Raw genomic sequence first — 72,089 nt, forward strand, 5'->3', positions numbered from 1 at the left:
ACCTAGATAGGTACAAAAAAAGATAGAGATATAAAAAGATAGAGATAAGTATAGAAGGAGATAGAGATAGAGATATATCTACAATACAAATAGATAAGTATAATAATATACAACTAACAGGAGGAAAAAGTTTATTCATAGGGTGATGACCTATCATTATGTAACATTAGAGTAACTTTATACTATGTATATAAAATTTCAGTATGTTCTTGAAGTAAAAAATTACATGCTTAGAACTTTTCTCACTGATTTCCTTTCAATACCCATGTACAGAACTAGTTCACTATTTGTTCTAAATAATATAATGACACTAATTAGTTGCACAAATCAATACTTTTTTTTTTTGATCGGCAAAAGAAAGCTTTATTGATGGAAAACATAACGAGTACGATAGTTACATCAATAAAGAAGAGGGTGCAAAAAGCATCACAGTGAAACATTTGGATCCCAACTAGGTTGGCACCTAAATGCACACCAAATCATCTGCTAGCACACACTCGAGGCTCCAAGATGGTGAGAAACCATCAAACAGAGCGAAACAAAACAAACAAAAACAAAAAGGCCACAGAAGCACGCCAAAGCTGGGTCATAAGACAGAACACCAAAACAGTGGCTGAGCATAACAAACAATAGCAGACCAGTGGTTGCACCAGAACTGAGCATAATCATACTAGGACCAAAAAACTCTGCCGTTCAATCACCATTCACCATTCAAACACCAATCTGTCATCCATAGACGCAGCCAGATTTGAGGGTGGAGAACCAAGCCAACATCAGTCCAACCCCAGCCACCATCATCTCAACAGTTAGCATGTTAGCAGCCTAACAGCAAGCTCCCATAGTCATCTCAACAGTTAGCATGTTAGCAGCCTAACAACAAGCTCCCATTGTGATTGCATCAGTAGCTAAGCATAACAAACTAGAACCTATATCGAATAATAATGCATATTTGAACCTTGACAGACCAACATAGCACTCCACTAATAAACTTCCATCAACTCTGATTGCACCAGTAGCAGTCCGAAAAGAAGGCAGCAGCCCACTCACACACGGAAGATTTCAGACCAACATATCTATGTATATCATAGCTGTAGCAACCCAGCGGAACAAAACAGACCAGACCCAGAATTCTAACAGATTGGACTTGACTTGCAGCCTGACTCAACCAAACCAGCTTCAACTATCCAGAAAATTGACTACTTGCAAACAAACTCCACAGGGCATCCATACAAACCCAGAGTTCAACACAAACCAGCACAGAACAGTTAAGAACATCCTCTGATTTGACGCCAATTGAAAGTTAAATCATCAACGGAGTAGGGGAGATCTTTAATAGATGCTTTCAGCCAAAGTGCTGCTCTGAATTTGATATTATCACTCAAGCCAGAGAGACTAGGTTGAGCCTCTGCAAAGACACATTCATTCCTAAGTTTCCAAAGCGACCAAAGAACAATAAGGGGGATGGCTCTCCAAATTAACCTATCAATGTTCTTGAACTTGACAGACATCCACCATTGGAGGAGATCATCCACTGATCCTTGAATGCACCAAGAGAACCCCCACTCATTAATTATAGACGACCAAATCAACCAAGAAAATGGGCAATGAAGCAAGATATGGACAGCAGATTCAGATTCTGAACAACAAAATGGGCAGATGAGGGAAGCAGAAACATCTAAAATGCCAATTCTGTGCATAAACACTGCTGTCTTGATTTTGTTTTTCCATGCCAGCCAACTAAAGAATGAAACCTTAGGGGGGACAGCCCCATTCCAAATATGCTTACAGATTTTTAAGTGAGGCCCTAGAGTAGAGTTAGAAGCAGAGTAGAGAGAGGACACAGAATATACACCAGGATTTGGAGATGCTGAAGCCCAGATAAGATGATCAGGCCTGCCAGTTGACAGAGAGGGAGCTGAAGATAGTAGACCAAGTAAGTTAACTTCTTCTTCCAATTCCCAAGTGAAGAGCACTCTCCTAATAGGAAAATTCCAATTGTTTGAGCTGGATTTTCTTGCCATGAATTGTTGTAGAGAGCCTTCTTTATCTGTTGAAAGATTAAAGAGAAGGGGAAAAGAAAACTTGAGACTAGAGCTGCCACACCATCTGTCATGCCAAAATTTAATCCTACTCCCATCCCCCACTTGGATTTGGCAGTTATCTATATAGAGATTGTAAATACTTGTGCTATGAATCCCAATAGATAAAATGTCCTTCCAAACTCTAGAATGTTTGTAGGAGGACTTTAGAGGTGGATGCCAACTAGCCTCATCAATATTGTATTTGCTGCATATAGCTCTCCTCCAAAGAGAATTTACTTGAGTTCCAAATTTCCACCACCATTTGAGCAATAGACAAGCATTCACATCTCTTATTCTTCTGATACCCAGGCCCCCTTGGTCCAAGCTCTTAGTTACCTCCCCCCATTTCACTAAATGCACTTTCCTTTTAAGATCATTACTGCCCCATAAAAAAGCTGCCTCAATCTTTTCAAATTCTCTTGCCACACCTTCTGGCATCTTAAATAAAGAGAGAAAGTAAACTGGTAAACTAGATAGAGTAGACTTGATTAGAGTTAATCTACCTGCAAAAGATAGCAGTTTCCTCTTCCACCCTGCAAGTTTAGATCTGATCTTGTCAATCACAGGCTTCCAGGTAGATTTTTTACCAGGATTGGCACCTAGAGGCAGTCCCAGAAATTTCAAAGGAAGGCTATGGACTTTACAATTAAGAAGATGTGCAAAGGAGAGCAATAAAGTATCAGATACACCGACACCACACACCACGCTTTTGTGATAATTAATTCTAAGCCCAGATAGGATTTCAAAGCATCTAAGGATTCTTTTGATAAGTACCATTTGATCCCAATCTGCCTCAGCAAAAAGAATTGAGTCATCTGCAAATTGTAGGTGAGACAAGAGGACATCTTTGGATCCAACATGAACACCTCTAAGAATACCAAGATTGATTGCTCTGTTCAAAAGAATGTTTAACCCCTCAGCCACTATATTGAATAAGAAAGGTGATAGCGGATCGCCCTGCCTAAGCCCTCTTTGTGATGAGAATTCCTTAGTTGGGGCACCATTCACGAGAATGGAAATCCTTACTGTAGACACACAAGTTTTCATCCAAGAGATCCATTTGCGTTTGAAGTTGCACAAATCAATACATAGTAAAGAGTTAAGAAAAATCAAGGAATTCAGTTTTTACCAAATCCCTTTCAAACATGTTGAATTAAAATATATTAAACAAAAACCCCTGAGGGCTAACTTAGTTGATCTGTGATGACCGGGTACGTAACCCGTCTTGTTTTCCTTTTTATTTGTGATTAGCTGACTCGTGTTAGGAGTGTCAAGGATTAATTTGAAGTCTTGTCGGCTATTTGGGTTCACCGTTCTTGAAACATTCTTCAGATTCTCGCCTTTATTTTGCTTTGGAGTTAAATTTCACTCGTTTTGAAAGGCACAAATTGGATTAGGGCTATCTCAGGTTCAGCTAGTGAAATTCTTGGGAGGAAGATAGGACCGCATGTGCAGGGGCTTGGGCCGCACGTGCAGTGATATGAGGTTGTTGATGGTGCAGTACTGCTTTAATTGCACGAGCGGAGGATGGGTGTGGAGGAATGAGCTGCACGTGCGGGGGAGAGTGTTGCACGTGCGTAAGTGCGCTAAGTCCAAAAATTTCTGCTTTTTTTATTCTTGGGCTAAACACCCACCTTACTTTTCCTTCATCTCTCTCTCTCTCTCTCTCTCTCTAAAACACATTTCTCCTCATTCTCTCTACTTTTTCCTCACCAAACTACATTAAACCCTTAATTTCTCCAAATCCATTAAAGTTTTGACCCTAGTCCCTTTATCAAAGTTGGAGAACTCTTCAAGGGCTACATTGTGTGCAGTGGAGATCGAGTTTCAACACTGTCAAATTTGGGAGTTTTCTTCTCTCTCATTTTCCAAAGGTTGAGATAGGGGTTTTCTTAGAGTTATATATATATATATATATACATTTTTGCGAAATCCATGCATGTTTATTTTGGAGCTTTACCTTGTGTTTGAACTTGTGATTTTGGGTTATGTGCTTCCAATGATCTTTAAAGTGGGTTTCCTCCATATTTTGCTCCAAATCTTTAAGAGTATAAGAAATGTTGCCATGTGTGTGTATCTTGGGTTAGACCTTATCAAAAATGGGAGAAAAATCAAGTTTTGGTGAAACCCTAGAAATTAGGAGTTTTGGAAAATGTTGAGATGTTATGAAATCCATGATTTATAAAATGTTATGGTGAATAAACTATGGAGAAATACCATGTTTTTATTTAATGCGGAAAATGTTTGGAACGATGAGAAATGTTTGGTTTTGGAAGTTGACATATAGTATATTGTGGGTGTTGATTTCCGACTACATAACCAAAAGGGAAACTCAGCTAGAGAGCATCAGCAGAATAGATTAAGCCCAACAACCTATAACAAGAAGATGAGAATTTCGCGGTGGTTCGTCCATCTGGGGGCACTCCGACAATCAAGGCAATAAACAATATCTCTCAAAGATAGCAAATAGTGCTTAAACTAAAAAAAAAAAAAAAAAAAAAAACTAACTTACTTTAGACCCAGGAGGGTGTTTTGCTTTTATGACCAACAGTGACCTGATCTCCTTAGAAGCCTCACTTCAATGGACTCAGGCTCCATGCTCATCTTGGACTCTCATATAAATAGAGATAAACTCTTCTTGAGCCTTATCTCTGTCCAGATTGATATCATTTCTTGTTCTAGGACTCTTGTCCCTTATCTACTTATCTCAGATTCCAGTATCTCTGCAGATTACCTCGGCCTAGCCAATATCATCTCGGCGGTATGACCAGGCCACGTGGCACCTCGGCTGACACTTCAGCGTCACCTTAGCCATGCGTTGTTATTCACAAAATATGTCCCCACATATATCATTGAATTTCCTTGAAGTGACTAAATTTGAAATGGATGGTTCACATGTGGAAGATGCATGAAAAAGGGTATTGTTATTTATCTCTCGATGAAATTATTGTGAAATTACCTTGTGAAGAGGTATGGAAATTTTGAACACAATAGAAGATTGTGTGGTGGAAATTGAGATTGGAATTATTCAAGTACATTGTTGCATATCGCATTTCCATTCAATTTCCTTTGTTATCATTGATTTCAAAAACTTTTGTTTCGAGAAAAGAATTGTTTTGTAGAACAAGACCATTTGATTTGTTTTAGGGTACATACGTTAGTAAGTCCGGATAGAGGGTATAGTTGGGTATTGGTTAAGTTGGCCTGAGTGTCTATGGTGAAAGACCAAAAACAAGCGCGGAGTAAGCACGTGCCTTCCAGTGAGGGACCAGTAAAGTGGAGATTGATAGTACTTGTTATGCCTACTTGCAGATACCAACATAGGGATTATTTGTGTCGTATTTACCACCCTATCTAAAATCACATTGAATTTGTGGGATCATTGTGTTATCAAATTGGCATTTTGCATAAGATTTTCCAAAAGGCAAAAGTATGTATTTTTAAGCATGACATGTCAATTGCATTCATCTCATGAGATTATGTAAAAATGTATTTTTGCTAATAATTCTCTTACTGGGCATAGTGCTCACCCTAGTGGATTTGGTGTAGGGAAAGACGTGGTGTTTCCGGCAAGTTGAAGGCGTGGAAATGTTTTGAGGGCATACGGCTCTTTTCTTTTGTTGTTATTTTGACAAGCCAAAGGCTTTACTCGTATGGGTTCCGATAACTATTTTTGTGTAACCAAGCATAAGCTTTGGAATTTGTAACCTATGAGGGCATTACTTGTATTTAGGTTGTGGTGCCACATGCTATAGATTCATATTTTAGAAATGTTGAATGTATATTTGCATGTGAAATACCTTTTGTAAATCTTATAATGATCAATGAATACAAATGTTAGAGATTTGTAGATGACGTTAACATTGAATACTTATTCATGCTTGTATCTATCAATGGGAGTTGGTGAATATTTATTGTGGGAATTTGAAAAATCAAGGAATTCAGTTTTTACCAAATTCCTTTCAAACATGCTGAATTAGAATATATTAAACAAAAACCCCTGAGGGCTAACTTAGCTGACCAATAAGTTTGCATCTCATATGCCTAACTCATGTTCGATTCTATCAATCCCTCTCGATTGCGGAATGTTGTTTGATCCTCGAGGTTATATTCTTCGGATGGGCCCCAAGGTCCCCGTCTAGGACCCAACTCCCAATTTAAAAAAAAAAAAAAAAAAAATTAATAATAAAAAGATTATATCAATCAAAAATACAACATATTAATCACTCTATTTGGTTTTTGGAGTTTTCAATCTATCTTTTTAATATTTTAATTAATTTCTTTTTTTTACTTTTTTTAATCTAGATTCACTTAAAATTTATGAAAAAAATCTTTGAAAACTTTACTAAATTCAAAAAAAATACAAAAATAGTATATTTTCATATTGTTTGTATTTATTGAATTCATTTTAGATTTTTTCACAAATATTTTATTTTTTAAATGCATTTAAATAAGGTGGATTTAAAAAAAATGGAGCAATTATAAAAAATCAATAAAATAAAATAAAAAACTTAGGGTTTGACTGTTGTAATAAAATAAACCATGAGTTTTTAATTTTATCAATTTAAACCTTAAAATTTTGATATGTTTTCAATTTAAACCATTTATTTATTTTTGTTAAGTAAAATTAATAGAAAAATATGTATTTTAGTCATTAAACTTAATGAAAATAAAATTTTAGACATTTTATTTATATCTACTTTGAGTTTAATAACTAAACTACACTTTTCCGTCAGTTTTATTTAACAAAAATAAGTGAATGATTTAGATTGAAAAAATATATTTAAAAAAAATAGGGTTTAAATTGACAAAATTAAAAACTTAGGGATTGTTTTGTTTGAAGACTCAAACCATATAATTTTTTTTTTTTTTTGTAATTACCTCCCCCCGCCCCGGCACCCAGCCCCCCCCCCCCCAAAAAAAAAAAAAGAGATTAAATATGTAATAAAAATTCACTGAAGACAGCAAAACACAAATAAATAAAAAACTCAAACTCAACCATTATTTTTAAAAAAGTAAAACCAGAATCGTTGGCTTGAACAGAGATAAAAAAATTACATATGATGGGTGCGTCAGTAGAAGTTGAATCAATTATATGAGAGGATCATTTTACATAGACAAAGAAATAGCCATCATCTTCAAGAGTAAAGAACTAGCAATGGAGATTGAAATACCTGTCTGGAGATGCCATTGGAGAGCTTTTAGAGAATTTTTAGACTTGACTTGTTGAGGCAAGGTGATTCTTCAGTTGCTAGAGAATGGAATGCTCAACTAGTGAAGGAGATTGACTTGTTAGTGATTAGAAATAACAACATAAGTTGACAAGAATACTACAATCTCATTTACTTTTGCATTTAAAAGAAGAAAAAAAAGTTAGATTTTTCAATTTCTAGTGGGTACACCATTCTTTTCATTTAAATGGATTTACTTGTGTAAAATGTCTTAAAAATTATAATAAATGTAGCAAGTTAAGGGAAGTATTAATTGATGACCCTCATGAGCATTCAATTTTGGAATTATGGTTGCATTTTGTTAAAAATAATGCTAAGTTGCCCACATTTAAGTACCATTTGAGGTGGCGTGTGACATTAATCATATCATTTGATGGACTGCATAAAATATTAGTGTTATTGCTTTATAAATAAAAGGTTGAGTCCATCAAATGATGTGGTGTCATATAAGATGTCACATCAAATGATACTGAAATGTTGTCACCCTAACATTATTCAATGGAAAAATAAATGAGATTAAGGGATTCAGGGACTAAATTTGCAAATTCTTGGCATAGTTAGTTGTTAGAATTGGATTAAAGACTAAGGGGGAAACTTGTGATTTAAATATTTTAGTATGATACTTGTATGACCAAAATACTTTTTTATTTTTTTTGAACACCATATGACCAAAATCCTTGTCATCATGGATTTGAGGCAACTATTTTGCACCTTATCATTTGAAATCTACTCGCAATAAAGAACTTAAATCCTCCTTACTTATTTATTGTTGATATCTCTATAAAGTAAGATGTCAAATTTAAATTGAAGACTTATTTCTTTGATAATAATGTCCAAATCTACTCATTTTGAATCCATAAATAGAAATACAACTCAAGTCTCAATAGAATATTGTCCAAAGAGTCCGATTTTATTCACACATTACACACATTTTAATTGGTTGAGAATAGTGGAGCCTATCATTTTGGGTGGGGTCATTATATATTTTGGGTATAAAGTCCACATATTTAAACCAATTATATTTTGTATTGTTCATATACTAAAAAAGTGTGTGAACAAATTTATTTTCATATTACAAAATATTTAATTTAATTACATGCATTAGTATTCCAAATATATACTCTTAATATGATTCTTGAATTCTATATTTAATTAATAGGGGCATTTGCTAGCCTTGGTGCAATATTGATTTATATTTAATAAACATTTTATTAATTTTTATATTTTTTTTCAATCAATAGAAAAGTAATTATAAATATGAAAAATATTACATGTAACAGACTATTAACTTAAAATAGTTAAAAAGTCAACAAAATCTAATAATCGATTACTAAAATCCAAAATTCAAACGCAACAATTACTACTAATTACATTCTACATTTGGTCTAGAATGTTCGAATGTGATATATTTACATAGATTACCACCCCTTTCATGAGTTCTCTACTTTTTGATGGCTTTCCCGTTCTTGCAGTAAGGGCATTTATTTGGGGGCCTAGACAAAAAAATCTAGTTATGACCCTCTATAATTTTTTTGTAATGTAGTTTTATTTTTTTGATGATATAATTTTTATTTAAAATTTATAACAACATATCTAACCTTCACAATCAAAATAATTCTGATGAAGAGGCATTTTTTTCTGTCTTGATTGAGAGAAGTAAAGAGGTGTAGCGTATGATGGGACTATTTTTGTATCCAATGAAAACATGCTTGCCCTCTTTCTAATTTGTCAATAGTTTAAGATTAATGATAAAGTGTCTTGTTTGATAATTTAAGATTTAACCATTTATATATATTTATAGAGATATTTTCACTATATTTTTTATTTTTATCGCTTGAGCCTCCACTATACACAAAATTCTCTTTCAACTTCTTCATCAAAAACCAAACAAATTAGGGAAATTAATTTCTCTAAAATCCTAGTTAACTCCAAACACACACATAAACACACAAAGATAATAAATAAATAAAACCAAATCCAAATTTCAAGTGGATTTGGCTCCAAACAGGAGTTTTCCCCCCCAATAAGTGCTTTAAAAACACCTTCCATGGAGAATACTTTCTTGTTTTATTTTCAATCTCAACCAAGACATCAAATTTAACCAACTAATAATTTTTTTTTCTATTACTCTAAATTAGTGTGTTTGATTACATTCAAAACATATGTTGTTCTAAATGGTGGGAACAACATAAATAGGAATTTAATCATCAGAGCCAAAAAAAAAAATTATAAGCAAATTAGAGAGAAATTGTTTTCAAAGAAAGGTACCTTAAATCTCCAAAAAGCACACCAGAAGCAAAAATGAATGTCACTTTAAGCTCCTTGGCTTAGATTGCAGAGGCTTTCTCCTTGAGGTCTTAGGTCCTCTCACTAACACACAAAACAAGCTAAAACATTAATTAGATTTCTCCACACCTATGCATGCATATATATATATATATATATATAGGGTTCGTTTAGAATGTGAGTTGATTTTTTAATTTTTTTGACTTTTGTGAAAGAAAAAATGAAATGATTATGATTTAAATGTGAGATTTTATCTTATTGGAGTAAAAAGTCTATTTTGTCTTTTTGTGGCTATTTTAGCCAAAAAAATCATTTTAGCTTATGCCAAACAAAGGCATATATGGTTAATTGCACTAATAGTCCCAAAAGTAATGTTACATTACACTTTAGTCTTTAACTTTTTAGATTAATTACACCAAGACCCTTTAATTATTAGCAAATATCACTTTATTTCATTTATCTATGAATCTGTACAAATTGACCCTCTCAATTATAAAAATCGTATACATAAACTCTTTTGAAGGTGGTTTGGAGGGAGTATAGAATGAGCAAAAGTGAACATTTTTATAATTGAAGAGATCAAAATATGAGTTTATAAATAAGTACAGTAAATTGATATTCTAATTGTTGATATATAGAGTCTTGTAACTAACCAAAATTTATAATTGCTTCACTTTTATCCCTAAAATATGATATTTGTTACATTTTAATTTCTAGTTTCAATGCCATCTAAAATCACTAATGGGAAGAGGGGTATTAATTTAAAATTTCACATGAAGTCTTAATAAAATTAAACTAATTAAATATACTTCAAAAGTATACATTTTTTTTATTAATCTAAAAAGTTAAAGACTAAAGTGTAACATAACATTACTTTTGGACTATTAGTGCAATTAACCATGTATTCATTTATATATTTTGCATAGGTAGAGAAATCTAGTGGGCCTCTTAATGTTTTAGCTTGTTTGTGTGTTGGTGAGAGAGCCTGAGACCTCAAGGAGAAAGTGAACATTTTTATAGTTGAAGAGATAAAAATGTTTCAGTTTATAGATAACGAGAGTAAAGTGATATTGTCTTGTTGTAATTAATCAAAAAATTTAATTGCTTCACTTTGATCCCTAAAATATGATATTTGTTACATTTTAATTTCTAGCACCAATGCCATCTAAAATCACTAATGGGAAGAGGGGTATTAATTTAAAATTTCACATGAAGTCTTAACAAAATTAAAATAATTAAGTAGACACACATAGTTTCGAAAGAATACAAATTTTTTTTTTTTTGGTAGCATTTTGTTTAATTTATTCGCTATAGTATGTCTTTCTTGCTTTTTTGTTCTTAATCATTTAATTTTATTGTTTTGATTTGGTAAAATAGTAAAAGTGTCCCTTCTCCTGTTATTGATTTTCAATATTATTAAGGTTAGGAACTAAAATATAACAAATTACAAATTTTTATAACCAAAGTAGTATAAATAATAATTTTGAGATTAAGTGTATTAATCCAAAATATATAATGGAGTCAAAACATTAAAGTGAAGACACTAAAGGAGCGCACAGTCGCGTCCCCGTTGGCAGTTTGGAGTGTTGGTATTTTAGTTAAAATAGTTAAAAAGTTAAAATATCTAATTATATCTATTTTTTTATTTATTTAATTTTTTTTGTATGTCTTTTCGTAAAAAATTAAAATTGTTACTTGCCAAACACCCTCTTAGAACACATTCACCTAATATTCAAATCTGATGTGGTACTTCAACAACTATATTTTGGCATCAAGCATTAATTTCATTCGGTGTGCCAAAAGCTGATGAGGCATTTGACATCATCCTTTCATGTCAATTTTGACATGAAGATCCCTTATTTTTTTTTATTTATTTTTGGTCTTCAAATAAAACAACCAAATTTTAAAAATAATATAAAAATAAAATATTTGATAAAACGGGTGAAGAGTTTTCATGTCACTCAAGTTTTTTAAAAAAAATTTGACGTACCAAATTTTGAAAGTTCGAGTGGAGATACTCTTAGTGGTTAAATAGAGTATTTGCTTTGCCACAGTAATGAAATTTTTTTTGTATATTGAAAGGCAGCAGTGATTTAGATCCCCTCAAACTTCAATCCCCACCACCTCCATACACATGTAGCGGGTGGTGATTGGAGAAGAAGAAAAAAAAAATAACCAATCAAAAAAAAAAAAAGAGTCAAAAAGAATGGGAGAAAGGGAGTCCCAATCTTTATTCACGGAAAGGGTATCACATAGCACTGCCAAGTGATACGTTCCACAGTAATAAATTAATATTGCCTTCATGTTAATCTTATTACCAATAAATGCTTTCGCATTTTAGTGACCCAACCTATACAAACTAAATATTATTATAATTACTATTTAGAAAATTCTATGGTAACACAATCTTAAAAGGTGAATATCATAAGTATTTTGTTACGTATTTTTATAATAAATATTATAATTTTTTTTAATAAAGTTATGATAATTTATTATTCACAAATAAAGTTATACATTTGTGGTAATATTACGTATTTTTATAGTAATGTTACATATTTTTTATTTAAATATTTTCTAATAAAAAAATGGGAACAACTATAATATTTATCACAAAATACATAACATATACCACAAAAATGTGTAACAATTGTACATATGCTACATATCTTTTGAGAGGTGTGTACTATAGCGTTGCCCAAAACACAGATTTATATAGTGTTGTATTAACTACATTTTTAGAAACTAAAGTGAATTTGGGATTAGCATAAAAAAAAAATTTATTGATTTTTTATTTTTTATTTATTTTTAATAATTTGTGTCAATAACTTTAATCTCCGGTTTGAACGAAATGACCAAATTGAAACTACACTTAAATTGTAATAATTAAATTGTTCAATTTGAAATTAAGGACTGAAATAAAATTTGAATCAAACAGTGAGAAGCGTAATTAACCCTAGTAAAATATCAGTCTTGCTAACAAGTGTCCCTAGGGCAAAAAAAAAAAAAACAAAAGAAATATCAATCCTGAGGCATTTATTACTAAATTCAATACACTTTTATGAATTTCAAAATACTTTATATTCATTTTACACTTTTAATGCATTTTTTCATATATTCCCAATATTAACAAGTGTCATGGGGGCTCTTGTTAACATTTGCCTAATAATATTCGGTGGTACTGTATGCACTAATTGGCCAATTAGTATACCAACATATATTATGACATTATTATTGACTCCACCCATTGCACAAATTATAAATACTCAAAATTTTTAAAATTATGTCACATCATTTGTTAGTACACTAATTGATATACTAATTTCGGCATATAACATTATTCAATAATATTTAGTTTTTAGGATGGGTCACTAAAATGTGAAAGCATTTATTGGTAATAACATGAAGGCATTTTCACTGGTTTTGTTAACCGGTAGTACTATATGCACTAATTAGTATATTTACTATTGTACCAACACTATTATGACATTATTATTGACCTCATTCATTATACAAATTATAAATATCAAAAAAAATTTAAATTATGCCACACATTATTTAGTATACTAATTAATAGATATATTATTATTCATTTGCTAACAAGTGCCCTTAAGACACTTGCAAAGGATGTATTTAATACACTGAACTACCATTACTATCATAGAAAATGGAAAAGACCATAAATATACTTTGCAAAAGACAAAACTATCCTTTTTTCTAATTCTTTCTATTTTAACCTTATATGCTTTTCATAATAAAATTTGTTTTTTATGTTAATTGTTTTTCATAAAAATAAATGCCTTTATTTTTAAATAATATTTTGTGATTTTTTTTTTAAATTTTAAATATCCTCTATTTTCAATCATAATTAAATTATACAGTGTAAGAAAAATGAATATAAAAATTAAAAAAAGTAAAAGGCATATATTTTTGTTTTATATTTGTTATAAAAATAAATACAATTTTTTTTTAAAATCTCAAAAATTATGTATTTTATTTTTCTTACACCATATATATATATATATATTAAATTTAAACGGCATTTACTTTTATGATAAAAAATATTAATTTTTTTAAATTTTAATATTTTTTTATTTAAAAATAAAGATACTTTTATGAGAAAAAAAAAGTTTCAAAAAAAAAAAAAGTAAGGTTAAAATAGAAGGAACTCTTAGAAAAAAGGATAGTTTAGTCTCTTGCAAAATATATTTATGGCCTTTTCTATTAAATGCATTAACAAAACCCTTATTAATTTATCGGTGGTGCTACATGCACCAATTAATGTACACTAGTTATGATATTATCATTGATCTCACTCATTTATCACATTACAAATATCAAAAACCTCTTAAATTATACTGCATCATTAATTGATACACTAGTTAGTACACTAATTGATGTATATAACATTATTCTTAATTTATTGTTGTGGCAAGGCAGATAGATGCTCTATTTAACAACTAATCCATAATTAAAACCCAATAAATATGATTTGCTTTGAACCAACTGCCAATGGGGACACGACTGCACGCTTAAAACACAGATTTAAACGGTGTTGTATTGGCTAAAAACTAAAATTTGGGATTGGCATAAAAAAGTTGCTTTTTTTATTTTTATATATTTTTTTTCAATTTTTGTCAAATTTTTGAGATTTTTTTTATTCAATTTTGTAGTGTTAGTTTAAGGACGACTAAAATATACTTATCAGTTTAAGGAACGTCTTTATGAACAAAACTATCCGTACTCTAGTTTTATTATACCAACACCTTCGACTGCCATTGATACTTGAGGCCGCTACCTCCGGTTGCCAGCGACCTCATCTAGCTATCAGCGACAACTTTTCGATGACCACTGTCAATTGTCGGCAACATATTTTTGGACTGCTATTAGATTGATTTGGGAAGTGGGTTGGCTTTTTGACTTTTTTAGCTTGGGTTAAAAAGCTTGGTTTGGGAAAGATTTTTTGGTTTTTTTGACTTTTTTTATGAGAAAAGAGTGTAATGATTATGGGTTGGATGCGATATTTTGTTTGTTGTGATTAAAATAGCTTATTTTATCTTTTGTGACTATTTTAGCCGCAAATCTTCTTCCCAAAAGGACCCATTGATACTTGAGGCTGCTACTTCTGGTTGCCAGCACTACATCTAACTGTCAATGACAACTTTTCGATGACCACTGTCATTTGTCAGCAACATTTTTCTGGCAACTCTTTGGAGAAGTGGAATTTCACTGACTTTCAAAAAAAATTAATTAATTAATAGCTAAAAGCATAATAAAATTTCTTTGAAGTAACACAATTAAATAAATTTCATTGTGTTAGTGCAAATCATTTTTTTTTTTTTTTTTTTGGTGTAAACTTTAAACCCTAGCTAAAAGCACAGTCAAATTTAAAACTTTCAAGATAAGAAAATTTTCAATTGATGGATAAGTAGTATAAAATTATACACCAATATATATATAATTCAAAGTCAATTAAGTTTTCACTCTTAGCTAGTGAAAATTCATTGAGTTAGTGAAATTTCACTAACTTGTATATGAAATACATATACATCATTTCATAAAATACATATACCTCTCTTGAGATTTAGCTAAATTACAGATACCACCTTGAGGTTTATATTTTCATAACAAATTGTCCCCTGAGATTTATGTTTTCATAACAAATTACCCCCTAATTTGTTATGCAAATAAAACCTTCGGGGAGGGGGGTATTTGTAATTTCTCAAACTTCAGGGGGGTATCTGTAATTTTGCTAAATCTCGAGGGGGTATATATAATTTGCCCTAAAAATAAATGAGGTCTAAGAAGTTACATTAACTTAGACTCAAAATTAGTAAGGTCAATGAAATTTCATTAGTTTTGGCAATTTTGCATATTTTACCCGAGGAAAACAATAAAATAGGTATTTTTATATTTTCTCGTCAAATCTTAATTCCAACTCACCTAAGTCACTATCCATGTTTGCTAAATATTATTCCTTGTCAGAGTGTTGGTATCTTTCATTTCGTTGTTCAATGCTAATAAACACTCCAGGGACATGATTAGGTCAGACGATGAGCTGCCTCGTTGGTTCTCATTAGTAGATGCAGTGAAGGCGATACTAGTGACGCTTGGAAAGGTAGAGTATAAACATTTGTTTTCCTTCATTATATTGGTGTTCTTAGAGAGGAGGATGTCACTTAGTGTATCTTTTGCAAAGCTGAACCTGAGTCCATTAATCATGTTTTGCTTCTTTGTCTTTTTAACTGGAAAGTTTGGTTTGATATCATTGATTGGTGGGGTCTATTTTGGGTTTCCCCAGGCTCTGCTATGGATTTGTTTGATTGGTGGTTGGGCACAAAAGTTAGGAAGAAAGAATTACAGATCTAGAAAGCCATCACATTTGCTGTTGTTTGGTCAATTTGGAGGCTCAGGAATGATTGTGTGTTCAACAGCGCCCGGCCCAATCTCTTGGAAATTATTGAGCTAATCAAGGTTAGAATTGCAGTTTGGTTGAAGAGCCACACTTTTGGTTATTCATATTCCATCCATGATTTTGTTTTCAACCTGAAACAAATTAGGATGTATATTTGAAGGAGATGAGCTCTATTGTTGCTCTGCTGTTGAGCTATGTTGCTGCTCTGCTGTTAATAAATAACATTCTACTACTACTGTTTTTAGTCATTCTATACTGATTTTGATCAAGCAAACATACTGCTGCTGTTTGCTGGATTAAGAGATTGTTGTTGCTATTTGCTGGGTGGAATTCCTAGTGCCAATAGTTGTTTTGTCATTGGCTAAGATGGTGTTTGTCTTTTGTTTCTGGCTGTCTCTTGTTTCTTGTTTCCTCTTTTGCTTTGCTCTGTATGTTAGTTTCTCACCAACATGGAGCTTGGAGCATGTGCTAGTAGATGATTTGGTGTTCATCTTGGTGCCAACCTTATTGAGATCTTGATGGTTCACTGTAATGCTTTTTGTACTCTCCTCTTTATTGATGTATTTCATGATACTTTGTATATTTTCATCAATAAAGTTTTTTTTTTTGGTTGATCAAAAAAACAAAAGAGAAGGGAACTATGTATATGTGAGGAGGGAGAGATAGAGAGAGAGAGAGAGAGAGAGAGAGAGAGATCTGGAAACAACACAAAGAATGATAGCGAATATGATTGAGGTGATTGTGGCAGTAGTATCAAACATTGGTGGACACGACGGTCGTCAATGGTAAAGAGAGAGAGATAATACAAAGTAATAGAGAAAGGCAAATAGAGAAACACAATATAAAGAGATGGGAACAGCTTCTCTCCAGTTGGGTTTCCCAACTAGAGCATGTTATTGGACCTTCATGGGCCTACCATAGAGCCCACATCAATGATCCAAACTATTCAATATGTAGGACTCGTTGAATACTTTATCCCTATATAAAATCACATTGTTTGGATATCAATATCCACTTGATGAGAACACATTTGTGCCAATAATTTATTTTTAAAATTATAGTTACCATTGACACAAATTTGATCTAATTAATTGGCTATCGATATTCGATTAATGCAATTTTTTATAGAGATTAAATATTCGACGAAGCCTACATATTGACACTACTACAAAAACAGATAAAGATCATACTTTTTTTGTGTGATGTATGTTATTTAATCACACCTTTTAAGTTTTATTAAAGTGTGATCTTTGGGAGTGTGATTAAAAGTGGTCATTTTTAATCACACTTTTTAAGTGTGATTAAAAATATTTAGATCACATCTTTTAAGTGTGATTAAAAATATTTAGATCACACCTTTTAAGTGTGATTAAAAATATTTTGATCACATCTTTTAAGTGTGATTAAAAGTATTTAGATCACACTTTTTAAGTGTGATCTTTGGAAGTGTGATTAAAAAGGATCATTTTTAATCACACTTTTTAAGTGTGATTAATAACACTTCGATCACACATTTTAAGTGTGATTAAAAATATTTACATTACATCTTTTAAGTGTGATTAATAACATTCACTACTAAAAAAAATACTTTTTGCGACCGTCACATGCCGTCGCAAATAATAAAAATACAGTCGCAAAAGACTTTTTGCGACGGCCTATGCGACTACACATGGGGTCGCAAAAGACTTTTTGCGACAGCTATTTTGCCGTCGCAAAAAAAATAAAAAAATAAAAAAAACACTTTTAGCGACCATTGTTTTACTGTCGCAAATAATTATTTATTAAAAAAAAATCATATATGGGTTTGCTACAACAAAAAAATCAATTACAAGCACCAAACAATTTTTTGTAAATGAAAAATAACAAAATTAACAAATTAATTAAATTTATAATAGACATTATCCATTAAGCATATTTAAATACACTGTACTAAAAAATTCAAGTCTTCAAAAAAAAAGAAAAAAAAGAAACAGAAGAAGAAGAGCAACATAATCTTTGGCTCCCAACATCAACCGCTCGATCATATCAACTATTCCCTCAACAAAATCTGCAAAAACATATATCAAACTTGACTTGAAAATTTAATGCACTTAAATGTGTTAGTTTGGCTTAAAATAATCAAAATAAAACTATGTCAATGACCTATCTCTATGGCAGATCAGTGATTTGCAACAAGAGTTTCAATTACCTTAAGAGCAACTTCAAGCTTAACTATGGGATCACTTAATTATGGCGTTCGGAATTATATAATAGTATTGTGGCGAGAGATTTCCCTAAGAACTCCACCATCACCACCACCTACAACCCCAAAACCTGCATCAAGTAATTCAATTAAATTTAGCACAAATACCTGACAAATAGAATAATTATAGATTGCATAAACATGAAGAGCAGAAGATAGCTAGCTCTACCAACAATGTTTTTCTCAATCATTGGCAACTTAAATTACAAGTTCTCTTTCTACTTGTAAATATGATGAATTGAGGCTGAGAGTACATAGAAATATTATTTGTTCACAATTTAACAATGAGACAAAAACAAGGTGAGTCTTATATTCAATTCTAGAATTAAATTTGTCATACAATGCCTTCAATCTAAATTGCCATTCTCGATAAATTCATAGACTAGAAAAAGAGAGCCCTCTACGCAATACCCAATCAAATGCACCTACATTAGATGCCAATGTAAGTTACAATGTCTATATAAATACATATATGTATATATACTTAACATCGTCCTTTATATTTCAAAGATCGATCAGTTAGAAGATAAGAAAAAGTCGCTTAATGATATCACAATCAAAATTAGAAGACAATTGGACCCTCAAGTTTCCATCAACAACAAAATTGTACTGTAACAACCAACCTACTGAAATTCCATATGATAATACACTTTAAATATTCATCTCCTACCGTAGAAGACTAAACCTGTGAATACCTCAACCACAGAGACTTTTAAAAAATCAAAAAAAAATCATGATAAATTAAATGGCGCAATGTAAATATATTGGTCATCAAATTACCATGAAATGATAAATTCTGGAGGATTAAAAATAAAAAGGATTCCCCAAAATGGAAGTAAATATCAATCAATTCCAATTACTCCAGGTTCTAAATGTCAGTGAAGTCCATATCAAATCAACAGAAGTGCATGTGCATATATTTACTAACAAGATAACCACATCTTAGATTTAAGCATGATGGTGTGTCTGTAAAAATTTGTGGTACACGCACAAAATATCAAATCATGCAATGACAATAGAGAACAGACTAACCCAACCAAGACAATTAAGCAATATCTTTCACACTGGTGAAGTGAAACTTAAAACTAGTAAATTGCCAAAAAGTCGCAACATCAGGAATGACATGAATGCTCAACCTCAATGGCTTAGCCTATTGGCTTGAGACCTAGGCATAGCGGTCTATTCCTCTAGATCTTAGGTTCAATTCTCCCAACCAATATAAAACCTTTAAGGGCACGGATCACAAGGAAACTTGTTTTGGAATGCTTGTTTGAGCTATAAGTATTTAGTCTGATGCCCAAAAACTAGCCAAGGATACCCAACATAACCAAAAAAAAAAAAAAAAAAGAGGTAAATTACACTAACACCCCCTAAAGTTTGGTCCAATTATATCCCACGCCCTGACGTTCTGAAAATTATATTCTCACCCATGTGGTTAATAGTCACATTTCACAAATCACCTGCTTATATAAAAGGTAACAACTCCTATTAGAAAAATAGAGGAAATTACATTAAAAAAAATTTAAAAATAGTAGAGTAAAGGAAAGGAAAGAAAAAGGGAAAAATAAAAAAATAAAGGAAGTAAAGCAAAATAAGAAAAGAGAGAGTGTCTGAATCCAATATTTTCATTCCGTCTAAATAATTCGAATGATAGGGGAGTTAGTGAAATTTTTCAAACGCCAGGGACTGATATGTCTGAATTTCAAACTTTAGGGGGTCTAAGTGTAATTTATCCACAAAACAAATGACATGAATGCTCAAGAAAAAAAATAGAAGAGAATTCGATGCAGTATTTTTTTATAAATGTTTATAAAAATTGTGAGGGTCATATGAGATTTGATTGTTTTAGTAATTTTTTAAATGGTGAAAAAAAAAAATAATTTATTTGAGAATAATTTTTTTATTTGTATGGAAAAACATGAGTAGTTGACGAGCTTGACTTAATTTTTAAAGATATATTTTTTTACGCTTTTCAGTGACTGTTTAATTTTTATTTTTATTTTGTATTTAATTTTTGACTCTTTTAATTTAAAAGCCAAGTTGCTAAACGATCATTGAGAATCGTGACATGTGTTGTTTTGAGTAGAATAGTGTCATACAAACTAACAAATCCTTTAATTTAATTTAATTTATTAATTTATTTATTTTTTTAACTTATTAATATGACACTTGTCACATTATTGAAATTGGTCATGTTATCTAAAGTTTCTTATTGCTTAGCACATCAAAATTATTAATTTTTGGATGAAAAAGTATTAGACTTAATATATTACATATTCGATAATAAATCGTTAATTAAATTATATTGAAGTACAAAATAGATTCTGAAATAAATAAAGAGAACCTCTATGCAAAGAGGATACACATAAGGAGAAAAATAAACCTCTATGTAAGGAGGAGAAAACCTCTATGAAATGAGGAGAAAACTTGTAACGCCCCCAAATTATTTAAAAACATAACAATATTCAACATGAAAGATATATATATGATAACAAACAGTGATTTCAAGATTAGTCCTAAAGATTCTGTTTCTCATTGAACTACAAGTTGAGAGTCATCAATTACATGTTGAGTTTTCACAGTTCAAAAAGTTAGAGAAAATCATAACAAATGTCCTATGGGCTTACAATCTTTAAGGCAAAGCCTTCATTGAACAAAATGAATCATGGTCCCAAAACTAAACAAAACTTCAACAAAAGATTGATCCCCTTCTACTTTATTTGGGTTGTTGATACTCACCAAGTCTTGAAATTTATTAGATAGGAATGAGCAAGTACCCAGTATTGCGATGCTGCTATAATATTGATTTTACAATGATTTAGATCATTTTGACAATTTTTAAACTTGTGATCCATATATATATATATATATTCTCATCAAGTTGGAATGTATCCCATATGCTAAAATTATCAAATGGTTTAAAATCTCTTGACCAAACCATGAGACAGACATAAAGGTTCGGGAAGCTTCACATAACTGCTTATCCACAAAAGAATCAATCAACTTACAAACTGAAAACAATTATATGCGACTCTTAAGGTCATAATTGAGTGCACACGATTAGAAATGGTACAGGAACTCCACCATCCAGTATCACCACATTAAGTTAGTTGTTTAACTATGACCTATGCCCCCAGCAGCCAAGGATTGGCAAGTCCTTGCATTATATCAGTCAGCGCATGCACAAAAAGCCATACCAATATCTAAGAAAAAGCCAAAAACAGTTGCATGCTCTCCAATGTGCCTACAAATCATTATTCGCAATTGGTTAACAAGCATCAAGCCATCAATTATCCTTCTGGTTTTTCACTTCCTTAGATGTTTTGAGATAAGCCCATAACCTAGTGGGATTATATTGATATTGTCTCCAAAAAACAACCATTTTTAAAAGCCCCTTTCTTCAAAGATTCATAATTTAATTCTCTTTCTTATTTTTCTTTTCATATTTAAAATTAAAATGTTACTAGGCTGAAAAGTACATGATTGAAATAACAAACGAAAAAGATAAACAGTGATCCAACTTTTTCTTTTGATAAATAACCATGATCCAACCTAACCAAGAAAATTTTGAGTCAAGCAAAAAGTAATTCATAAATCAAACGGTGACACTGAAAAGGAAACGCCATAAATCTATATCTATATCTCATCTTACTACTACAAAAGGTCTCTCTAAAGGTGTAAAACAATTTTAGGAAAACAGTACCCTCTATAGCTCCAACAGATTGTTGGAAATGAAGATTAAGCATGGCGCAATAACAGCTATCATCAATTGTAATGCCAAACTATCATAAAGCCTACAAGATAATTGCATCTCATAAAAATTTCATGTGAGAGTGCTTATAAGTATCCTGGTGTTAGTCTCTCCAAATCAATGGTCTATTTTATCTGATGTTAAAATATGGATGTTTAATAAACCCGAGAAGAAACCACGTAAAGGGTCCATGGTTCAACCGTTGGATTGACCAGAAATGAACCATCACATCATAATCATATCATTAATACATTACAAATAATAGTTAGAAATGAAATAAAATAAAACATAACCAAGACACAACATAACAATTTTCTTCATTCTTTCCTTAGTGTGTGCAAAAATTTTCATTGGCTTACCTAGTCCATGTGAGCAACTACAGATAACAATTTGTAGAAAACAGATATGGTCTATTGTATAAACATAGATTTGTAACCATTAATTTCATATTCATGAAGGTTCGATTAGGCTCTGTTGCAGCATTTGAAACAGTTGATGACCAGAGTCTCAATGTTGACACCCAAACAAACCCAACACTCAAATAGATCCAACAACCCATAACATTAATCCATCGATCAAAATTCTACAAACCCATAATCGAAATTGCAATTTAAAACACCAAATAATCGAACAAATATGGAGTGAATGTGTGTGTGTGTGTGTGTGTGTGTGTGTGAGAGAGAGAGAGAGAGAGAGAGAGAGAGAGAGAGAAGGGTAGAATCCGAACATACCTCAAGAATCGAACTGATACTTTTTTTGATCGAAGAGAAGAGAACGAAACCCTTCCATCGTCGCCGCCGCCCAAGCAGTCTCGCCGCCGAAGAGAGAGCACTGTTTCCAGGTTGAAATCTTGCCGCTGCCGAAGGGGTCAGAATCATAGGCAAACTGATCGTCTGGATGTTACTCGGCCTCTCAAACTTCATCTCCACATATAAACCCTTCAACAGTCGATCGATCGATAGAGAGGGAGGGGTAAGAAGAGACTAGGGTTTTTTGGTTTTGGGCGGGCGGCGGAGCGGGAATGAAAAAAAAAAGGGAGGGGGGGAATCAAAATCTTTTTTTTTTAAAAAAAAATTAAACAATAAAATAACACACGGTTTAATTTATTTATTTTTTGCAATAGGGGTTGTTGTCGCAAAAAAAAATTTATTTTTTGTTAAAAAAAAATTTAAAAAAAAAAATTATTTTATTTTGGTTACTAATTAAGCTTGAAAATTTATTTGTTTCATTTTTTTTAATAAAAAAAAAATTATTATTATTTTTTATTTGGTAGAAGTATGGGTAATATTTTAATGAAAAATATTGTACTGGTAGTCGTAGTGGTGAAGTGGCGACCGTGGTAGTAGTGGTGGTAGTGAAATGGCGTTTGCAGTAGTAGTGAAGGTGGTAGAGAAGATGGGTGGTGAGAGAGAGAGATAAGTGGGAGACAGATAGAGGAGAGAGAGACAGAGACAGAGACAGAGTGGTGAGCGAGAGAGAGAGAGACAAAGTGGTGCTAAAAGTGTATTTTCTTGTAGTGGATCGATAAATTGAGAGGAAGCTCAGTAAATAGAGAAGACGGAAGGGAAATAGTGAGCAACGCGAATACAGTAGGGGAGAGAGAGAGAGAGAGAGAGAGAGAGAGAGACAAATAGACAGATAGGGAGAAAAGAGTGATGAGTGAGAGAGAGAAAGAAAAGAAAGAAAGAAAGATGAGAAATAGGTGAAAAGATATATAGAGAGAGAGAAAGAGCAAAAAGAGATAAACGAGAGAGAGACAGAAAGAGATGAACGAGAGAGCGAGAGAGAAAAGAGACAGAGAGAGAAGATAGATGAAAGAGATAGAGAGAAGAGAGATGGACGAGAGACACAGAGAAAAACAGAGAGGCAGATAGACAAAGAAAAGTGATGAGTGAGAGAGAGAAAGAGAAGAGAGACAGAGACACAGAGAGAATGAGAGAGACGGACAGACAGAGAAGAGTGATGAGTGAGAGAGAGAGAAGAGAGACAGAGACACATAGAGAAAGGGAGAGACAGACAGAGGAGATGGAGTGGCAGTGGTGGAGGAGAGGTAATGGTAGTAGTAGTGGTAGTAGTGGTAGTGGTGGTTGGGGAGTGGTGGCGATGATGGTAGTAATGGTAATCGTAGAGGTGGAGTGGCAACAGTGGTAGTAGTGGTGGTAGTGGAATGGCATTTGCAATAGTCACTACAAGAATTAACACTTTTGGCAACAAAAAAATTGGTCGCTAAAAGTCTATTTTTGGTCGGCAAAAGTTATCCGCGACCAATTTTTTTGGTCGCTATTTGGTCGCCAATTGAGGGTCGGCAAAAGTAATTCGCGACCAAAATTTTGGTTGGTCGGCAAAAGTTGGATTTGCCGACTAAATTTTTGGTCGCTAAATATTTAATTACCGCGACTAATTCATTTTGTCGTTAAAACATTTTGGTCGCGAAAAGTTGCCTTTTGCCGACCAAATTTCTTAGTCGCCAATTGACACATTTCACGACCAAAAAGTTTGGTCGCCAATTGTGACATTTCGCGACCAAATTTTTTGGTCGCCAATTGTGACATTCTGCGACCAAAATTAGTTTGGTCGCCAATTGTTACTTTTCGCGACCAAAACTGTTGGTCGGCAAAAGTGAGTTTCCACGACCAACAAAATTTTTGGTCAGCAATAGATGTATTTTTTGCGACCAAAACTCTTGGTCGGCAATTGTCATTTTTTACGAAAAAAAATAATTTATTTGTCGCGACTAATAAATTGGTCGCCAAAGTAGGAAAACAATACACCTGTAATTCCTAATAATTCATTCAATCCATAATAAACCTATAATTTTAAAGCATCATTCAAATTAACGGATGCTGTAGGGGCTCAATACTCCAGAACTATTTTATCTTAATATATTGTTATGTTTTGTTTACCAAAAAAGAAAACAAGGTGTGCAAAACCTCTCTAATAAATAATATCAAAATTTTCTTTTATTTCTTTCTCAAGCTATGTAAGGGCACAAGTTCATAGCATATTCATCGTCATGTGATGAATGTGTCAGGAAAGAAAAAAATTATAGAAAAATAAAATATATTTTTACAAAATTATCTCATAAACTAATGTAACATCAAATAATAAATTTTAAAATTTTAACATAAAGCCAAGCTCTTCATATCTCATGTCAATCCTCATAATCATAATCCACACCATAGGCTCCGCAACTTTCAACACCTTCACCGTAATCAGTCTTGTGGTCAAATTCATTATCATACTTTCTTATTTCAGACTCAATCTGTCGGTGCTAAACTTCTTGATAAACTTTGTATCGCATTTTGCAATTATGCCTTCCGTGTTGGCATTCTCGGCACCTTGGCTCTGTAAAGACATTGAAATGGATGTATAGAAATACATTAGCCAACTCTCAGTGTAGCTTTGTCTCATAGCAAGTAATAAATTTCAGATTAATGGAACAAAAATAACAGTAAAATAACATGGCATCATATTGTAACTTGATTTGTTAGATTTGAAATTGAGAATTCATGTAAATATGATGAATAATCCCACCAAATGATTATTTCAATCCTTCCATCTAACTTGAGCCAAACACACGCGGCTTATCATCATACAATTACCTGTTTTAGAAACTGTACACTACTAAAAAAAACACTTTTTGCGACTGCTATAAACCGTCGCAAATAATAAAAAACAGTCGCGAAAAGACTTTTTGCGACGGCCCATGCGACGGCAAATGGGGGTCGCGAATATGGGAGTGGCAAATACTTTTTGCGACGGCAAGAAGTGCTGTGAATAAATTTATTGGAGGGACTGTTGTGAATAAATTTATATATCTATCATTTTAATAGATATATAAACTGGGGATGATCCCAGTGTAGTAGACCACAAGAAGTGCTCATGTGGCAATGTTGGCATTGTTTAATTTTTGCTCTTAAATTCAATTTAAGTTCATAGCTCTAACCCTTCCCAAGCAATTAGAATAATCTTTTGTGACCTGTTCTTTCTTAGCTTTTCTAAAGGACTAACAAAAGTACCTTCAAATAAATTTCTCTGTTTGATTGAAAATAGAATCTAGAAACAACCATTTAACATGTTCAAATATAGTAATTTATAATTAATTAAATGATCACAAATATCAAATTCCATTCAGCATTTGCAGTGTTCAATTGTTTCACTAATTAGAAATATAAAATGGAGAAAACAAGACAAACCTGGCCGGTCTCTTCTTTAAGCAAGATTGCATAAGCCAATATGGCTTCCTTGTACTACATATTGAGAGAAGGAAAAGAATCAGACCAAAAAATAATAAGAAAGAAAAGAAGGGAACAACCCATAGCATCTTCTCAATCATGTCCTTTTTCTTTTCTTTATTTATTTTTTATTTTATAAACACCTGTCTCTATCTTCTAGCAGAAAAAATGAATAAATAAATAAAATCATCAACTCACTTGCTGCTGTTCAGAAGCATCCAGAAGAAAGTGAACTGAGCCAAAGCCACTTGCTATGGTTTTCTCATAAAGTGTCTTGTTGACCAGAAGCTGTAATAATGCATTTCTTATAAAAATCATGTGGTAAACTAAAAACAAAAAAGGGTTAGTATGGCAATAAAGACGTCTACTTTTGTTCAAGATCAAGATCTCCACAGAAGACAGAACAAACTTGGTGAACTCACTTGATACCTATCCCATGTCTGTTTGTAACCCTAGCCACACGGGTCATATATTATAAGAGCACTGATTGCAATCACGTCTACTGGGGATGATCCCAGTGTAGTAGACCACAAGAAGTGCTCGTGGCAAGCACTGTGGTTGCAACCCCTGCACCTGCACCAACAGCGTCACCACTGCTGCCGGCTGCAAGTGCGGCGATGGCTGCACTTGTGTCGCTTAAAAGTCTTTTAACTTAACAATACCCCCTCTTGGTTTAGCTACCTACTTTTCTAGCCTTTACCCCTACTCTAGACACTGCCTACTCTCTACCATATCCATATATATGTATGTATGAGTTTCAAATGAATGAAGGTGAGCTAGACGAAGCAAGGGTGGTCCGTGGTGGTGTTTTCTTGCCTTTCTGGTTTGTATTCAAATTCAAATAAAAAATGCCACTATTTGAGTGCATATTCTGTTCTAGTGAGTGTTTCTTTTTTTTCTTCCTTTTTTTTTTCCCCTAAAAAATGATTTGAAATCGCCTAGAGGGTTACTATTCTTACAGATGATGAGCCAGCTTATCAAAATATCATCAGGTAAGCTTTGCCATTTTATCATTGCTTTTTACTGAAATCACCAGAACAAAAGCATGGCTCAGGATTAAATTCCAACAACAATAACGTCCATAATAATGTCATAGATGATTAACGAAGGAATTCCAAATTGGGTTGTTTTCTTGGATATCTCACTTGACTTACTGCTAGCAATGATGCACGAGCAATAAAAAGGAAAGTGGTGTTTGCTTAAAGCTGCTCCCAATTTCTAGAAAACCCAAAGTAACTTGGAACAACAGTTTTTGCTCAGCATTTGAACCCCCGTGGGCATAGCCACATGAAATCAATTTCTTTGGACTAGTTTATCAGACTGGTGGTTGAGCTCAATCATCCAAGAGTGACTTTGTAACTAAGCAAAGGCATGGAGCAAACCTATTGTGAATTTGTAACTAAGAGAAATTAACAAAGTACAATCAAGTCTGATATATTTCACAAGTGACAGTTTTAAGGTGGGCAGGGATCAAATTGAAGCTGGTTTACAGCCCCAAATTAATATACAATAGGCAACGAAATGTGAATCCCAGACCATGGAATAAGAACAAGCCAGCACCTTAATATGAATTGCAAAAAAGTATTCAGACCACAGTTATAAATATCAGCCTAGACTAATACAAGTATATTTATAGGAATGAAACACTACAAGAAAAAGGATATACAATGGCGTTTTTTTCTATGACGTTTTTAAAAAACGTCGTGAAATCTGTCCAGATTTTTCAAATTCCAAAAAAATTAAACTAAACCATCTCTCGTTTTATGCCCCGGTTATTTCTTTTAAACAGTGGCTCAACTCAAGGGTATGACATTCTTCTATTCAGATTGAACAGAGGCATGACTTCAGGAAGAGAGAGAAATCGAGGCATCGGATCTTCGAGGCGTCGGATCTTCGATCTCCATCAATTCTTCAGTTGTTTGATCTGAAAAATCTTGTTCTACTCGTGATTTGAGCGTATATCTTCCGTGATTGTTCGAATCCCTAGGATCTAAATCGATCTAGGGCTCAAGGTTAGGGTTTTCTGATATAGATTTGCTACATTCACACAAGATCTATAAAATTTCATGGCTAAAACTAACGATTTGGAATTGCTTTCTCTTGATTTAGTTGATTTCTAGCTTTTTTTTGCTTTTGTTGTGTTTTCTCCTTTCGTTTTTGTTCCTTTATTTCTAGTCCTTGTGTGGAAAACTCTTCTCTTTCATCAGATTGAGCAGCAGCAATGGTGAATCGATTTATCTAGGGTTTCGAGTGCGCTGTTAGTGTCTCTAATCATGTACGGGACAAGCAGGTGGTGTTGGATGTGGATCATTGGTAACCATGAGTAGAAGCTCAACGATGAAGAGATGCAGATCTGCTCTCTCTAAGATCAGATCTGTTCTCTCTCTTTCTCTGATCTGCTAACATAGTAATATCATATCTGCTTTGTCTCTCTTTAGTCCATTATTTTTCCTTTTTTGGAATCTCATTTTGGCATTTCTTGTTTTCTAACTCTCCTAATAATCATTTCTTGCTTTGTCTCTCTTTTCTGTAAATCTTCAATATTTTTATGGCTGATTTCCCCTTGCCCCCCTTTTTCTTTGGTGCCTTAATATAGCTGGTACAAGTGGTTTTGGAGGCATGCCAAGCATTTTTGGTCAGAGTACTTTTGGACAATCATGCGTTCTTCTGTTTTTTGTTTTGTGGTCATGGACAATTCCTTTTTTTCATATGCGCACATGACCATCATAATTAATTGCACATTGAAGTCTGTTAATTTCTTGTCCTTCCTAGAAGATTAAATCTCCCTGACCTTCTTTTTTAAAATCAACCCATTCACCGCAGGAGAAATTATACCATTTATACTTAACTTTCAATTCTTACACCTTGCTATCGAGTCTAGTAGCATTCATTTTGACGTTTAAGCATATTAAACTTGTGATGCAATCCAGTGGAATATTTCACAGATCTAGTAAATCAAATTTTAAGTGTTGTTTGATTTACTGCTTAGACATCTGTCACTACAACACTATAATTGGACCTTTAAAACAAGCCAGAGAAAAGTGATCAATTAAAGCAAAGGGAAGCAGAGATAGAGAGAAAAAAAGGTAGTGTTTGAAGAAGGAAGAAATTGTTATTTTATAATTAAAAAGTTAAAATCCTAAAACGTTGAACTAAAGAAATAATGTACAAACAGTGTTGCGAAAACTTTAAAATTGATGTTTACATTTAAGTAGTAAAATTTAGCAAGAATTCAATAGTTTGATATTGGAAGGACTTTTTATAACATGTGTTCACATTCTCACTCATTGATGGATATGATTACGTTGTAATAGTAATTTGAAAACCCATATGATGGATGACCAAGAAAAAGGAAAAAAAGGAATGTAGGTGTTTGGCAGATGCTGTTTTTTTTTGTTGTTTTTTATTTATTTCTTTTTTTTGGGGGTTGGGGGGGGGCGGTGCATTTGCTAAAAAAACTGATGCATTTGAAAAACTACTAAAAAAGTTGTTTTTGCGCCTGCCTTCTGTTTTTTAAAAAAACTGAGCTTTTTGGGTTTGTCATCTGAAAAGCATTTGCCAAACAAAATTGTCTTTTGGTCTAAAAGGGCAAAAAAGCTGCTAAAACTTGTTTGCCAAACAGGGGCATGTGTCTATAGACAAATGCATGTGAGCATGTGTGTCATACCTGGAGGAATCTCCCTTCCAATTTGATCCACCAACATCCTTCAATAATTAGGTATTTATTGATTTACATAATAAGATACCATATATTAACAATGAAACTATCACGTGGACCCTTGTTGTTGGACTGAATGTAGATAAATTTCAGAACTTGTGATTACCCATAAAATTTCTGCATTCATTTATTATCTCTCTCAAAAGATCAGTAAATTTTTTTCCAACCAATTTTAATATGAAATCCTTATATGTGCATCTTGCATTTTATCATGTCGTTTACAATATGTAGTATTAGCTGCATGAAATTAATTTGGATTTTCATGTTCTGATTTGTGATTGTAAGTTTGTTTACAATTTAGCCAAGGTTGCTGCAGTGAATTAAAGTTGTATAGGTTGTGTAATGTCTCTCTCCAGTTCTGCTTTCAATGTGTAATCTTCTCATGGATGCTTTAAACAACTTGAAGGAGCTTGGTGGTTCTAATAAGACTACTATAGCTGCATACATAGAGGTAATTTTACATTCTATTTCAAATATTTTGGTAGTTTATGATCATCTACTATATAATCACATATTTTAGGCATCAATTTGCCTAACTGTAAGCATGCAAGGATTGTACTATACTGTATCATGACCTTTTGATCATATGCTAAGCTAATTTGGATCTCCTTATGCATAAGTACCAATAATGATTTGACTTGTGGGCACTTGATGGCATTGCAACTGGATTTTTCAAAGTTTATTTCAGTAGTAAGTCTTGCTAGGAATCTTTATCTAAAAGCATTGTATTTTCTCATTAATGTTGTTGTCTAATGGTAAGATAGTAAATTTATGATAGCAAGTGTTTTATTAACAATCTTTTATCAATAAGATTGTATAATATGCGGAGATGTATTTTGTATGGTAGGATAACTTGACCATTGGTAGGTTTCCACTGTGCACATTGAGAGTTGAGGTGGTCTATGTTTGTTCTCGTAATATATTCACTTTTCTTGTAATTTTTTTTTCACTGTTTAATCACTACCATTGTGATTAAATACCATTTGACCTATTGAATGGCAAACAATTGTTATATTAATCATGCCAATACTTTCTAAGACATTGTTTTAATATAAGATTTGACCTTCACCTCTTTTTTCTGTATTCATTCCAATAGTGATTATAGTTTTTTCCTTCGTAGGAACAATACTGGGCTTCTCCAAACTTCAAATGATCATTGTCAGCGAAATTGAAGTTTTTGACTGCTAGTAGGAAATTAATTAAGGTAATTATATAGCCCAAGTGTGAGGTGCATGATTTCAAATTTACTGGTCGCAACTAACTTTACTTGAATGCTATGAAGCTAATTGGGCTACATTATATCTTGATCATGCTATTCTTAGTTATAGCTCATAGAATGTTAACTTGGAATATTTATTTTGTGCCTGAGTATGCCAATCTGCTTTGTATTGTTGAACAACCCATGCTTAACCAGGGTGAAAAATAACTGAAGGGTTGACTTGGACTGTTGAATGGGTAAGAATTATTTATGAATGTATACTAAAGTAAATGGTTGTATTTTCTTAATAGGATGAAGAAATCATTGTATGGATTCTTTTTCTTTTTTTCTAATAAAATTTCTTACTAAAGCGGAATGGAAGAGATCACTTGTTTCAACCATTTAATAAATTTTTTTCTAATAAAATTTCTTACTAAACATAGATAATCTATTTAGCGTTGCTCTCTTCATATAGTTGTTGAACAAGTCAGCAGAAAAGATCACTTGCTCAACCATTTGAGCATTCCAGCAACTTGTTTCACTCACCCAGAAATTAAGTATGGTTGGACTCATAGAGGTGAATATCAAATTTTCCAATTCCCATACCAAACCCACAAATTTTCCAATTAGTTCTTCTCTGTACCTTTCTCAATTTCGATTTACCTCTCCCCATCTCCTAGCGAGGGGGGATGGCTCTAAATGGGCTACAATTATCGGTGATGTTTATGTTCGTCCATCTGCAAAAATGTATCCAACTGCTAAGGTAATTCTGTCTCATCTCTTTCCAATAGTTGTTTCACATTGCTCAACAGTATTGGTTATCTTTCTGTGCTTTTTCAAGTATTTTTGAAACCCATGTCGAATGTTGAAACTAGTTTTGAATCCTGAATTGGATATTTTCCATGATTTTCAGCCTTTCTTTCCCATTTTGTATATTTAAATTTGTTCATTTTCATTTAAACAGATTGGCCCTAATGTTTCAATCTCAGCAAATGTTCGTATAGCAGCAGGTGTAAGGCTTATAAGTTTCATCATCTTAGATGACGTTTAAATAAAGGTAAAGAGTTGAAAAACGTTATAGAACAGTTACACCTAAGACCTGAGATTAATATGTTAATAATCTCCTGACAGGAAAATGCAGTAGTTATGCATGCTATTGTTGGAAGGAAATCATCTATTGGGAAATGGTCGCGTGCCCAAGTAAGCTTGATCACATTTTCACTGTTCTAAAAGCATTTGATATTCCTAAAATTGCCAATTGATTCGCCTTTTTTATCAGTGTGGTATTAAGTTAAAGCTTCTAAATGTCTTTGACATGTCAATATGTTGAAGCTCTTGACATGCTAGATTTTTTTGTCTCTCTGTCAATAATTTGTTGCCACTTGTAAATTTTAATAATTCTATCATCCCGGGCATTTTAAAAGATTTCCCAAGTCCAATAGTGGGAATCTGTTGTGACAACTGAAGCTAAAAAACGTATGGATACTTGGTGTGATCAAATCTTTGTGCATTCTTTCTAGTTTTTACAACTGACCCTACTTTTGATTTTGTGGTTCAGGCTGAAGGAGACTACAATGCCAAGCTTGGAATCACCATCCTTGGTAATCACCCTATCCTTCTCATGTCTCGTGTGTCCGAAGCAGAATGCCATCTCATAATAATGGGTTTTTCTCTCTGATGCAGGAGAAGCTGTGACAGTTGAAGATGAAGTCGTGGTGACTAACAGCATCGTGCTCCCAAACAAGACCCTTAATGTTATCATTCTGTGAGGACAAGGAACCAAGATCCGGCTGGAATTCAATGCAGTGTTTAGTTGTGATTCTTGAATTTTTTTTTAATGTCAAAGTAATTATAGATTTTTATGTCAAAAGAGCACTTATTGATAGATACAACAGTAAATTCTGTTACTGAAGTGGAGTTTCAGTAGGGAACAATTTTTGCCACAACACATGAATTGTTACTTTTTTAATGAGATCTTACTATGCTTAATTGGTAGTGGTAATGTAATGTAGGTATTTATGTCTAATTGGTAGTGCTAATGTAATGTAGATCTTCTAATTCTGGTCGATGTTGGGTTCGGTCTGGTCTGCTCTGTTGTGTTTATGTCTTTCTTCTACTCGTCTCTCTCTGCCTTCTCGTTGCCATGTCTGCAGAGCTTACACTCTCCCAATCGAACCGTATCTTTTGCCCTAATGTAACTCCCCCCCTCCTCTCTCTCTCTCTCTCTATATATATATATATATATATCTATATATACATATATGTGTGTATTTATTGATTCTGTAACTAATTTCAGGAACCACTTGAAGGCAAAATCATCACAAAGCTTCCATCTTCGATCTCCCACAACGGGATTCGCCTCACTGTCAATGGATCAGTCACCTTACAGGTTCTAGTTCTCTTGTTGTTTCATTTTCTCAGCTTCCAAACAAACATAGATTAAGCTGAAACTTCATATTTATATATTTGTTTAGGTCCGTGGTGGATCAGCTGGAGTGATCGAGTCTTTATATGGTGTTCTCAAGCCTATCCCAATTGTGTAAGCCATCTCCATTTCTCCCTTTTTTAATATCATTAACATTAGGATAAATACGAGTAATTTTGAAGTGGAATTAACAGTTAAAAGAGCAAAGAAAGATGAATTCTTTTAGTTATGAACATAGGGAAGAAATTCAAAAGCATGAATTTTTCAATTGATTGATTTTATTAACACTATGCCTCAATATAGGGAATTAATAAAAGAAAAGAATTATAATTTTAGAATTTTGATACATCAATATCAAGGACTGAAGAAATTTAAAACCTCAATTCAACTGATCTGATCCTAATGCTACAAGAGTATGCATTGAAGATTGTTTTGTTAATACAGGTTTTATTTCAAGAGTTTTACTAATAGAAATCCTTTCTTGGGTTGGCATCTAAGCTGATATTTATTAAGAACTCTATATTTGGTTGGTTGGAGTTGATGATTGAAGTATAAGATGGTTCCCATGTTGATTAGAGTAATTTATAGAAAGATTTATGTCTTTGGCTTAGGCCTTGTCAGGATGGTTCCCATGTTGATTAATCATGAAACTTCATATTTTCAACAATGCTTATTGGATGGTGATACTGCCACATGTTATCACCCTTGCATCCAATATTTACTCCTTGGGGAGGTGTCTTGTCAAAAAAAAAAAAAACTAAACTAAATTTGGAAAATCCGAATAATTCCTCATATCTTTCCATAGTTCCCTCTTGTAAGCAGAAACATAAATGAACTTTAGTAGAATAGATAGTTTTCAGAATAATAAAGGATAGTCATACATGAAGAGCTCAATATGTGTAAGATACAAGAAGTTCAAGGCTATGTGTGATTCATCCGAATATCACATATTTCTATAATAAATGAACAATGGTCATTTTCTGCATCTGGGCTGTTTATATGTATAGACAGTGTGTGATCTGCATATTAATTATTTCTTCTATGTACACTAATTGTATTTATAAAAAAAAAAAAAAGACACTAATTGTGGATTGTTAAATGCACCTAATTAAGTTTTTAACTTTCAGCATCTAATCTTGTTTCATTGAAGACAAGTTTGTGTTTACTCTAAAGAACTGCAGTGCCTTATGTTTCTATTTTTCGGAGGCTCAGTTATGCTATATGTAGTTAATATTTACATAGTGACCCTTGAATTAAGGTGCAATTCCAAAATCCCTGTTTTGCTATTTTTGTTTGTGATCAAGTCAATAATTGTGTTTTTTTTTCCTTTGTTATCTATGCGTGCAGGTTAGGTTTAATGTTTGTGGGAGGCCTAGTTTTGGCATATGCTTCAGAACACCTGGGGATTGGATCATTTTTGAGAGGTTTTGAAGAGCATATGTTTCTTATGCTGATTTTCTTAGGCTTGTAAGGAAAGCTAATTTTTTTTTTGAGCAATTGACTCAGAGGATGCTCAACATGCTGATTTTCTTAGGCTTTGTAAGGAAAGCTTATTTTTTTTTTTTTGTTGACATGAAATGTATGTTTCTAGGAAGGATGGTGAGCAATGTTATGTTATTGTTGCAGGAGCATGTTGAAGTATTCAAGTATTTAATCAAATTTCGATCTTTAAACAATGTTATTATTATTGTTGCTATTTTGCAGGTATATTTTTAAAGTTAAATATGACAAATTAATAGATTAAAAAAAAAAAGAAAAAAAATATCTATTGCGGCGTTTTTCAAAACGCCACCGTAGTTGTATTTTTAAAATAACAAAAAGCTATTACAACGTTTTTGAAGCGTCGCGAATGCCTGTGTGACGTCATGTGACCGTCGACTGCCACATTTAGCGGCGTTTATAAAAACGCCGCCTATACTAATTTTACGACGTTTTTAAAGCGTCATATACTTACAGCGACGGCGGCGTCCTCGGCGTTTGGTGGTAAGCGTCACTGAAGGAATTAGTGGCGTTTTTAAGACATATAGCGGCGTTTTTAAAACGCCGCTAAAAGTCATTTTTCCTGCAGTGAAAATCAAGTATATTAATAGGAATAAAAATCAAGTGCATAGACTAATTCGCACATTTCGGTTCAAATCAAGTATATTAATAGGAATAAAAATCAAGTATATTCAAGTGACCATTAACTTGAGGTCGAGACCATTTGTGCTGTGGGGATTGGTATTTGTCAATTTGTTCTACCCTTCCAATTCTTATTTTTGATTTGTTTCCATCACTAACCAAACCAAACTGGCCCAATACACATCGGTTGGATTTGGTTATTTAGTTTTCCCATTAACTATGGTGCATATGGCCACAAAATGAATAGGTTTGGCTCACATCTCATAATCAAACCATAAAGCACTTCCGAGAGTACAAAGAATGCGGCATTGATGACATACTAGGAGATTTATCTCTGCAGCTAATAGGGTATTCCATGAGCTTTCAGCATTTCACATGCTATGTAGTGTATGAACTACCGACATTTTTCTACTATATAAGTTCAGAACTCTGAATTAATGTTTTCTCTCTCCCCCCTACGCTTATTTAGATTTTTTATTCAAATCATTTCTGTGCAAAAAGTGGTGCTAATAGAGACAAAGTGAACGGATGTGAGGATCCTCTGAGGTGCAAACTAGAACAGTTTTACGGCGAAATGAGGGTTAAATATTCCTACCAGAAAATGAAGCAGGACAGCGTGTCTCAATCTCCTGAGTTTTACATGCTTCAATTGAATGGCACTCTTTGAGATCAGACAAATGCATGTATTCAATATCTAACTTGGCAACATATTCAACAATACAACAAAGGGCTTTACATGTGTTTATTTGTGTAATCAGTACATTCAAAGGACTCCACATCTAAACTAGTGCTCGTTCTTCTATGATTTTACTTACAGAAAGACTATAGCAGTCAAAAGGCCGTGAGTACAATAAAACAAATGTTATTGGTTTTGTTGTCAAATCAATTTCATCTCATTAGCTACATATCATGGGTATTTACAGCATCATGATCATGACTATTAACCAACTTTTGCTCCAAATTACCTACACTCGAAGAGGGTAATATCTGAAAGAAAGGAACAAAGAAAAGGCAGCATTACCGTTTCATGTTTACTATTCATTTGTTCCCAAATAATCTTTTTGTAATGCATCTCTTCCTTACTGTGCAGATATTTGTCAACCTGTAAAAAATTTGACATTGTTTCGAAGTAAAGAAACAATTCTAGCTTATCACACAAATGAGATATACATTCCATATTTTTCTTAGATCTTATTTAATTTGAAATATATTTCTTAAAAATTTACAACATCCTATCTAAGAATATTATACAATATGAATTATAAATGAGTGTTTAAGACTTGCCCCCATACCTATACCCATACCCAACTTTTGGATGCATATTCCAATGCTCTACAATTTAGGTTTAGAAAGAATTGATGCTTGAACACGCACTCGCACCTAATACTCGAACTCGAGTCCATGTACAATAGAGGGCAAAGTTGAACAACCTAACATCAGTTACATGATATGAAGTTGGTATAGTGCATAATCAGGAGAAGTTCAGATACAACAATAACATAATGGCAGTATAAAGCTAAGGTTTGACAATCCATATCTTGGATTACAAGATAGTGACAGAGATCCTTAAAAGAGGTCAATAAAAAAAGGAAGACAGATGAAGATACAATTCTGCAAATTATTGGCACATGATCTTGATGTTTTTAAGAGAGAAAAAATGAAACACTGGATATTGAGGGAACAAAAGTGGGAAATTTTAAACTCCACCATTTCCGCTTCACAAATTAAATAGAATTTCAATATAGAATGCCATATGTATTAGTAAAACCAAAAGCATGGCATGGTGGAACCATACTCATCCTGAATTGTATGAGTAAATGGTTGAAAGGCTTATGGACTCACTCAGTCTATGAAATATATTAAAAATTTTAGATGTACATTTATAAACCATTTGATGCATGTGCACATAGTGGGAAAAATAAAAAGAAGTGAGGGTGGGGAGGGGGGACACAATATAGAGGCCAAAAGGCAGAAGAAAACCTACAGAATTAGCCTTAAATAGTTGCTTGTTTGTGTGTGTGTGTGTGTGTGTGAGAGAGAGAGAGAGAGAGAGAGAGAGAGAGAGAGAGAGAGAGAGAGAACACCAAGTATCAGCCCACTTAACCAACCAAACTTGATAAACCTATTCTCAGTTCAATTCCTAGATCTAGTTTCACCATGCAGCTGCTAGTGATGTTGCATCCTGACTTAAGAGACTCTATACAAAGCACCTTTCATGATTTGATAGGTTATCTTTTTGATGCATCTTATATTTAAGAGTGACAACTATCCAGTCTATTTAGTAGAGCTTGAAGGTAAATACTGTGGTTCCTATCTTACCAAAAGCATGAGAACAGATAGAACATTAGCTAGATTAAACTTAGCAAACAGTCAGGGAAGTTTTAAATCTCTCAAAATGTCTACAGACGGTTGAACTAATAGTTTAAAGAATATAGAAAGGTATCACCAAACAGATGTCGATGCCCGAGAGAGTCTGAAGATACACAATAGTTATTTTCTTCAGGTCAAGGCACACCACCAGTGAACCAACATTAAAGTTTAAAAATTTACAATAAATAATGGAATGCGTTAATACAAGTAATAACTCTAATTGAAGATAGAATATGTAACTTGGAACATGAGACATAACAATAGAGTAGCTATAAGAAAATGTAATAGAGGTTTATTTGCCTAGACCTCATGACGTAGAAGCAAATTAAGGGAGGTACAATAAGCTTTTCTCAATGGACCCAAGCAGTTCTTGTCAAGACTTTACAAATGCAAAGGAAACATGGGCATTCAGAGAAATAGAATAAATAAGAAGATGAACGACTAAAGATACATATTGATAATTGGGCAACTCCTATGTAATTTAACCTTCAAGTGTTGCAAAAGGCGAGCATATTTTTTTTTTTTGCAAAAGGCGAGCATATGTCCTGCATTTATACCGAAGATCAGCGTGATCAGGCCTCTTCAATTGTCCCCTCTGTTTAATCCAACAAGCAAAGCTCAGGGCTCGGATTCATGTCATACATATTGACAATTTCCTAGAATAAAGCAACATCCCTTGAACATACCTGAGAGAAGTAACTTTTGTCATTTATCATAAAATCCACCAAACTAGCAAAGTAGTTTTTCAAGAACTCGGACGCTCTCCGAACAAAAGTAGTTTTTAATTTTTCAAGTTTTGCCCTCTTCTCTTTAACCTGTGAGAGTTTGATGTGCCACCTTTAGAAAGAGAAGATATCTCAAAATTGTCATCCACAATAGGGAAAATTGCAATCCAATTCAGGGGCAAGAACAAACTTTCATTATCAGTTAAGAAAAACTCAATAACAAATTGGTCTTCTTGAGTTCACATCACTAACTGATCCTGATCCTCAATGCTTATAAATATATATATATACATATATTAAATTAAAAATTAAAAAAAAAGAAAGAAAAAAGAAAAGGAGTCCCTTTTCCCACACACACACACACAAAATAAAAATAAAATAAAATAGCTTAAAAGAGTTAAATCCACAAAATTATGAACTATACCGCCGAACTGAGCCTGTTCATGTTGACAAGATGATCCCTCCAGAAACAATCTAGAGTTTTCACAAGAACTGCCCTCTGCATTCCACAAGAAACACAAAAAGTGAAAAATAATTTTTTTAAGTCAGTAAAATGATTACAAGTCAATTTTGGAGACTGAAAGTGTCTGTGAAAGATATTCATGTGCAAGAAGAGTTGGGGAATAAAAGAATTGATTTAAAATTCTCATCTTCAAAGATAACAATGCTATTCACTTAGATGAGAGAGGCCCCAAGCGGTGATGTAAATTCACCAAATACATATATATTATATCAATGGTTTTTAGGTCTAACAATTACAATAATTGAAATTTTATTATTTTCAGGTAGACCTAGAGGTATCCTGCGTGTGTTCACGGATGGTTAGGTCATACTAACAAGCAATGCCCAATCTGATCCCTATTTATCAAAAAAAGAAAAAGTAAAGAATCTGATCCATCACCTAGAGAATGCATAGGAAGGATGTTACCTCTATTTCCTTCATATATGCATCATCATACCTAGATTCTTGTACAACATCCAAATATGAAGCAATTATAAAATCTCCAAGGTACTTGCGGAGAAGATTAACAGTTGGTCGGTACTTTCCATCTCTGCATTAATTGGTCCCAAAATTATAAGTTGCCGCATAAAAATTAAAAGCCAAATGAATTTCTTCATTATATCCTAATATACAACACCAAGGAATTAAGAATGCACTCACTTAGCTGAATCATCTGAGCATACGGCAAGCCAACGTTTCGATGAGGAGCTCTACCTACGTATTCCTCTGAAGGCATTTGGAGGTGAGGGCAAGTTTGGAAGGTGAAAATCGTTAATACTTACAGAACTTAACTCATGAAGCTGTGTGAGGGATTCCCGTAAAGCTACCTCTGTAATCGCCACAAATGAGTCTGTAGAAGATCCATTCCTTGATGATTTATATAGATCATCTAACTCAAACAATATGCAAGATTACAGAACAAAATGACAATTTACAAGCTCACCATTCAATATCTTCCCTGAAATTCCATTGAACTCCTTCAAGAGCTTTCCCAAATTCCACTTGCTTGGATGCTATAAGACAAATAAAGTGATTCAAAATCAGAAAAACGTAGACATCCATATACCATACTCTAGGCGGAAATTTCTACCTACCTTCAGTGGATCAACATTTCCAAAAATGATTTCATCTACAACAGCTTGCATGTACCTATAATTAATCTGTTAGTACATTCAAGATAATGACAGTGCTCATAATGATGTACAACAATGGTTATGCCATCCAATTGAAATATGACATGGAAAATGGAACGTAGCTGTCAAAAAATGAAATGACTTGAATGTATGTATGACTATAGGGGAAAAGAAGAAGAGTACAGACATAAACTTAGTCCTGTAGTTCGAATGAAGTCACACCTTGTTTCCTGCAATTTTAATATCAACAATTTTAACCTCACTTTTAAGCGATTTTAAATGTGGTCCTTCCATCTGGACTCTGGATCCGGTAGGAATCCTGACAGAAAATGACCATGTACATGGCATGCCCCTTTTTTAGAAGGGCAAAATTGTCATTTTTACCCTATTCCTCCATTTAAGCCTGTTTCTCTCACCTTATTCATCAGTTCCTATAACATCCTAGGTGTCACCATTGCATGAAGAAATATGAAATTTTTAAAAGCATGCTTTGTTAATTCTTTGAGACATGTTATAGAAACACTTGCTTCTTTGAATAATTTATATTTCATGCTCACTTGACATGCATTATACAAAGACTTAGAAACATGAGACAGCAAGTTTTCTTTTATGCAATGCTATGTATGTATATATCGCTTCTATTGAAGTAAAATATATGTCAAATAAATACTTCACTAGGATAAATACCAGTATGCCAATCACACTTTTTCCGAAAGAACTCACAATGCAAGCAGATTTACTACCTGGAGAGTAATAAACTTTCATGCATAAATAGAAAACAAAGGAGCATCCATCAGTATGATAATGCATGCATACAAAGTAAATGCATCATACTTGATTGATCTACTTGAATAGGAAGCACAAATTAAATCACAAGGTAGGAAGGGACTCACTGGAATATGTGTTGTGAACAACTTTCGGAATCACCTGTTAAAATTAATTGCCTAAGGTCATAAACATGTTTTCTTTGCACCTGTCAGAAGAAAAACCAAAATTTACTCTCTTAGAACAATTTAAACCTATTAAACAATTTTAGATCTAAAGAGACATTCATTTTGCTAATCAGTTAATATAATATTTAGATGAAATTGACAATGAATATGGAATTTGAAATTTTAATTTTAGAAGATTCATTTAAATTTGAATAGGCATACTTCTAAATTGCAACAATCTCTCCTCATCCAAGTAGCGAAGCGTGTTCTTTTAAATGATTCTCCATCAAAACCTTTAAATTCGATGAATCTTTAAGGTTCACAAACAAGGTTAATTCATTAGACATGAATTAGGTGGATGTTTATGGAAAAGACAGTTCAAAGTAAGTAGTGGCTATGGTGCTGGAGGGTAGGCATCTAGGGAAGTAAATAGTTCCTATGCAGTGGTTCCATGGAAGGGCAAAAGAAAAGTATGTCAAGTTTTCCCAATAATATGAGATTCAGCCTTCAGGATTGCTGACTAGAGACAAATTAGATTTGGGCATGATGTGAATGGGTATTATCCGTGCACCATGACTTTTCCAGATTTGTGTGTCACTGGCAAGAACAAGAATGCTTGGGTGGCTGACTATTTGAGGAGTTAGGGAGCTACTTTTTTGTACGGGCAATACATGATTGAAATTTGGGATAATGGATGAGTTTTTTGAAGCTCTGTACAGGGTGGACGTGGCTCATAGAGGAGAATAGGATGATGTGAAAAAAAATAATAAGAGATTTTATATCATATTTTCCCACAATACTGTAGGAGTGTGTGTGGAAAAATCTTTCCATTGGAAGATTATTCGGAAGGTGTGTGGACAAATCTTTCCCTAAAACTCAATCTACATGTAAATCACAAATTAGTGTTACAAATAAAACTCATAAATAGAATAAACCCAAAAAATCAGTGATATTTGTAAATCAAAAAAAGAAAATCTTAAAACTCAAATGGTTTTCCCTAATTTCATAAATCATAACTTAAATCTACAAATTAGTAATTTTAGAGTTTCATTGAAAAAGAGAACAATTAAAAAAACCCCAAACAAATTTTTTTTTTCTTCACAATTCATAATTCACAATTCACAATTCTTGATTGGAATTGTGGGGTAATATAATGTAAAACAATCAGTAACCCTCTACACATCAGTAACAATCAATTCTTGGCTGCAATTAGTAACAATCAATAACACATAATATAAAACATGCATAGATTCTTGGCTGGAATTGTGGGGTCAATTCTTTGAGGCAATTTATCGAACATGTAGAGGACATTGGAGAAACCCCTCTACACATTGAAAAACCTATTATCAAGCAATCTATAAAAGCAAATACAACAAAATATAAAAGTGAATCACTCAATCTACCAGGCACATTGCATAAATACTGAATATAAAACCCAAAACCCAATTTTTTATTGCATAAATACTGAATATAAAACCCAAAACCCAATTTTTTATCCCAAAAAAAGTATCGAATGCAGCTTTAAATATACACAAATAGCATGAAAATACAGACCAACAAACAAAAATAATATGAAACAATGATGCGCCCTCAGATCTGATAGCTTCAAATAAATCATCAACGGTTTATACCCAGTGCCTATCATCAATTTCCCAATGAACAATTTCAGTACACAAACCCAATTTTTGCAAATGGATTGCCCTAAATCATGTATTCCTTTGTAGATAGATGATGGGGAAGAACAGGGAAGTGGAGAAAGAGAAAGAGAAAGAGAAAGAGAGCCATACCTGCAAGAGGGTTCGACGTGCTTGACAAGACCAGGAAGTTTAGGGAGCAAGACAGAAACAGGGAATTTGAGAGCAGAGGAAGGAGAAGAGAGGTTTTCGTCTTTGCAGAGGTAGCAAATGACATCGACCATGAGAGAGATTTGAGAGGCGGCTTGCCTAGGCAGAGGTCAGCTACCTCGTATGCTAGCAAGCGAACTGCCATACAAAACTGAATATGGGGGTTTTTTGAGAGAGAGAAAGAGAAGATGTGGAGGAGGATTCTTAGGTGGAGAGAAAGAGAGAAAGAAAGGCTGAGACTTGGCAGTGAGGCCTGGTAGAGAGAGTGGGCACCGAAGGAGAGAAAGAAAATTCAAATCCCGCCCCCACTGAAAATCAAATTTCCCCCCAAACTTTTGGCGACCAAACGTCAAATTAGTCGCAAAAACAGGTTTTTTCGCCGACAAATTTTTTTAGTTGCCAAATCTTAATCAACGGCGACTAAAATATTAGTCGTTAAAAGTACTAATTTGGCGACTAATTTTTTTTAGTTGCTGAAAATAAGGTTTTCGCGACCAAATTTTTGGTCGCCAAAAAATATGTGACCTTTCGCGACCAAATTTGTAGTTGGTCAGCAAAAGTATACCACTTTTTGCAACCAACAAATTTTTTGGTCGCCAAAATATAACCTTCTGCGACCAAAAATATTTGGTCGCCAAAAATAATGATCATTTGCGACTAATTAAAATTTGGTCGCCAAATGTCATTTTTTTGCAACAAAAATTTTTTTGGTCGGCAAAAGTGGTCGCAAAATGTGTAAATTCTTGTAGTGAGTGGTAAATGTGGTAGAGGAGATGGGTGGTGAGAGGGAGAGATGAGTGAGAGACAGATAGAGAAGAAAGATAGAGAGATAGAGACAAAGTGATAAGCGAGAAAGAGACAAAGTGGTCGTTAAAAGTGCATTTTCTTGTAGTGGATCGATAAGAAAAATGCCCTAGACCCCCAGTGGGAGTGACCCCCACCACCCCCACTGTTTTCTGATTGTTCAAAAAAATTTATTTATTTATTTATTATCACTCTTGCTCTCACAGCCCCCCCACGTGGAGGTGGGGGTGCTGGGGGTCACCGCTCACTGGGGGTCCCCAACATGGTTGGATTGCTAAATCGAGAGGGAGCTCAATAAATAGAGAAGATATGAGGGAGAAAGTGAGCAAGGCGAACACAGTGAGGGAGAGAGAGAGACAGACAGACAAACAAACAGACATGTAGACAGAGAAAGAGAAGAGTGATGAGTGAGAGACAGAGAGAGAAAGAGATAAAGATAGACAAAGAGAGAAAAAGATAGAGAGAGAGTGAGACAGAAAAAGATAGAGAAACAAGAGATGAACAAGAGATAAACAAAAAGAGAGAAAAAAAAGCGAAAAAAGATTAACGAGAGAGAGAGAGACATAGAAAAAAGAGATAGAGAGAAGAGAGAAAAACGAGAGAGACAGAGAGATAGAGACAGAGACAAAAAAAAAGAGAAACAAAAGATGCTCGAGAGATAGACAAAGAGAGAGAGAGAGAGAGAGAGAGAGAGAGAATAGCAAAAAGAGATAAACGAGAGAGAGACAGAGAAAGAAGAGAGATGAGCGAGAGACACAAAGAGAAAGAGAGACAGACAGACAGAGAAGAGTGATGAGTGAGAGACAGAAAGAGAAGAGAGATAGAGACAGAGACATAAAGAAAGAGAGACAGACAGAGAAGAGTGATGCGTGAGAGAGAGAGAAAGAGAAGAGAGACAGAGACACAGAGAGAAAGAGAGAGACAGACAGACAGACAGACAGAGAAGAGTGATGAGTGAGAGAGAGAAAGAGAAGAGAGACAGAGATAGAGACAGAGAGACAGGAAGATGAAAAAATTGATAAAAAGAGAAATGTTATATCAAAAGAGTAAGACGACGTCGTTTTTTTCAATTTTTTTTTTTTATGATAGAAAAATACCATTGCATTTATTTAAACCATTTTGTAACTATATATATGAAGTCTCAAAAAGTCACATTTTTTTGCAACGACAAGTTGTGCCGTCTCAAAAAGGCATATTTTTCGCGACGGCAAGTTGTACCGTCTCAAAAAGTCACATTTTTTTTTTGCGAGACGGCAAGTCGTGCCGTCTTAAAAAGTTGTATTTTTTACGACGACAAATTGTGCCGTCTCAAAAGGTCACATTTTTTGCGACGGCAAATTGTGCCGTCTCAAAAGGTCACATTTTTTGCGACGGCAAATGTGCCGTCGCAAAAAGTTCCGTCTCATAAGCCCACTTTTCTTGTAGTGTTACTTAAAAAGTGTAATTAAAAAGTAATAGTGTATATATAATCACACTTTAATTAAAAAAATGTGATTAAAAAATATATAAATAATCACACTTTAATTAGAATGTGTGATTAAAAAATATATATATAATCACATTTACTTAAAAAGTGTGATTAAAAAGGAGTAGTGTATATACAATCACACTTTAATTAAAAAGGTGTGATTAAAAAATATATAAATAATCACACTTGTTTAAAAAGTGTGATTAAAAAGTAGTAGTGTATATATAATCACACTTTAATTAAAAGGTGTGATTAAAAAATATATAAATAATCACACTTTAATTAGAATGTGTGATTAAAAAATATATATATAATCACACTTACTTAAAAAGTGTGATTAAAAAGTAGTAGTGTATATACAATCACACTTTAATTAAAAAGGTGTGAGTAAAAAATATATAAATAATCACACTTTAATTAGAATGTGTGATTAAAAAAAATATATATAATCACACTTGTTTAAAAAATGTGATTAAAAAGTAATTGTGTATATATAATCACACTTTAATTAAAATGTGTGATTAAAAAATATATAAACAATCACACTTTAATTAGAATGTGTGATTAAAAAATATATATATATAATCACACTTTGTTTAAAAAATGTGATTAAAAAGTAGTAGTATATATATAATCACACTTTTAATTAGAAGGTGTGATTGAAAAATATATATATAATCATACTTAATTGAAAAGTGACATAAAAAATAAATATTATCACACTCAATCAAATTAAGTGTGATTAAAATATCAATATAATTTTTTTTATCACACTTCCAATAAAAGTGAGATCTTTTTTTTTTGTCAAAGTGTGATCTTTAACTATTTTTGTAATAGTGTGAATTATTCAGATCATCAATATAGAATGTAGTAGGCCTACGAAACCCAACAACACACTCCAATCCGATTTTGGGCTCGGTACAAGCCTAAGCCTTCAAGATAGTTCTAGGATGTTTTATGTTTGTAGGAAAAGTATGATCAATTTATGTCAAACTTTTTCCATATTCTTCTATAATTTGAAATCCTAGGAATTTTAATTTGTTAAGTAGAACTTAAAAGCGTAAATTTTTTATATATATGTTTTAAAGTTCACAAATATTAAAAAGAAAAACAAAAAGAAAAAATTGAAGAAAAAACGAACACTCAGTCCATAAATCCATAATTGAATTTTAGTTGGTCAAAAGTTCAAGAGCTAAAATAGTTATCCATAAGGACAAGCTTAGATAACTGACCAAACTATCTAGGTGTATATATGCGTTATATGGGGACAAACCTCTCATTTTAAATCTCTCTCTCTCTCTCTCTTCGATCTGCTGCCTTTAATTAGAGACTGCATGGTTAACTCAAAGGCTGCCCATGGCGACGGTGTAGATCGGAGTTCAAATCGACAATCCGAGTTGAGTTTGCTACCCCTCTCTCGTCTTTTTTTCTCTCATATGCTCTTTTTTCTCTCCACCACCACAGACATCCACTGTAGATCTTCTCTTTCACTATCGCCGAAGCTAGATCCCCCGTTACACCATTGTCGTAAAGAACGTCAGTGTTAGCGATGAGGCGGTTGCGGCAAGCGAAGACGAATTCAACGTGGTTCACTCAACCATCCACCTCTGATCCAACCGTTAGTCCATATCTACAAGTCAACCGTCGGTCCACCGTCTTCTTCATTTTCAAACCCTAATCGTCGCCATCATCTTTTTCTTCCTCTTCAAACCCTAACGGCTATCGTCGTCCAGATCTACAAGAACAACTCGATTTCATAGAGAGAGTAAGTTGTTAGAGTTCAAATGAGGCCTCTTCTTCTTTGGCTCATTAGAGTCCACGTTTTCCATTAGGCCTCCTCTCTCACCAACACTACCATTACAAGATTACCTTACCTACCTCCGAGCTTCCAAAAAACTCTTTCAAAACCCTAGATTTCCAAGCCAACAACTGTCACGCCCCAAGCTCTGTGACAACGCCGCACACTCATATAAGTGAGCATGCAAGGCTAAGAATCCAATCATATAACCCACAAAATAAAATACTCAAATTAAATCCTTAATTGTCATAATGCCAAAATCCATAAAGATAAATAGTTCTCAATTGAAAATGTCCACCAAATCCACTAATTTAATCCACTAACAAAACAATAATCCAAGTACTTAAATCATGGTCCTACTCTCGGCACTCCCACATGTAAAAAAAAAGATCCCGCGCAGCTCTACTCTTCAAAATCTGAAAAAAAAATAAGAGTAAGCTAGATAGCCCAGTAAATAACCAACCATCACTGCTAGCTGGATCAAGTATACAAAAATAAATAAATAAATCGATAACCAATAAATATAATTTTTTTTCTACAGTTCAATAAATGAACAATTATTTGTAAGACAGTTTCATAGCTAAAAATAAACAATGTACAATACATTTTAATTGAAAATCCAACAAGATAATTCAAAGGAAATTCGTTGTTCAAATCGATGGTTCGATATTCAGATGGTTCAATAATTTGATTCATAAAACCAATGTCTTAATGACTACGGTCACTTAGCCCGTGACAAGGCCCAGAACCACACATAGGCCGGTGGTAAAGCCCCAAAAGAAACTAGTTTCTGTGCCAATAAATAACCGCCATTGGCTAGGGTCCAAATCATAGTCAGACTAGAGTGATGTTCAAAATTCAAACAATACACAACTTTTAAATAAAATATTCGATATTTTCGGAATAAATATTTGGTACAATTTTCAGAATAGTTTCACAAAATATTCAAATAACTTTCATAATAATATTCGATGTTGTTTTATACTTGACCCATATTTTATTTTAAGAGAACATGAAAGCTATAAATAAATATTTATAGTTTTAAACGATTCAGTAGGAATAAAAATGAACCAACAGTGATAGAGGGTTACTTACCTTCGAACAGCTAAAATAATATTTTCCAAGCTAATCTCAATTTACCAAGATCCACCTCAATCTCACAAACCTAATAAAATATTACACCGCATAAACAATTATTATGTGCACCCATCCATCTCTTCTTGTAACAACAATAAAATAAATTAACCCAATAGTCTATTAGGAACTCTCAAGATTTAGCATCAAAACAAAGCCATCACGGCTTCAGAAATTCTCAACCCATATTATTCTCTTGTTGTTTATATACATGTAAAAATTTGTAATTGCTTGTAGTCAATCGTGTATCCCACAAATACATCACCATTAAACTTAACCTATCACATATCAATCTCAAAATATGAACCACCCAAATGGGATGCAAAATACACTCTAAAATTGAGCAAAATTGAGGCCCCCAACATAGACTACATCAATATATCTATTTAATCATATATGCCCATAAAATCATCTATTGATATATTAACACTAAAATCATAGATAGGAATACAATAAAATAAATCTTACCTAAGTGATGAATAAAGCAAAACCACCACTCTTATGAATCCTCCCTCTTCCTTGGTTTGGGTTTCTTTTCTTTAATTTTAAACTTTTCCAAACCCTTGCTTGCTACCTTCACCTTTGACTCTTCCAAACCCTTTCTGCAGCTCTTCTCTTTTTCTTTTTTCTTTTTCTTTTACCTTCTCAAACCCTAGCCGCCTATGGAGCAATTCATAGCCTCTGTTTTGTTTGTTTTCCAAGACTTAAAGCCACAATAGGTGGGCTTATTAACCTAATTTCTCAAAGTTACAAAATTATCCATCTAAGTAATAGGAAATATAATGCCATCTCATAACTAATTCTTTGATATTAATAAATGACTCATATAAGTTAATTTAATTACTAATCTATCTAATAAAATAATCCTACACACAACTTGGGTTTTACATCCTTCCCTCCATAAAAGAAATTTCGTCCTCGAAATTTGACATACCTGAAGTCTCAAAAAGTTGTGGATACTTTCGTTTCATTTCATCCTCGAGTTCCCAAGTTGCTTCTCTTTCTGAGTGATTACTCCATTGAACCTTAACATAGTGGATGACTCGACGCCTCAAAACCTGTTCCTTCCTATCAACAATTCGTATAGGGAGTTCCTCATATGTCAAATCCTCCTTAAACTGCAACGGTGCATGATCAATCAGATGACTAGGATCCGGTATATACTTCCTTAACATTGAGACATGAAAAACATTATGAACTCCAGCTAGTGAAGGTGGTAGGGCAAGTCTGTAAGCTACCTCACCAAGTCGATCTAAAACCTCAAATGGCCCAACAAATCTAGGACTCAGTTTACCACGAACACCAAACCTCATTACTCCTTTCATAGGAGACACCTTAAGGAACACATGGTCTCCAACCCCAAACACCAAATCGTGTCTCATGTTATCTGCATAACTTTTCTGTCTACTCTGTGCCGTGCAAAGTCGCTCTCTAATAAGATTAATCTTGTCCACTGTTTGTTGCACAATCTCAGGCCCTAACAACTTCCTTTCACCGACATCATCCCAACACATAGGTGATCTACACTTTCGTCCATATAAAGCCTCATATGGTGCCATCTGAATACTCGCATGATAACTGTTATTATAAGAGAATTCCACTAAGGCCAAATGCTCATCCCAAAAACCTCCAAGATCGATAACACAAGCCCTCAACATATCTTCCAAGGTTTGAATAGTTCTCTCTAACCGTCCATCAGTTTGAGGATGAAAGGCAGTGCCAAAATTCAAACTAGTGTCCAAAGCCGTATGCAAACTCCTCCAAAACATAGATACAAATCTGCTATCTCTATCAGACACTATGGTCACCGGAATACCATGCAACTTCACAATCTCCTTGATATACAATTTTGCAAACTTCTCTAAGGAGAACCCTACCTTAAAAGCTAGAAAGTGAGCGGATTTGGTCAATCGATCAACGATAACCCAAATAGCATTGTTACCACCTTGGGTCCTAGGCAACCCTGTCACAAAATCCATGGTAATATGTTCCCACTTCCACTCGGGAATAGGAAGAGGTTGTAACTTACCTGCAGGTCTCTGATGTTCAACTTTCACTTGTTGACATACCAAACATTGAGCAACATACTGAGCAATTTCCCTCTTCATATTATTCCACCAAAAGTTCCTCTTCAAGTCTTTATACATTTTAGTGCTCCTTGGATGTACAGTATATCCTGAACTGTGAGCTTCTCTCAGGATTTCTCTCTTGAGCTCTAAATCATTAGGCACACACAACCTCTCTCCAAATCTCAAGGTTCCATCGTTATGCATACAAAATTCCATCTGTAGACCTATTTCTATTTCAGCCTTAAGTTTTTGCAACTGAGGATCTTTTTCCTGAGCATCTTTAATTCTATCAATCAATGTGGGTTGAACTCTAAGGTTTGCCAACTGCACTCCATGGCTATGCCATCTAATCTCAATATTCAACCTCTGTAAGTCCTCCAAGATATTCTTTTGGTCAGTGATTAAGGTAGCCAAATTACTCGGGGTCTTTCTACTCAAGGCATCCGCCACTGCATTGGCTTTTCCTGGATGATAATTGATAGTCAAATCATAGTCCTTTAATAGCTCCAACCATCGCCTTTGCCTCATATTCAATTCTTTTTGAGTGAAAATATACTTCAAACTTTTATGATCAGTGAATATCTCACATTTCACCCTATACAAATAGTGCCTCCAGATTTTCAATGCAAACACCACGGCAGCCAACTCCAAATCATGCGTAGGATAATTTTGCTCATATGGCTTCAACTGCCTAGACGCATATGCCACTACTTTATCATTCTGCATCAGGACACAACCCAAGCCCATCTTCGATGCATCACTATAGATGGTAAAACCTTCATCTCCGGACGGAACTACAAGTACTGGAGCAGACACCAATCGACTCTTTAGATCCTGAAAACTCTTCTCACAATCATCAGACCATTCAAATTTAACCCCTTTTTGTGTTAAACGAGTCAAAGGCATAGAAATTCGGGAAAATTCCTCAACAAACCTTCTATAATAACCTGCTAAACCCAAGAAGCTACAAATTTCAGTGACACTAGTAGGCCTATTCCACTCTACCACCGCCCTCACTTTCTTGGGGTCAACAGACACCCCATCTCTAGATATCACATGACCCAAAAATGATACACTCTCCAGCCAAAATTCACACTTCTTTAATTTAACAAATAATTTCTTCTCCCTTAATATGTGCAACATTATTCTCAGATGTTCTTTGTGCTGCTCTTTACTCTTTGAGTACACAAGAATGTCATCAATAAAAACTACCACAAACTGATCTAAGAAGGGTTTAAATACTCTGTTCATTAAATCCATAAAAGCTGCAGACGCATTGGTCAACCCAAACGGCATCACTAAAAATTCATAATGCCCATACCTAGTTCGGAAGGCTGTCTTAGGTATATCTTCCGCCTTAACCTTCAACTGATGATAGCCAGAACAAAGGTCAATCTTAGAAAAGACTTGTGCTCCTTGCAACTGATCAAATAGGTCATCTATCCTAGGCAAAGGATATTTATTTCGGATTGTCACCTTGTTCAACTCTCGATAATCAATGCAAAGGCGAAAACTACCATCTTTCTTTTTCACAAATAAAACGGGCTCACCCCAAGGAGAAACACTAGGCCTAATAAAGCCCTTATCTAGTAACTCTTGTAACTGTTCCTTCAACTCTTTCAACTCTGCTGGGGCCATCCGATACGGAGCCTTGGAGATAGGACCCGTGCCAGGTATCAATTCAATGGCAAACTCAATCTCTCTATCTAGTGGCAACCCCAGTAACTCTTCAGGAAAAACATCGAAAATTCCTTCACAACTAGAATATCCTCTAACTTCAATTCAGTCTCACGGGTATCTCTCACAGAAGCTAAATAGCCCTCGCAACCATTCCTTAACAACCGTCTAGCTTGCAAAGCTGAGATTACCAGAAGAGGAGTGTTAAGTCCACTACCCACAAAACAAAATTCTAGTTGATCAGGAAACTAAAATACTACCCTTTTGCCTCGACAATCAACAGAAGCATAATTGGTTTCCAACCAATCCATTCCAAGAATTATGTCAAAGTCCCGCATATCTAAAACAGTCAAGTCTACAAGCAATATCTTGCTATATATACTAACCACACGAGATTTGTCAATGTCTCCTCATGTTCCATTGCAACCTATATGCATCAATAATAAAACCTTATCTTATTCTATTCTCAAGTCCCTATAACATGTAAATAAAATTAACATTATATCAAATTATAAGCGTTCCCAATACTACATCTACCCAATCTCACCACTATTTTATACCAGCCTTTAAAATTATAACCTGGCTCTGATACCATAAAATTGTCACGCCCCAAGCTCTGTGACAACGCTGCACACTCATATAAGTGAGCATGCAAGGCTAAGAATCCAATCACATAACCCACAAAATAAAATACTCAAATTAAATCCTTAATTGTCATAATGCCAAAATCCATAAAGATAAATAGTTCTCAATTGAAAATGTCCACCAAATCCACTAATTTAATCCACTAACAAAACAATAATCCAAGTACTTAAATCATGGTCCTACTCTCGGCACTCCCACATGTAAAAAAAAAGATCCCGCGCAGCTCTACTCTTCAAAATCTGAAAAAAAATAAGAGTAAGCTAGATAGCCCAGTAAATAACCAACCATCACTGCTAGCTGGATCAAGTATACAAAAATAAATAAATAAATCGATAACCAATAAATATAATTTTTTTTCTACAGTTCAATAAATGAACAATTATTTGTAAGACGGTTTCATAGCTAAAAATAAACAATGTACAATACATTTTAATTGAAAATCCAACAAGATAATTCAAAGGAAATTCGTTGTTCAAATCGATGGTTCGATATTCAGATGGTTCAATAATTTGATTCATAAAACCAATGTCTTAATGACTACGGTCACTTAGCCCGTGATAAGGCCCAGAACCACACATAGGCCGGTGGTAAAGCCCCAAAAGAAACTAGTTTCTGTGCCAATAAATAACCCCCATTGGCTAGGGTCCAAATCATAGTCAGACTAGAGTGATGTTCAAAATTCAAACAATACACAACTTTTAAATAAAATATTCGATATTTTCGGAATAAATATTTGGTACAATTTTCAGAATAGTTTCACAAAATATTCAAATAACTTTCATAATAATATTCGATGTTGTTTTATACTTGACCCATATTTTATTTTAAGAGAACATGAAAGCTATAAATAAATATTTATAGTTTTAAACGATTCAGTAGGAATAAAAATGAACCAACAGTGATAGAGGGTTACTTACCTTCGAACAGCTAAAATAATATTTTCCAAGCTAATCTCAATTTACCAAGATCCACCTCAATCTCACAAACCTAATAAAATATTACACCGCATAAACAATTATTATGTGCACCCATCCATCTCTTCTTGTAACAACAATAAAATAAATTAACCCAATAGTCTATTAGGAACTCTCAAGATTTAGCATCAAAACAAAGCCATCACGGCTTCAGAAATTCTCAACCCATATTATTCTCTTGTTGTTTATATACATGTAAAAATTTGTAATTGCTTGTAGTCAATCGTGTATCCCACAAATACATCACCATTAAACTTAACCTATCACATATCAATCTCAAAATATGAACCACCCAAATGGGATGCAAAATACACTCTAAAATTGAGCAAAATTGAGGCCCCCAACATAGACTACATCAATATATCTATTTAATCATATATGCCCATAAAATCATCTATTGATATATTAACACTAAAATCATAGATAGGAATACAATAAAATAAATCTTACCTAAGTGATGAATAAAGCAAAACCACCACTCTTATGAATCCTCCCTCTTCCTTGGTTTGAGTTTTTTTTCTTTAATTTTAAACTTTTCCAAACCCTTGCTTGCTACCTTCACCTTTGACTCTTCCAAACCCTTTCTGCAGCTCTTCTCTTTTTCTTTTTTCTTTTTCTTTTACCTTCTCAAACCCTAGCCGCCTATGGAGCAATTCATAGCCTCTGTTTTGTTTGTTTTCCAAGACTTAAAGCCACAATAGGTGGGCTTATTAACCTAATTTCTCAAAGTTACAAAATTATCCATCTAAGTAATAGGAAATATAATGCCATCTCATAACTAATTCTTTGATATTAATAAATGACTCATATAAGTTAATTTAATTACTAATCTATCTAATAAAATAATCCTACACACAACTTGGGTTTTACAACAACAAAAACTCCTCTCTCCTTCTTAGGTAGAGAGTAATGTATAATGTAATATGTAACCAACCTCTTGTTCTCTTTTGATTCCTCTTCTGATTTATGAAACGGCGATTTAAGGACTGTTTAAACTGGTTGGTATGTACAAATTGGACTGTTTCTTTTGCATAGAATTAGGGTTTGTTGATGGTTGATCTAGATCTAGGGTTGATGTGGTTGAAGATGAAGATCGAATAGATTTGTTCAAAAAGGCTCAGATCTGTTCAATATATTTCAATAGATACAAAAATAAAAATAAAAAATTGAAATCTTGACTGTGCAAAATGATATGGATCAAATCGATTAACTCACTGCTTCAGACAAATTAAAATAAAAATTTGAACATATAGAAAAAATAGGCTTTGTAAATTTCAAAAGATAGGAAAAAATAGGTTTGGTGAATTGGTAAATTTTAATAGATAGATACAAATTTGAACAGATAATCAAAAAAATTAAACATATAAAAATAATAATTTGAATAGATAACCAAAAAATTTGAACAGATAGTGTAGAAAAAAGTCAACAAATAAATTAAGAGGTAAAATTGAAAACAAAATGTTCTCCAAAACCAATAAAAATATTTCTCACTAAACTATTTCACAAATAATGGACATTTCACTAACAAAAAATATCCACTAAATCTGATATTTTATACACTCTTTAAATTAGACTTTTTAACAATTATCTTTTTGAAAAAGCCAATTCAAGAAGGAAATCTGTGTAATGTACAAAATAAAATATTAAATATATAAATATTGATTAAAATATTTTTACATGTCCGTATAAAAATATGAAACATCACATTTTATGTAAGTTAAATATATGAATCAAAATGTATTTTTTTCCTGAATACTTACGTGTAGATCCTAATAAGTAAACTTATTGTCTAATAGGTCTTATGGAAAAAATTTGTCATAAAAAATCGTCACTAATTGTAAGTTTTAGTGACAATTTATAAAAATTATTACAAAAAAGTCACTAATTGTCAATTTTTAGCGACTTATATAAAAAAATTGTCACAACAAAAATTATATTTAGTGACAATTTTACCAAGAGTTGTTTTCAATAAGACTTGATGGGAATTAATCCCACTATTAGAATCTATTGATAATTTATCCTTTTTTTTCTCATATTTTAAAAAATAAAATAAAAAGAATAGTAGGCTTTAACAAGGACACGGTTGTAGATATGAGGCCATTATATCTATATTTTGGTGTTCAAGCCTAGATTTGGGGTGCATAGAAGCCACTGTTATGCAGCTAAATGAGCTCATTTCGATAATCTGAACCATATACATTTTAGAATATATCAAGTAGAACATACCTGCAAAAAATCAAGTTAATCGGATATCGTTTATCCATTCATCTACTAACATCTTTATCTACACAAATAAATAACAATTATGATTTAAAGTATTAAAATGAAAATAAATGTGAGTGAATGAAAGGGTAAACGATATTTGATTAACTTGATTTTTTGCAAGTATGTTCTACTTGATATATTATAAAATGTGAACGGTTTAGATTATCGAAATGGGCCACGAAATGGGTTCATTTGGCTTCACAACAATGGCTGTTGTCACTACAACAAAAAAGGTCTATGGTGACAAAAACGCGTGACGAAAAAATAGTTCGTCTCCAAATATACATGTTTTAGTGATGAAAATAAGATTTCGCCTCCAATTGTACTATTTTTAGAGACGAAAACCAAATTTCGTCACCAAATGCTTAAAATCAAATAAAACAATAGGTGACGAAAATTTTATTCGTCTCTAAATTTTATTTTTCGTCACAAAACAATTTCCCGCCCTTGGAAAATTTGGTGGAAGATTTGGCGCCATTTTGGAGATGAAATTTGTCGTCACCATTGTAAAAAAATTTAGAGAGGAAATAATTTCGTCTCCAAATGTATTATTTTTAGAGAGGAAAACCAAATTTCGTCACCAAATGCTTAAAATCAATAAAAAATACAAGAAATCTAGGCTATTGTGACAAAATTTGGTGACGAATTTTTTTTTGTCTTAAAATTTAAGCCAAAGATGACGAAATATTAATTTTGTCGTTTGTTTTAATTTTTCTCAAAAGTATAGGTGATGAAAACAAAATTTTGTGTGCAAAAATGAGGCGCCAATTTCATTTGCAATGGCGCGAATTATTTTAGCTCATTGGAGACGAACATTTTTTGTCACAAAATATAATTTTTTTTGTGACGAACGTAATTCGTCGCCAATAAATTCCATACCTATTAAACGATGTCGTTGCATATTTCTATTTATTAAGCGACAAATATATTTTTGTCTGGGAAGGATAAGTTATGGAAGACGAAAATATTTCGTCATCAATAAACACTCCATCATGCAGACAATGTCATTTCATCTTTCTATTAAATAGGCGACAAATATATTTTTGTTTCAGAAGAATAAGTTGTGGGAGACGAAAATATTTCGTCACTAATAAATTCTAATTGATTGCGAGACGAATACATTTTTCATCTCATAAAGTTAAGTTGTGGAAGACAAAAATATTTCATCACCAATAATAAATTCTTTGTTCTGGTATTGAAGGAGACAAAAATATTTTATCACTAATCATTTCTCTTTATTAAAATGCCATGGTTTTGTGTTTCGAAGCATTGAAACTGTGACCCCAAGAGATACACTCTAACGCTTATCACTCATTTTCATGTACACGGACCTTGAAGTCGTGACCCAAGAAGACACTTTCTACAAACCCTCATTTCTCTCTCGCACTTGAGTCTACTCCTCTCTCACAAGTATTGAAGTCGTGACTCAAGAAGACACTCTATAAACCATTTCTTCTATTTCGCGCAAAAGCCCCTCTCTTCTGTCTCACACTTAAGCCCTTCGTGCATGCCAACATTGAAGCTATTATCCAATAAGGCACCCTATGTACGCAAGCACTTTTTCTCATTGTCTGAACCAACTCTACCTTTTCCGTCTAAAACACCTATTTCAGAAAAATCAAAGGTCAAAACCTCTCTCCACAAAAAAAAAAAAAAAAGATAATTAATGTAGATATTTTTTTGTGAGAAAAAATACAGAGAAACAAATAATAAAAAATTTGTAATTTTCAAAATTAATAGAAAATATTATCTTGTTTAGTATGGAGTTTTCAATAATTAATTTTTAAAATTTGGTGATAAAATTTATTTTCGTTTTAGAATGTAACCCAAACATGACCAAATATTACTTTTGTCGTTTCTTTTAATTCTTCTCAAAACTGTAGGAGACGAAAAAATAAATTCATCAGAAAAAAAGAGGCTCCAATTTTTTTTCTTGTTGGCGCCAATTATTTTAGCTCATTGGAGACAAACATTTTTGTAACAAATTTTAAAGTTTTTTGCGACAAAAGGAATTCGTCACCAATAAATTCGAAACTTATTAGACGATGTCGTTTCATTTTCTTATTTATTTGGTTACAAATATATTTTTTGGCTGGGAAGGATAAGTTATGGGAGACAAAAATATTTCCTCACCAATAAACTCTTCATGCTCATTTTATCTTTCTGTTAATTAGGCGACAAATATATTTTTGTCTCGGAAGGATATGTTTTGGGAGACGAAAATATTTCGTCGTTAATAAATTCTCCATGTGTTGTGTTGCATTTTGAGTGATTGTGCGACGAATATATTTTCGTCTCATAAGGTTAAGTTGAAGGAGACGAAAATATTTCATCACCAATAAATTCTCCATCCCCACACAACATTGTTTTTGTATTTTTGTTGATTAGGCAACGAACATATGAGTTTGAGACGAAAATATTTTATCCCTAATTATTTATCTTTATTAAAATGTCGTCAGAAACTAAGAGATCACTCTCACCTTAATCACTTACTTTCACACACACACAAATACTAAAGTCGTGACCCGAAAAGACGCCCTCTACAAACCCTCGTTTCTATCTCGCACTTGAGTCTCCTCTCTCACAAGTATTGAAGCTGTGACTCAAGAAAATAATCTCTATAAACCATCTCTTCTATTTCGCACTAAAGCTCCTCTATTCTCGCCGTTTGTGCATGCAAACATTATTATCCAAGAAGACATTGTGTGCAAAGCTATTATTCTTTCTCATAGTAAACCCCTCACCACAATATGAAAAAAATAATAATAATAATTAAACAAGGAAACAAAATACAAGAAATCTAGGCTATTGTGACAAAATTTGGTGACGAAATTTTTTTTGTCTTAAAATTTAACCCAAAGATGATAAAATATTAATTTTGTCGTTTGTTTTATTTTTTCTCAAACGTATAGGAGACGAAAAAAAATTTCATCTGCAAAATTTAGGCACCAATTTTATTTGCTTTAGCGCGAATTATTTTAGCTCATTGGAGACGAACATTTTTGTCACAATATATATATATTTTTTGTGACGAACGTAATTCGTCACCAATAAATTCCCTATCTATTAAACGATGTCGTTGCATATTTCCATTTATTAGGAGACAAATATATTTTTGTCTGGGAATGAGAAGTTATGGAAGACGAATATGTTTCGTCACTAATAAACACTCCATCATGCAAACGATGCCGTTTCATCTTTCTATTAAATGAGCGACAAATATATTTTTGTCTTGGAAGAATAAGTTGTGGGAGATGAAAATATTTAGTCACTAATAAATTCTGATTGATTGCACAATGAATATATTTTTCGTCTCATAAGGTTATGTTGTGGAAGACAAAAATATTTCATCACCAATAATAAATTCTCTGTTCTTGTATTTAAGAAGACAAAAACATTTTTTCACTAATTATTTCTCTTTATTAATATGCTATGGTTTTGTGTTTCGGAGCACTAAAACCGTGACCCCAAGAGACACACTCTGACCCTTATCACTCATTTTCATGTGCACGGACACTCAAGTCGTGACCCAAGAAGACACTTCCTACAAACCCTCATTTCTCTCTCGCACTTGAGCCTACTCCTCTCTCACAAGTATTGAAGTCGTGAAGCAAGAAGACACTCTGTAAACCATTTCTTCTATTTTCGCACTAAAGCCCCTCTTATACGTCTCACACTTAAGCCCTTCATGCATACCAGTATTGAAGCTATTATACAAGAAGGCACCCTATGCAAAACTGACTATTCTTGCTCATAGTGAAGGCGAAGCACTTTTTCTTATTGTCTGAACCAACTCTACCCTTTCCGTCTAGAACACCCATTTTAGAAAAATCGCAGGTCAAAACCCCTCTCCACAAAAAAAAAAAAAAAATTAATGTAGCTATTTTTTTTTTGTGAGAAAAAAAAAACAGAGGAAAAATTAATAATAATTTTTTAATTTTCAAATTAATAGAAAACATTACCTTGTTTAGTATGAAGTTTACAATAATTAATTTTTAATTTTTAATCTATATGTTTTTAGTGAACATTTTTTAATATTATAATTTTTTGTTCTTTTTTTTTTAACTTTTTAAATCCCTTTAATTTAGATGAGAGCAAATTGCAGCAGTTGTCCTGGTACTTTGGTCCTTGTGTCATATAAATGGTATGTGCCATATCTATATCTATCTATCTATCTATCGATCTATATCTATCTATCTATCTATCTATCTATCTATCTATCTATCTATCTATCTATATCTATATCTATCTATCTATCGATTTATATCTATTTATTTATCTATATATATATATCTATCTATACTATATATTAAGCAAAAGGGTGTTTTAACCCCAGGGCCTGTGGAAGCTCCAATATGCCAATGCTAATTTCCTGATTTTTTATTTTTATTTTTTAAAAAAAATTGACTTGGTGATTGGTTCAAAGATTATAATAATTACATTGACACCATGATTACATGGGTCTCTTGAGGGAGCAAAATAGCCTCTCTCTCTCTCTCTCTCTCTATCTCTCTCTCTCTCTCTCTATCTCTCTCTCTCTCTCTCATTTCATTTATTGTTTTATTTCCCCACCCTCTATCTCCTTCATTTATCAATAGTGTAATTATAAAACAACAAACCAATCACCAAGCAATCCCAATATTATATTGAAAGAATTTAATAAGTGTTTTTTTTTTCAAAAAAAAAAACAAAAAAATTAAGGGAGAAAAAAATTATATTGAAAGAATTTAATAAGTGTTTTTTTAAAAAAATTATATTGAAAGAATTTAATAAGTGTTTTTTTTTTCAAAAAACAAAACAAAAAATTAAGAGAGAAAAAAATTAAGAGCCATTGACACCATGATTACATTCAGAAAAAAAAAACAAAACCATTAAGAGAGAAAAAAATTATATTGAAAGAATTTAATAAGTGTTTAAAAATTATATTGAAAGAATTTAATAAGTGTTTTTAAAAAAAAAATTATATTGAAAGAATTTAATAAGTGTTTTTTTTTTCTTGACACCATGATTACATTCAGAAAAAAAAAACAAAAAAATTAAGAGAGAAAAAAATTATATTGAAAGAATTTAATAAGTGTTTAAAAACAAAAAAAAAAAATTAAGAGAGAAAAAAATTAAGAGCCATTGACACCATGATTACGAAAAAAAAACAAAACAATTAAGAGAGAAAAAAATTATATTGAAAGAATTTAATAAGTGTTTAAAAATTATATTAAAAGAATTTAATAAGTGTTTTTTTAAAAAAATTATATTGAAAGAATTTAATAAGTTTTTTTTTTTTTTAAAAAACAAAACAAAAAAATTAAGAGAGAAAAAAATTAAGAGCCATTGACACCATGATTACATTCAGAAAAAAAAAACAAAAAAATTAAGAGAGAAAAAAATTATATTGAAAGAATTTAATAAGTGTTTTTTTTAAAAAATTATATTGAAAGAATTTAATAAGTGTTTTTTTTTCAAAAAATAAAACAAAAAAATTAAGAGAGAAAAAAATTAAGAGCCATTGACACCATGATTACATTCAGAAAAAAAAAAAAAAAAATTAAGAGAGAAAAAAATTATATTTAAAGAATTTAATAAGTGTTTTGGTTTCTTGGGGTCTCTCTCTCACATTTCATTTATTGAAGCAAAAGTGGTGGCGTGGCCTCTCTCTCTCTCATTTCATTTATTGTTTTATTTCCCACCCTCTAAGCAATCCCAATATTATATTGAAAGAATTTAATAAGTGTTTTTTTTTTCAAAAAAAAAAACAAAAAAATTAAGAGAGAAAAAAATTATATTGAAAGAATTTAATAAAAAAAATTAAGAGCCATTGACACCATGATTACATGGGTCTCTTGGGGTCTCTCTCTCATTTCATTTATTGTTTTATTTCCCCACCCTCTATCTCCTTCATTTATCAATAGTGTAATTATAAAACAATAAACCAATCACCAAGCAATCCCAATATTATATTGAAAGAATTTAATAAGTGTTATTTTTTTTTCAAAAAAAAAAACAAAAAAATTAAGAGAGAAAAAAATTATATTGAAAGAATTTAATAAGTGTTTTTTTTTTTTTCAAAAAACAAAACAAAAAAATTAAGATGGGTCTCTTGAGAGCCATTGACACCATGATTACATGGATCTCTTGGGGTCACTCTCTCTCTCACATTTTCCTTTCACTTATTGTTTTATTTCTCCACCCTCTATCTCCTCCATTTATTAATAGTGTAATTATAATCTTTAAACCAATCACCAAGCAACCCCAATATTATATTGGAACTCCACAAAAATTTATGGGTTAAAAATAGATATAAATTTTTTTGCATCCCCAATAGACCCATGTAACTATTGTGTAAATAGCTCTTAACTTTTTTCCCTCTTAATTTTTTTGTTTTGTTTTTTGAAAAAAAAAAAAAAACACTTATTAAATTCTTTCAAACCTTTATAACTTCTCCAATACACATATTTTTCTTAACTTTTCACATTCCTTTTGTAAACAGTGATTTTCCTTTTTGCTTTCTCCTTCTTGAGTTCTCACTTTCATACTTTCAATTTCAGTGACTACGTATGCAAACAGTAAGTGTTATTTTTGTTTTTCCCTTCTTAACTTTTTCTTTTGTTTACTGTTTTAATATTAATAGTGATTTTCCTTTTTGCTTTCTCCTTCTTTAGTTCTCACTTCTACACTTCCAACTTCAGTGATTACGTATGCAAACAGTAAGTGTTATTTTTGTTTTCTCCTTACATTTTAATGTTATTTAATCTTTTTATAAACCCTCACAAAAAGAAAAATGTGATTATAATTTCTTCTTCTTAACTTTTTCTTTTGTTTACTGTTTTAATATTGTTCAATGGTTTTTTTGATTTTATTTTTGAATCTTTTTATTTATTATTTTAATTTTATTTTAAATTTTTTAATATGATTAAAGTTGGATAAATATAAACTCCCACAAAAAGAAAAATATTATTATAATTAGTTGAATGATTCTTTTTTTTAATGTGATTGTAGTTAGTTTAGTAGTTAAAAAAATGTGATTAACTAATTTTTAATGTTATTTAATCTTTTTATTTAATTTTTTAATATGATTAAAGTTAGATAAATAATGTTTTAATATCATTAAAGTTAGATAAATATAAACTCTCACAAAAAAAAATGTGATTATAATTAGTTGAATGATTCTTTTTTTTAATGTGATTGTAGTTAGTTTAATAGTTAAAAAAATGTGATTAACTAATTTTTAATGTTATTTAATCTTTTTATTTACTGTTTTAATTTTATTTTTAAAAATATGATTATAATTAGTTGAATGATTCTTTTTTTAAATGTGATTGTAGTTAGTTTAATAGTTAAAAAAATGTCATTAACTAATTTTTAATGTTATTTAATCTTTTTATTTACTATTTTAATTTTATTTTTAATTTTTCAATTTTTTAATATGATTAAAGTTAGATAAATATAAGCTCTCACAAAAATAAAAATGTGATTGTAATTAGTTGAATGATTTTTTTTTTAATGTGATTGTAGTTAGTTTAATAGTTAAAAAAATGTGATTAACTAATTTTTAATGTTATTTAATCTTTTTATTTACTGTTTTAATTTTATTTTTAAAAATATGATTATAATTAGTTGAATGATTCTTTTTTTTAATGTGATTGTAGTTAGTTTAATAGTTAAAAAAATGTGATTAACTAATTTTTAATGTTATTTAATCTTTTTATTTACTATTTTAATTTTATTTTTAATTTTTTAATTTTTTAATATGATTAAAGTTAGATAAATATAAACTCTCACAAAAACAAAAATATGATTGTAATTAGTTGAATGATTCTTTTTTTAATGTGATTGTAGTTAGTTTAATAGTTAAAAAAATGTGATTAACTAATTTTTAATGTTATTTAATCTTTTTATTTACTATTTTAATTTTATTTTCAATTTTTTAATATGATTAAAGTTAGATAAATATAAACTCTCACAAAAAGAAAAATGTGATTATAATTAGTTGAATGATTCTTTTTTTTAATGTGATTGTAGTTAGTTTAATAGTTAAAAAAAATGTGATTAACTAATTTTTAATGTTATTTAATCTTTTTATTTACTATTTTAATTTTATTTTTAATTTTTTAATTTTTTAATATGATTAAAGTTAGATAAATATAAACCCTCACAAAAAGAACAATGTGATTATAATTTCTCCTTCTTAAAATGTAAGTATAACTTTTTTACTTTATAACATTTTATAAATACATAATATATGTATTGTTCATTAATTATGATACTAACTATCATGTTGACAATGCAGGAATGCTGATGGAAGGCCCACAACAATTTAGATTTTAGTTATTTTTTTGCTTTACTTATTCAGTGAATTTCGAACAAATGTAATAAATTCTTATTTTTATTACTTTAATTATGCAATGTCAATATTTTCTTTTAAAATTACATATATTTTATGCTAACAATTTAAAAATATGTTTAACATAACTATGAATGTTTTTTTTTATTTAAATTTAATTCCGTGCATAGCACGGGTGATATGCTAGTCTATACTATATATTAAGTAAAATGGGGTTTTTAACCCCAAAGCCTGTGTGAGCTCCAATATCATAATCCTAATTTTCTAATTTTTTTATTTAAAAAAAAAAACCTCAGCATTTATTGACTTCTCGTAACCCAACTTCAGCATTTATTGACATCTCCCAACCCATAATCCCTTTTGACTTCTCTCATAATTATTACAACACCCTTTTCAATTTCTCCCATACATTATGGTTACACACAAAAATAATAATAAAAAAAAATAAGAATTTAGCTATAAATCTCAAAAAGATATAACATCTAAATTTGAATTATGATTTAATAATATAATTATGTATTTTTTTTAGAGCAATGCTACGTATCATGAAAAAACTTTCATGAAAATAATCATAAAAGATTTATGACCATTGGATTACACTTAAAATAAAACACCACACACTAATCAAGATAATTCAAAGATCATAAATTTTTTATGATCAGTTTCATGAAATTTTTTTCATGATCCTTATCTTTTCTCTTTTTTTTTTATGTATATCTATCAAAATTTTAAATCACTTAATGGGAAAATTAATCAATTTTCCAAAATTATTGATTTTTAATTTACAAAATAGATAAAAAAAAAACTATTGACTGATTTATTTATTTAATAACAAAAATATTTCATAATCTCTCCCTCCTAATCTCTCTCACAAATTTTCAAAAAAAAATATTAAAACTTGCATTCTTTTTCTCTTCCCCAAAAAATCAGATAATAATTTTTATTAAAGTTGTAGATATCTACCTATAGTTTATATATTATATTATAACATAACAAAAAAAAACTAAAAAACTAATTTTTTTTTTAAAGTTTTTCTAAATAAACTTTGAATCAATAAAACTCACATGTCTATCACATATCTAACTCACATCATAACTTATCTAAATAATAATAATTAAAAACAAATGAAAACCATAGATAAATTAAATTTTAAAAAAAAAAAGATACCCACAACTCCATCTTAAATAAATTGAAAAAAAAAACCCGATTAATTATGTATTTTTTTTTATGTATGTCTATCAAAATTTTAAATCACTTAATGGGAAAAATTAATCAATTTTCCAAAATTATTGATTTTTAATTTACAAAATAGATTAAAAAAACTATTGACTGATTTATTTATTTAATAACAAAAATATTTCATAATCTCTCCCTCCTAATCTCTCTCACAAATTTTCAAAAAAAAAATATTAAAACCTGCATTCTTTTTCTTTTCTCAAAAAAATCAGATAATAATTTTTATTAATGTTGTAGATATCTGCCTATATTTTATATATTATATTATAACATAACAAAAAAAACTAAAATACTAAATTTTTTTTTTAAAGTTTATCTAAATAAACTTTAAATCAATAAAACTCACATGTCTATCACATATCTAACTCACATCAAAACTTACCTAAATAATAATAATTAAAAACAAATGGAAACCACAGATAAATTAAATTTAAAAAAAAAAAGATACCCACAACTCCATCTTAAATAAATTGAAAAAAAATACCCGAATAGAAACCACACAAAAATAAAAATAAAAAGATATATCTATCTATCTATCTATATATATTAAGAAAAATGGGGTTTCTAACCCCCCAAGTCTTGTGGGAGCTTCAATATCCCAATCTAAATTTCCTGATTTTTTATTTAAAAAAAAAAAACTTTAACATTTATTAACTTCTCCCAACCCCTAAGTATAAAAAAAATTCTTTAAAAAGTCCAACATATATAAATGTTTTGAAAAGTCCCAACACACACGATTATTATCCCTTATAATAACACTTTAATATATTAAGAATAATCATAAAAAAAAAATCCTTAAAAAGTCCAACACATATGAATTTCTTGAAAGTCCAACACATATGATTATTATCAAAATATTATACTTTAATATAATATATAAAAAAAAAGACATTTAAAAAAAAAGACATTTAAAAATCACAATTCACATATATAAAAATAATTGTGAAGTACATATGAATTCCTTGAAAAATCCAACACATGATTATTATCCCTCATAATAACATTTTAAAACATTAAGAACAAGTATGAAAAAAATTTCTTGAAAAGTCCAACACATATGATTAGTATCAAAATATGAAATTTTAATATAGTATAAAAAAAGAAAAAAAAGAGGCCAAGGTGGTGAAACACAACCCGTGCATAGCACGGGTGATATGCTAGTACTATATATTAAGCAAATGGGGTTTTTAACCCCAAGCCTTGTGGGAGCTCCAATCTCCCAATCTAAATTTCCTGTTTTTTGATTTAAAAAAAAAATCTTAGCATTTATTAACTTCTCCTAACTCCTAAGTCTTACCCTCATAATAACACTTTAATGCATTAAGAACAAGTATAAAAAAAAATTCTTTGAAATCCAACACATATGAATTCCCTGAAAAATCCAAACACATATGATTATTATCCCTCATAATAACACTTTAATGCATTAAGAACAAGCATAAATTTTTTTTTCAAAAGTTCAACACATATGATTATTATCAAAATATTAAAACTATAATAAATTTATGTAAAAATAATTACTAACTACATTTTTTTACTTAATGTATATTATTTATATTGATTACCTTTTTTAGATTTGTATTTATATAGAAGGAAAAAAAATATCGGTCGAAATAAATTTTTTCTTAATTTAGGTCAAGTTTGGCTAATCTAAAAAAATAAACTTATTTTATCTTTTTATCTTTTTTAGGTCACATCAATCAATATCTCACCTCTACTTTTTTTACACATAATATAAAAAAAATCAAAAAATACACTTATTTAGTTATAAAATTAATTAAAGATACGTTATATTTATTATATTTCTTTTTTTGTGTAAAACAATATTTAAAAATTATAATATATATATATATATATATAATTCACAAGATTGAATGAGAAAAGCTTTTGCCGATACTCTCTCTCTCTCTCTCCCTCTTTCTCTCTCATTTGCCCAACTCCCAGAAGAGAGGCCCCAGTCAAATTTTATTAACCCCAAGTCCCAAGCATCGCTTTCCTATCTCTCTCTCTCTCTCTCTCTCTCTCTCTCTCTCTTCTCCCCACACAACACCAACACCAACTATATCAGCAGGTTATGAGGAGGAGCTCTCTTTCTTTTCTACAGTGCTTCTCCTTTTCACTGCCAAACCAAGCCCCCTGAACTTCAGTTCTGATCCTTTCAAATTTTAGGTACTTTTCTCTCTCTCTCTCTCTCTCTCTCTCTCTCCCCCCTGCTTTTTCATGTTTCTGTTTATGGGTTTGTGTTTCTTTACCTTCTAGTGTGGCCTTTTGTATCTGGGCGTCTCTCTGATTTTGGATCTGTTCGAGGGTTTTGCTGATAATTACGATTCTGTGATCAAGATCTGTTTATTTATTTATTTATTTATTTGTTGCTTTGCTCATCATAAATTACTTTTCGGGTTATTCAAAGGTATTAAGAAGCTGCATTTGTTAAGCAGCTGACCTAATTGACTGTAGCTTTACTTTTTTAACTTTAATTCTTATTTTCTTTCAATTTGTTTTGATTTTATTTCTCTTGGTGGTTTGTTGATTGTTTCTTTGAATTAAAATTTGATCACTGACCCCATGCGGTTCTGTGCTTGAACACTTAGTTTCGGCGAGTATAATTTGTTTTTCTCATTGGGATTTATAGATTCTGTAATTGTTTACTTGCAAAAGTTTATATTTTGGTTTATCTTGTCAATAATTTAAGTACTCTGACTGTGTTTTGACTGTATAGCGACCCAAATATTATTCACTGGTTGGGCAGGGCTTCGCTAATTTGTTTGTGTTCCGTCGTGGTTTTGTTGGATTGGACTTGTCTGTGCTATTACGCCTCATTTCCTTTTGTTTTTTTGCTTGATCCTTTGTTTAGATTCACATAATATCATTATCTCTATCTCTTTCTTATGAAGGGGAAGATACTGTCGCAACCTATCTTGTATCTATCTATACTATATATTAATTAAAAGGGAGTTTTTAACCCCAAGGTCTGTGGGAGTTTCAATCTCCTAATTCTAATTTTCTAATTTTTTGATTTAAAAAAAAAAAATCTCAACATTTATTGACTTCTCCCAATCTAACCTCAGCATTTATTGACTTCTCCCAACCCACAATCCCTTTTGACTTCTCTCATAATTATTGCAACACCCTTTTCAATTTCTCCCATATACTATGGTTACACACAAAAATAAAAAGATAAGAATTTAGCTATAGATCTCAAAAAGATATAACATCTAAATTTGAATTATGATTTAATAATATAATTATGTATTTTTTTTTATGTATATCTATCAAAATTTTAAATCACTTAATAGGACAAATTAATCAATTTTTCAAAATTATTGATTTTTAATTTACAAAATAGATTAAAAAAAACTATTGACTAATTTATTTATTTAATAACAAAAATATTTCATAATCTCTCCCTCCTAATCTCTTTCACAAATTTTCAAAAAAAAAATATTAAAACTTGCATTCATTTTCTCTTCTCCAAAAAATCAGATAATATTTTCTTTTAAAGTTGTAGATATCTACCTATATTTTATATATTACATTATAACATAATCAAAAAAACTAAAAAACTAAAAAAAAAATCTTTAAAGTTTATCTAAATAAACTTTAAATCAATAAAACTTACATGTCTATCACATATATAACTCACATCATAACTTACCTAAATATAAACACTCACAAAGAGAAAAATGTGTTTGTAGTTAGTTCAACAGTTCTTTTTTTTAATGTGATTATAGTTAGTTCAATGGTTCTTTTTTTTTTTTTAATGTGATTGTATTATAATTAGTTTAATGGTTCTTTTTTTTCATTTATTTATTTTATTATGGGAAAAATGTGATATGATTGTAGTTTGTTCAATGATTCTTTTTTTTTAATGTGATTGTATAGTAGTTAGTTCAATGGTTTTTTTTTTTTCATTTATTTTTTTTATTGTGAGAAAGATGTGATGTGATTGTAGTTTGTTCAATGGTTTTTTTTTAATGTGATTTAATCATTTTAACGGTTCTTCTTTATAATTAATTTTTTTTATTATGAAAAAAATATGATTGTAGTTAGATAGCATAAAAATATTTGTGATTTGTATGATTGAAGTTATCTCCTTTTTTTATTTGTATTTGGTCTAGCCAAAAAAAAAAATTGTAGTTTGATTTTTTAATATGATTGAAGTTAGATAAATATAAACACTCACAAAGAGAAAAATGTGATTGTAGTTAGTTCAATGGTTATTTTTTTTAAATGTAGATTGGTCAGAAGAATGTCTATACCTTTCAAAAGGTTAAAAAAAAGGGGTAAATTACATTGGCACCCCCCTGAGGTTTATGTTTATTACACTTCTCCCCCTCACCTTTTGGAAATTACATCTCCCCCCTGAGGTTTAAAGTTTCATTGCAGATTCCCCCTCAGCCCTTTCAATTTTTTTAAATACCAATTTTACCCTCATTGGGTAAATTACATTGACACCCCTCACATTTTAGAAATTATAATGCCCTCCTTAAGGTTTAAAGTAATATTACCAATTGCCCCTTGGTTAGTATTAGTTGGAAAAAAAATTCATTGAAAAAAAAAATTAATTGGAAAAAAATTAATTGAAAAAAAAAATTTGTTAGTAGAATTTTTAAATTTTTGTTTAAAAACCAACGTGAACTCATTTTTTGAATTTACGTTTTTTCCTCAAGTTTTTATGTATATTTATTCAATTATAGGTTTATATGCTTGAAATGTATGAATTACATATGAAGAATAACTTGCATTGAGTATATATTTGACTTCCTTGATGTGGATTGACATACATATATATATTTTTTTCTTTCTTTCCTCTTTTGCATAGTAACTTGAGGAATTTTGCTGCTTAAGTACTTTAATTTTTTCAAGGACCAAATGTATTTTCCTTAGTTATGGTTCGTTAGTTTGTTCCACTCTTTTGACTTACCCTTCTTTAACTGAAGCAGATTTATTGTTATTTATGGATCAAGTTGGGATAATACTTAAGATTTTTTTTTCTTTAGCAGACGGTATAAAGAGAAAAAGGAAGAAGTGGCAGAGACGGAGGTTGATCCTGAACGAGATCAGCGGATGGTTTTTGCTTATGGACTTTTTATTGCTGTATCAATTACATTTTATGTCTTGGGCAAACCTAAATAAAATCCAAAATTTGAGAATTTTTTAACTTGCCATATTTTATTTAAAAAAGTTCAAAGGGTGCTAAATGAAATTCAATTACTTAGTCTTTACTGTGTTTGAACTTTGAAGATCTATTATTTTATTTTATACAGGTAAATGAAGCTGGCCAAAATGAATCAATTTTCACATTGATTTTAATTTCTATTATCTTTAGCGTACGATTTATAAGATTTTGGTAGGCAATCAAAGCCATCTATTGGAGACCCACTTACTCTGTGCATGCTTGCCTTGCAGCTGCCACCAGAAGTTTCGTGCTTCTTGGGCTACTCACTGTGGGGCTATAACGTAATATGTGATGGTATATTACGTTTGATGGTGAACTAATTATTTGTGTTGAGTATTTTTAATACCGTTGAATTACAGTTCAAAGTCTGAGATGTACGCCTTATAATGGACCGCAATTCAAGTCATTCCAAGAGAGTTGGGTAAGTTCAATTTTTCTTTCCATAGCCAAAAAATTATCTCAATTTAATTTTTTATTATGCTATAACTATTTTAATTCTATCATTAGTGGAGGTTTGTCATCTCGTAATGAGGTCAAAGATAGAAGTCTACACTTCTTTTAACTAAGGCTGTTATCAACAAGTGAAGATGACAGAGCAAAAGGCACACTAATCATATTGAAAAAGTCTACATGCTAAATTGACAAGTAATTATGGGCTAACAAAATTGCAGTAAGGCCAAGTCCAATGCTTTGTAAGATAGATGATGACCCCCTGCCCTTCTCTTTCACCCTCCTCCCCCACACAATGTAAACTCGCCAAGTTGTTTTTTTTGGTTTTGGGGATGGGCTTCATGAATTTGCATTGGTTAAAATTTGGTTTCGGTAATGGAGAAATGTTTTAAACATTGCGTAGCTATTAATGGATTTGTATTATTCTAGTGATTTTAAAATATTAAGGGTGAATATTGTGGAAAAAAACTGAAGGACATTTTTTTTTTTTGGTGAAGGATGGTATTTGCTTTGATGTCTCATATTTCATTTATTAGTGGAAGTTGTTTACTTTCCCTAGTGCTTCCACGCATTAATAGATATTTGATCAATAACAATTAGAGAGTGTTTGATTGTACAATTCGAGTTCATTAAATTGTATACTGCTGGTATATTCTATAAGTCATAATGGTCCATTCCATTTATTGCTTGTTGTATCCCCTGCAAGTTAGTGGGTTTGATGGTGTGGTTAATAATATATTCCCCACCCACCTCCAAAAAAGGAAAAAAATATGTTTAGACTGGACAGTATCATTTGTTAATCTTATTATTGTATTAACTTTCACATCTAATCAATGTCCATTTCCC

At 31.9% G+C, this 72,089-nt stretch overlaps 1 protein-coding gene and 5 long non-coding RNA genes across 14 annotated transcripts in view; 3 read left to right on the forward strand and 3 right to left on the reverse strand.

The window, feature by feature from the left end:
- Window positions 1-24,945: 24,945 nt before the first annotated feature.
- LOC145819611 (uncharacterized) lies at window positions 24,946-36,804 on the reverse strand. The gene is made up of 2 exons (XR_014360366.1): window positions 36,722-36,804; window positions 24,946-25,348 (listed from the first exon to the last, which is right to left on the reverse strand). It is a non-coding gene; the product is annotated as an uncharacterized LOC145819611 (long non-coding RNA).
- On the reverse strand, window positions 26,198-26,690 carry LOC114258673 (uncharacterized). Its single transcript, XR_003628033.2, has 3 exons — window positions 26,661-26,690; window positions 26,437-26,526; window positions 26,198-26,253 (listed from the first exon to the last, which is right to left on the reverse strand). It is a non-coding gene; the product is annotated as an uncharacterized LOC114258673 (long non-coding RNA).
- On the forward strand, window positions 27,889-28,895 carry LOC114313793 (uncharacterized). Of its 2 annotated transcripts, none has more exons than XR_014360360.1 (3): window positions 27,889-28,250; window positions 28,414-28,645; window positions 28,835-28,895. It is a non-coding gene; the product is annotated as an uncharacterized LOC114313793 (long non-coding RNA). The 2 variants fall into 2 exon arrangements; XR_014360361.1 differs by having other exon boundaries at window positions 28,446-28,645.
- Window positions 30,330-32,912, forward strand: LOC114313794 (uncharacterized). 4 transcript variants are annotated; one of them, XR_014360363.1, is made up of 7 exons: window positions 30,330-30,407; window positions 31,077-31,731; window positions 31,835-31,917; window positions 32,119-32,211; window positions 32,286-32,354; window positions 32,713-32,755; window positions 32,838-32,912. It is a non-coding gene; the product is annotated as an uncharacterized LOC114313794 (long non-coding RNA). The 4 variants fall into 4 exon arrangements; XR_014360364.1 differs by having other exon boundaries at window positions 31,077-31,160; window positions 31,630-31,917; XR_014360362.1 differs by having other exon boundaries at window positions 31,077-31,917.
- Window positions 36,805-39,183: 2,379 nt separating the features above from the next.
- LOC114264710 (protein translocase subunit SECA2, chloroplastic-like) lies at window positions 39,184-41,648 on the reverse strand. Of its 2 annotated transcripts, none has more exons than XM_082913557.1 (7): window positions 41,585-41,648; window positions 41,324-41,403; window positions 40,392-40,446; window positions 40,241-40,310; window positions 39,958-40,164; window positions 39,724-39,847; window positions 39,184-39,294 (listed from the first exon to the last, which is right to left on the reverse strand). In XM_082913557.1, exons 1-5 carry the CDS (start codon window positions 41,609-41,611, stop codon window positions 40,121-40,123), a joined length of 276 nt encoding a protein of 91 aa, XP_082769683.1. In that variant the 5' UTR covers window positions 41,612-41,648; the 3' UTR covers window positions 39,184-39,294; window positions 39,724-39,847; window positions 39,958-40,120. The 2 variants fall into 2 exon arrangements, with proteins under 2 accessions (XP_082769683.1, XP_082769682.1); XM_082913556.1 differs by having other exon boundaries at window positions 39,186-39,294; window positions 39,958-40,147; window positions 41,585-41,635.
- Window positions 41,649-67,496: 25,848 nt separating this feature from the next.
- LOC145820167 (uncharacterized) overlaps window positions 67,497-72,089 on the forward strand; it is a 6,585-nt gene continuing 1,992 nt past the window's right edge. For 3 of the 4 annotated variants that reach the window (XR_014361225.1, XR_014361226.1, XR_014361228.1), the window contains exons 1-2: window positions 67,497-67,783; window positions 70,618-72,089. The exon at window positions 70,618-72,089 is cut by the window's right edge. This is a non-coding gene — a long non-coding RNA (uncharacterized LOC145820167). The remainder of the gene's footprint in view (window positions 67,784-70,617) is intronic. The other variant, XR_014361227.1, reaches the window with a different exon arrangement.

Source organism: Camellia sinensis, chromosome 2, assembly GCF_055761805.1.
Source record: "Camellia sinensis isolate YWXY chromosome 2, ASM5576180v1, whole genome shotgun sequence".
In the NCBI taxonomy this organism is placed as follows: Eukaryota; Viridiplantae; Streptophyta; class Magnoliopsida; order Ericales; family Theaceae; genus Camellia; species Camellia sinensis.

Excerpts from the sequence above, each read along its gene's own strand:
- LOC114264710 (XM_082913556.1), bottom strand. The coding sequence starts at position 41,611 with ATGAGGAGAGATTGTTGCAATTTAGAA. Across the intron at positions 40,311-40,391 it reads GAAATGTTGATCCACTGAAG|CATCCAAGCAAGTGGAATTT; the intron begins GTAGGTAGAAAT and ends TTTGTCTTATAG. Across the intron at positions 40,148-40,240 it reads TTCAGGGAAGATATTGAATG|ACTCATTTGTGGCGATTACA; the intron begins GTGAGCTTGTAA and ends GATCTTCTACAG.